A 72,089-nucleotide genomic window follows, 5' to 3' on the forward strand; every position below is an offset into this window, starting at 1 on the left:
TTCCCCCTTTGCATAGCTCCCAAGGCTTTCTTCACTTCTTCCGGCGTTACCTGTGGGATTTCGAATTCCTCTAGACTATTCTCTCTTCCATTATCGTCGTGGATGCCACTGGTACTGTATAAATCTCTATAGAACTCCTCAGCCGCTTGAACTATCTCATCCATATTAGTAATGATATTGCCGGCTTTGGTCTCGTAACGCATACATCTGATTCTGGCCTATTCCCAGTTTATTCTTCACTGATTTTAGGCTTCCTGCGTTCCTGAGAGCATGTTCAATTCTATCCATATTATACTTCCTTATGTCAGCTGTCTTACGCTTGTTGATTAACTTCGAAAGTTCTGCCAGTTCTATTCTAGTGTAGGGTTAGAGGCTTTCATACATTGGCGTTTCTTGATCAGATCTTTCGTCTCCTGCGATAGCTTACTGGTATCCTGTCTAACGGAGTTACCACCGACATTTGTGCACGCCAGCGCGTAAATATCTCGGAGTACACGGAGGGGCGAGCCCGCTTCCTTGAAACCCTTCCAGATGGCGCACGCCTTCGCCGCATCGCGGCCCATGCAAGAGGCTGAGGGCCCAAACAATGAAATCTTCCTTACCTAAGTAAGGAAGTCTTCATTACGGTGAGGCTACCTTACGTCACTCTGAAAGCTTCCTTACTGAGGGGCCCTCGGCGAAGGCTTCCTTGGTGCTTCCTCAGCATAAGGTAGCTCCAAAGCTACCTTCATGCGTCCTTACGCCACTCCTGGCCCTGAACGAGCGCTTCACCTCACTGCTTAACCACGTGACGTTTGCTTGCGCATGCGCGCTGTCGCCCACCTGCAGAGAAGCGCGAGCACGGTACGTCTTGCTACTATAGTGAACTTGCTACAGTGTACTATGGTGCACTCTAGCCACCATAAGTGTACTGTAGTCTTGCCAGGCATGTTCGTTTCAGTCACGCGTGCGGCATGGAAGCGTTGCTAGGCGTTGCACGACGCCGGCGTGCCAGCGTTGCTGGAGCACATCAAGTTTTGCACTGTAATGCGCTACTTTTTTTAAGTTTAGTAAACAAAACTAGAAGAAAGCGTCCACGCTTCTCAATATTAGCTCTTCAATTTAAAGATTGTGCGACGATAGTTTTTTTTATTGAATAATGGTGTTCGCGTAAAGCTTTTAAGAGATAATCTCGAACCCAGGCATGCGGCAAGCGCTCCTTACGTGAGGACGGGTGAAGGGAGCTTTCAGAGTACGCTTGCTTCCTCCGTCGGTCCTTCGCTGTAAGGAGGCCTCACGTAAGGTTAGGAAGCGCTCGAAGGAAAGGAACGTTTCATTGTTTGGGCCTGAGTTTCTACCAGCCTTCGTGCATAGCGTTCGCCGCGAGCGTTTTCCGGTAAGCATTATGGTTACATATGCTGCAGTTGCCGGGAAGCGTGAGAAGCACACAGGGATCTTTGAATGCTATCGCGTTTCACTCTTAAAGGCGAAGCTTAAGCGTCCTCCAATTTTTTTTCTCTCGCACCCGCTCTTACTCGCGCATGCGCGCAAACGTTCGGCGCCTCCGGAAGTGCCACGCCCCGCTGTACTTACTAGCAATTGTAAAGTCGCGACCGGGCTAGTGGTCTAGACCTGCCGGTCTCGACGTGGGACTAGCCGGGTGCGCGACGAGTACGCCGTACTCGCCGGACGTCGAATAAAGTTATTTCAAGCACTCACTTTGTCACGTGTAGACAGTCGGCCGTCGTTTGGTGCTTTCATCTCGCACCATCTGAGCCTCCTCCCCCCCCAAAAAACAGACAGACAGACAGACAAATAAATAAATAAAACGATTGTTCAGCGTGTTTAGGGTGCACCCGCCGCGGTTGGTGTTGCGCTGCTGAGCTCATGGTTGCGGGTTTCATCCCGGCTGCGGTGACCGCAGTTCGGTGGGAGCGAAATGCCAAAAACGCTCGTGTCATAATCAGATCGTGGTTTTTGCACGTAAAACGCCCATGACGTAAAATTTTGAGTTTTGCACGTGTACGGTGGGCGAAATTAATGCGGAGACTCTACAACGGCGTCCCTCGTAGCCAGTTGTGCAGTTAAACCCCAGAATTTATTTTTTATTGCTCTTTATTTTTTGTTTCGTTATAAATTATCTAGGCGATTTCATTACGCATATACATCCTAAGTAATGTCTTTTGGTTCTTTAATTGTGCTTAATAACATAAATGATTATTGTACTAAGGCCTCGATGTTTGGGTTCCAAGAGATGTGAAATATATCTATAGCCGCGTCTGTGTTTTAACAATTCATAATGAGTAATCAATCAAAAATCAAATCAAAAATGTTTTATTTCCAACAAACCTGTTGGGGGGTCCTCCAGGCGAAAAGCTGCGACATACAGCTTGAATGTGCCTGAAGGCCCTCACATGGCAGCAGTACAAATACAAATACAGTATACAATGCAATGGGTTACATTTACAATAATTACAAAGATCACATTTCAAAAATTTCTTTACAAAAATATGCTCTAAGCTGTTTTCGAGTCAAGGTATTTGTCATAACAATTTCTTTCCCAAATTTATTGAACAGTGAAGGTAGCGTGTGTCTTAGCGACTGCATGAGGTAATTTGTACGCCTGTACGGTACTAACCACCTGTCTTTGCTGCGGGTACGCGCATCACTTCTGTCATATTCAAGTCGTGACGTATTTTTTAAAAATATTTGAAACTTTTCGGAGCTAAAGCAGAAAGAATACAGTAGCCTGTATTCGTAAATGTTTGTTACTTGTATTATGTTATAACTTTCAAAAAGTTGCGCAGTAGAATGGCAATAAGGTACATTCGCTACATGTCGAAGTGCTCGTTTTTGAAGTTGAAGAAGCGCATGAAGATTACGTTTCGTGGTGGTAGCCCATACAAGCGCACAATAATTCAGATGCGATTGAAACAAGGCATAATATATGTACAACTTTACTTTCTCTGGGAAAAAATGACGGCAACGGGACAATGCACCTGCGGCAGATGACAATGATTTCATAATTTGTTCAATGTGATATGTCCAGTTCATATCTTCTGACAGCGTCACGCCCAATACTTTGTATTTGGTTACAATCTCAATGGGCGCGCCATCCAACAATAATTCTTCATTTAAATAAGACCGCCTGCCTCTTGCCTTGAACAATATGGCCTTTGATTTGGAGCTATTAATTGTTAGAGCGTTATCACGAGACCAACTCGACAGTTTAGAAAGGATACTGCGAGATCTTTGTAACAGATTATCAAGATCATTGTCAGAGACAAACAGGCTTGTATCGTCAGCGTACAGTACAATGGATGTGTCACTTATTATTTCAGCAATATCGTTTACATAGATATTAAACAAAATCGGACCTAAAACGCTACCCTGGGGCACACCTGATTTAATTTCCCTATATGAAGAGCAGTATTTTTCGATAGCAACGCACTGCGTCCGCCCAGACAGATAAGATTGAAAGAGCTGATTTGCCACGCCACGGATACCATATCCTTCTAGTTTACTTATTAAAATGTTATGACTTAAACGATCAAATGCCTTGCTATAATCAATAAATATACCCAACGTTAGTTTGCCCGCATCAATATTATTAATTATTAGTTCTTTTTGGCGTAACAAAGCTGTTTCGGTTGACCTGCCCGAGCGGAATCCGTGTTGACAATCAGAAAGAAAGTCATTTTTCGCAAAGAAATTGGTAATGCGTGATGAAATCAGTTTTTCTAAACCCTTAGAAAAAGCGGATAAAATTGAAATAGGCCTATAATTCCCCAGGTCATTTCGGTTCCCACCTTTGAAAATAATTGACACCCTTGCTTTCTTCATATTTGTTGGAAAATGTCCAGATTCTATAACAAGGTTAAACACAAATGCGAGATGAACTGCGATGACATCAATTACAAATTTTATAGGTCTGATTTGAATGCCGTCTGCATCAACAGCATTGCCGTTTTTTAAGCCCAAAAATATACGACAAATTTCGGCATCGTCAGTAGGCTCGAGAAAAATGCTGTGCGTACATCTCTTAACAGTAGTGCCGCTGACCGTGTTATTTGATGATGCCGTCATGTTCACAAAGTGTTCATTGAAACGTTCGGTTAAGAGGATGCCTGAAACCGTTTCATTATTCACGGTTATCTCACCCAAACTGCGATTCACATTCCCATGTCTGATTGCATCATTGATAATTGTCCAAGTCTTTTCTGGATTTTTTCTCTGCACGGCTGCAAAAAGGCTCTCGTAATAGAGTGCTTTAGCTTTTCGCAGTTCTTTATTTAGTGTATTCCTTAACTTCCTAAATGCAACGAGATCACTTTGCTGACGTGTACGCAGAAATTTATTGAACATCCTATTTTTTTTGTTAATCATTCGAACATGCTGTGGTTGCACCCACGGCTTTCTAATGAGTTTTTTTACCTTTCCTGTTTTAAGCGGGAAAGACAAATTGTATAGGCGACTGAATATGGATAGAAATTCATCGTACGCTTGACTAGCATCTTTATTGTTATAAAGAGAAGACCAGTCTGTGCGCAAAGCAAGTGCGCGAAAGTGTTCCATATTTTCGCCTGACAGGCATCTGTAGCTGAACGTGGTATCAGGTAAAGTTCTTTCGTGAATATAAAATGAGCATATTATGAATATCGGACAATGATCACTGATATCATAGCTGATAGTCCCGGCTGTGTATATCTCTGCACCAGCGTTAACAATGAAATTGTCGAGACCTGATTGACAAGATGGTGTCACGCGAGTAGGTGTCGTAATAACGCTGCAGAAACCGGAAGAATTGATTACATTGGTTACTGCACGAGTTGGAGCGCTTTCATCAAGCACGTTAATGTTGAAGTCACCACCAAGAAGCACTTTGTAATTGTGAAAAGTAGCATGCTCTAATAGCTTTTCAGTAAATTCTAAGAAATTAGATATATTACCAGTAGGTGGTCGGTACATCACAACAAACAGGTTATTGTCAGATTTAACGCTTAGCACTTCGTAATGTGGCGTGACGCAGGTGAATTCCTCAAGCACATCACACTGTATGCCGCGCTTGACATGCAATGCTACACCGCCCCCACGTTTATCGGTGCGATTAATAAAGAAATGTCTGTAACCATCTATGATCAGCATTTCACTGTGTTCCTGATACCATGTTTCAGAGAACATGATAATGTCAAATGGAAAAGTAAACTCGGCTAGAAACAGTTACTATGTCGTGCTTATAGGCAAGTGAACGCGCATTCACGTGAAGCGCGGAAATGTTTTTTGCGTGTGCGGGCAGAGAAATTTCGCTTGGAAAGCTATACTCACGATACATCGTGTAGTCAAAAGAGAGCAAAGTTTAACTTCTTTAGACGCTGCAGTTTAGGCAATCTTTTGAAGGTCAGTCTCTGAGGCAATGTGGACAACACTACTGGCTTCAGTCTTGCGTGCAAGTACTTTGCCATTTCGCGTCCAGACAAAGCGCCACTGACATTCGCGCTTTCTTGCTAATGCCAGCGAAAGAAGACGTTTCAAGGTCGGACAGAGGTGCTCATTAATAAATACTCTGGTATCATCAGGAATTACAACCCGATTGTTTCGCAACCTAGCCTTCCGCGCTTTTTCAAGAACACTGTCCCTCTTCTGTTTGCTCTTAAACTGGACAACTATATTAGATTTTCCAGCTTCTCGGGTGGGCACACGGTGACAGACTTCAATGTCAGAAGAAGTTATGGGCTCAGCCAGCGCATCACCAATTTTCCCAACAAGTTCAGTAACGTGTTCATTGTCCTGTTGCACAAGTCCCTTAATTTCTATATTGGACCTGCGCGAGTATTGCTCTGATTGAACAACCCTCTTCTGAAGTTGTTGAATAACATTTTCATTTTCCATGCACCTAGCACATAACTTCTCGTTCGCCTTTCTCCAGGCTTCCCTATCTTCTGTGGCTTCTCTAAGCTTCTTTTTCATGTCCTCAAATTGATCGCTCATAAATTTAACACTGTCCACGAGAGACTTCATTTCAGCACGAAGTTCTCGGATTTCGCATCGGCTTTCTCTTTCAGCTGTAGATTTGGTCATGTTTTCGCAAATGAACAGTACCAGTGGACAGAAGGTATAATAAATATACAATAGATACACAGCAGTACAGAAAGGCAGCAGCGACAGCATAAGCTATCTAGTTACAAAGCATGTATAATTTGGACACCAACCTGCAGTACAGGGATCAAGTTTTTAGCGTTGCGCCGATCAGCTGTCACTGCTGCCAAGTGTCGGTCCAGCGAAGGCAGCCGGCTTTTGTACCGCTTGTCCTGATGACGTCCTCAGCGGAAGAACCGTCAAGGAAGTGACGCAAGCAGACCAAGGCTCCTGGTGGTCAGCAAGATTCGCGATATCTGCAGTACAGGGATCAAGTTTTTAGCGTTGCGCCGATCAGCTGTCACTGCTGCCAAGTGTCGGTCCAGCGAAGGCAGCCGGCTTTTGTACCGCTTGTCCTGATGACGTCCTCAGCGGAAGAACCGTCAAGGAAGTGACGCAAGCAGACCAAGGCTCCTGGTGGTCAGCAAGATGCGCGATATCTGCAGTACAGGGATCAAGTTTTTAGCGTTGCGCCGATCAGCTGTCACTGCTGCCAAGTGTCGGTCCAGCGAAGGCAGCCGGCTTTTGTACCGCTTGTCCTGATGACGTCCTCAGCGGAAGAACCGTCAAGGAAGTGACGCAAGCAGACCAAGGCTCCTGGTGGTCAGCAAGATTCGCGATATCTGCAGTACAGGGATCAAGTTTTTAGCGTTGCGCCGATCAGCTGTCACTGCTGCCAAGTAGCGAAAATATGGAAAATTTATATTCCACTCCTGCAAGCCAATGAAATGTTCTTTCTGATTAGGAATTAAATGGTGCTTGTAATAACAATGCTGACGAATATACCGCTTAAAGTTTTCCGGTCATTGCCAATTTTACATCTACCATGTCCTCAGCCTGTATTAGGAAGTACTGCTTTAGCTTGCGCTCTGGTGTTTCAGAAAGCCGCTTTATGCTTAGCATATGGATTAAGGATTTGAAATAAGAAGAGAAACAAGAAACGTCTGATAATTTTCCTTGCAGGTCCAGTTCTAGAAGCTATAGCTATTCGGAAAGTATCCGTTAACTACTGAAAATTCGAGTAAAATTTCATTCATATTTGATTCAGTTTGAAAATCAGTACTTGCTCACCTCTAGTTGTCTCTTTATTACTGATAATCTATAAACAATGGCTGATTGCATGCAACGAATTAAGGTACTAAATGTTAATTTTGCCGTTAAGTGCGGGTAAGAATTGTGCTCACAGAAACCTCAGACGTGACTTAATGTCAGACTAGGAAATGTGGCGTTGCTGACATCTTTGCTGGTCGCCATTCTATGGTGTATTTTCAGATCGTAGATTTTCTATAATGTTCAGAAAACATCTTTTCGGTAGGAGTCTATTGGACGTATCTTCTCTCCTCACTGTTCTATTTACCGAATAACATAGGATCAAGACAGTACCGTATAGCCCATCTAATGGGTATTTGGGGTTAACTGAGGTCGCGGTAGGTCCGTATGAGTGGTTAATGTCGGCGGTTGCTTGGTGTCGCATGTGGGTGCAATGTGGGACGTGCCTTTCTAAGTGCGTGCAGATTGTCACTTCAAATAACGCGCCGTACGAAGGTGCAGAATCTGCGCATGTGCAACGTGACAAGTCAATTCTTCAGTAACTGGGCTATGCACTCAAAACACTAAACAACATAATCTTGCGTGCCATTTATGTTACTGCAACATCATTTTTTATTTTTTTTTATGAGAAACTTTTGTGTACATGATTTGCGCACCGATAGAGGGATTAGAGTTTGGTGCGAGAATCCAACATGATTCAAGATGGCTCGGTCGGCGTGTTTAGCGTGCGGAAGTTTCTGAGCTAACGAATTTTTTAAAGCTTTCTTAATATAGTCTTGAACAATAGTGACAAAAAATGAACCAGAGACGGAAACAAGTAGAGAGAAATGGTCATGCTAAAGAAAACTTATCCTCTGCATGGGTACGGGCGTTCACGCCGAACTCCGAATGGCCCGACAAGGTGAGAGATGAAATCTTCGTGTTCTTTCCTTTAGAGCGGGTTAAACATATTGCATTCAACGCACGTCTTTGCAAAGAATGGAATTTTGTACACATATTTCCTAAGGTGAATGCAGTGCACTTGTGGGCTCTGCAAAGTTTGTTGTGCTCTGTTTGCACGAGCGGCTACAATAATAATAGTATGTATAAATATCAAGGTATGTGACGAAACTACGCAAAACTCTAACTAAAGTGTTGTTCAGATTCTCTGTTGTTTTGTTTTCGTATTAACCACGTCTCGCGCGGCTGAAAAGAAAAGTTGGATCTGAATTTATTAACGGTTTGGAAATTGTGAACGCTGTGTTCTAGGCTCTTGTCCCTGCTTCCTCACTACCGTCCCACACGTAATGTATTGCTGCTTTTAATTCTTGCCGTCTTGGGTTAATTCGCAGGACGAATTTCTCGACGTCTTGTACTGGTCACGACAAATCCTCGGAATTCTCCTTGGGCTGGCGTGGGGCCTGGTGCCACTTAAAGGATTTTTAGGAATCGCATTGTAAGTATATCGCAAAAAAAAAAAAAAAAAAAGAAAGAAACGGCGTTACGGCACAATTTTGCGGTAATGATGCAAGCTTGATTCACTTCTGTTGCAATTACAATTTTGCTTATTCCTGATCCTATCTTCCCCATTCAATTGATATTACTTATCTAAATAAAATCATAAAGGTGATCAACTTTTCGCAGCAGCTCAAAAATCATTTCACGTTTATTTCCTTTCTTTTGCGGCATTTTGACGCAAGTACAATCGGGACAAAGCTTGTAATTGTTTTGCCTTTTCTCGCCTACTTATGATAGGCACAACCTCCTGATGGCTAGCTTTGTTAATGGAGTATTTCACAGCTAAACTTCATCATTTTGAACATGTGCCCTCATCGCGTCAACAGAACCAGTGTTACTTTTTATGGTAAGACTTGCACCAATTGTCGTTTGTGTGCTACTTCACAAAATGTTTTACTCTTATAATTTAATAGCTTTGGAAGCATGTCTGTTTACTTATCTACCATGTACCTGCAGCGTTATTAGTTTTGTCGCAGGAACTACATCTCTTCTTTGACAGAATGTATAATTACAATATTATTGTTTACCAGTACCAAAAGATTAAAGAAATAAAGAAAGGATCATGCATGAGCTGAAGGGTAACAACATACCTGTAGGAGCTTTATTGTTTAATCTCCCTAAAAGGAATCGCCTTGCTATGTTACCAGTACTTTTGCTTTTTACTGGCACTCTCATGGCTTTGGCATATCCCGAATTGGTGTGTATGTACCTTATTAGAAGCACTATTATGTCAGTATCTGTCCACAAAATAAAGAAGTGATTTAGCAATTGATATCTGATTTTATAACAATATGGTGACAAACCTATAATCTCATCGAATAACTTCTTTATGAGCTGTACTGCAAGCATGCAGAAGCTGTGCACCATTTAATTGCTTTAAAGACTTAAAAGATGATGTGGATAATTAGAAAGTGTTCAGTTGTTTTGAGTGGTAGTGTTCTAAAAAAATGATTGGCCCCAATTATTAATGGATCAGGTCACAGTTTTTCCATTATTGTTGCTTTTTCTTGTTCTCTCCCTTTCAGTATTACATTGTGTTATGCTGCACTTAGTGCCAACCTGAGTTGATGTAGCTATGTTCTGTTTGTAACGCAAGCAGTAAGAACAACTCCACAGAGTGGAGTGTGTCTCAGGCTGCTCTGAATAGATACTCTTTCCTGAATAAATCTACTGTCTCTCTCTTTTGCAGCAAAAGCAGTGGGATCTCAAGTAACTATGGAAATTTAAATTTCTTTATTATTTTTTCTATGCAGGTTCTTCTGTGTTAACACAGTACTTGTGTATGCTTACACGAGCTCATTCCAAAAGGTGGATGATGAAGAGTATGGTGGTGTGTGGGAGCTTGTGAAAGAAGGTTTTGTCACATCATTTGCAGGCTTTTTGGTAAGCAGTTTGTGTAAAAGTTCATGTCAGTCATTTTTAATCACAGTGAAGTGTAGTGAAAGGCAGGGACAAGGACACAAGAATGAAGGAATAACACACCCAAATCGATTTAACACTGGTTGCTTTCTTTGTATTGTCCATTAATTTCTTAAAAATAATCATCTTCAACAAAGATCAGTCTGGCTGGTGGGGAAATTTTAGGAGCGAAAACTGCTGTGGCCAAGGCTTAAAAATTCTTGATGTTTCAGGACTGGCCTGGTCACTTCTTCATATAGGGATTGAAGTGGCCGAAGAAACAGCAACCTTTAAACTCCTGTTTTCTTTGTGTTTTGATTCCTCCTCACTGTAGCGTCGCGAAGGTCGTGTGCGAACACGGGGGGTGGGGGGTGTCCACAACGACCGATTGATGTTGCCACGAGTGTTTTGAATGTGCCACGAGTCAAGCCAGAGTCATCTCACCTGGTTAGTCTCGCTGTTGATTGTAGAGGCGCCGCCGCAATCAATTGCTTGGTCGTGCATCTCGCAGTGTTCACAGAGAGAGCTATGCTGGGCTTCGAGTTTCCGTAAGCCATTCCTTTGCTGGCAGATTCTGTCATAAAAACTCTGCTTCACTGATGTAAGTGGTGGGGCACTTAGAGCATGACACTTTGTAAATAAACCCCTGGCATTTGTCCTTGGGACGGTCGGTCCTTTAGCCATGGGACCAACTGGGCAAGTGTTGGCACTGGCTTGTGCACAACCTTGACACCTTCTTTCGCCATCACCATCAAAAGCTGTTTGCTAATTCTGGGAACACATGGAATGCCAATGCGACAGGTTGACTTTGTCTCCGTTGTGACCGGTGAAAGGGGGGAAGGAGTGGACTACACTTATGTCCTTGTTGCTTTGCGTGCGTCATTTGTTCATTCTTGTGCCCTTGTCCTCACGTTGCACTACACTTCACTGTGATTCTGTATTGAAGTTCCCATACTGTGATTTCATACTTTCTGCCAATCCCAGCATAGTGCAGGATGTAGAAGTGTTAGGCAGGGTAAAGTGCAGTGACCGTAGGTTAGTAAGGTCTAGGATTCCCTCAGTATGAAGAGAGAAAGAGTAAAATTAGTCAAGAAGAAACAGGCCAACCTAGACACAGTAAGGGTAAAAGCAGACTAATTCAGGCTGGTGCTTTCAAACAAATACGCAACTTTAGAACAGACATATGCAGATGACATAGAGATGATGAATGAAACTAACTAGGCTAGTTTCAGAAGCAGCAATTGAAGTGGGAGGTAAGGCACCAAGGCAACCAGTAGGTAAGCTCTCCCAACTAACAAGGGACCTTATAATCAACAAAGAATGAAAGTGTCCAACTCAGGAGATCAGATAGAATTCACGGAACTGTCAAAACTGATAAACAAGGCAAAAGTAAGGGGTATTCGGAATTATAGTGTGAGAAAGAGTGAGGAAGCAGTAAAAAATGGATGCAGCTTGAAATCGGTGAGAAGAAAACTTGGCATAGGGCAAGATGTATGCACTGAAAGAAAAGCCGGGTAATATCAACAATTTAGAAGGTATAGTAAAAGCAACGGAAGAATTCTATACTGACCTGTACAGTACCCAGAGCAGCCATGCTACCTTTATTCGAAGTAGTAATGAACAGTGTACAGAGGCTCCTTCTATAACAATGAAGTTAGAAGGGCCTTGCAAGACATGACCCAGGGAAAAGTGGCAGGAGAAGATGGAATAACAGTAAATTTAATCAAAGATGGAGGACATACCATGACCATGCTTGAAAAGCTTGTGGCCCTTTCTACGCAATGCCACATGACTTTAGGTGTACCAAAGAACTGGAAGAATGCCAACATTATACTAATCCACAAGAAGGGAGAAATTAAAGAATTGAAAAATTATAGGCCTATTAGCTTGCTTTCAGTATTGTATAAAATATTCACCAAGATAATTTCCAATAGAATAAGGGCAACACTTCAGCCATCCAAGAGAACAGGCTGGCTTCAGGAAGGAATATTTTATAATGGATCACATCAAATGGTGCGGAAACTATTGAGCACATTCTGTAGGTTTGTCACAGTGTCCATCCATCGATAAATGTGGAAGCACTAGGCTTGGCTGCGATGTTAGGTTTTCAAGGACATTAGAGACATTTAGCGTGTCCGGTATTCCGGCAAGCGCAGGCGGTTGCCGGAATACAAAGCTAATTACTATATTCTGCTTAGCTGCTGGTGTAAATTTTCGACAGTGGCATAATCGTGTTCGCAATTGTGAACACGATTACGCCGCTGCCAAAAATGTGCACGAGTAGCGAAGTAGGATATAGTGGGTTACTGCAGTTTTGGCTCTGTGTTTGTCTGGTTGAACTCTACGATACCAGGCGGCTGCACTGCTCTGGCCGCTCACGTTTACACCCCCGCAAATTCGGCAGTCCGCCCAAACCGCTCCCGTTTACTGGAATAACGGACAAGCTAAAAGTCTCTATTAAGGAAAACAAATGAACTGGCTGTGGAGATTAGTAAAAGACGGTCGGAAGATTGGTGTCGCAAAGGGAAGGCTAACACGCAATGAAGTGAGCTTTATAATGTGTAGAATGCAGCCTAGAGTATGAAGATATTTAAAGGTTTAAAAGCCATGGAAACTTTTAAAAAGGAAGCCTGGTGCCATGTGCCAACACCTCATATCAAAGGGGATGCTCATATGATCATCTTCACATTACCCTTTCTCCAGATGTTCTGTGTGATGTGGTTACAATAGCTTTTCGTTACGTTATGTTGTTTGAACTGTGTGTCATGACCTTTCTCAATTAATGTGTTATTAGCGTTTTGTCATAAATGTGACCTTTTTATTTGTTTCTTTGCTCAGGTAACATGGATTATGATCTATTCTGCAATGCAATATGACTAACATGTTTGTGACCAGAAGGACTGGTGGTGACGTGTGGGGTGGCGCAATTCTTCCATCCATCTACGTTTAGGGCAAGGCAAAATGGACAAGTGAAAGCATGTGGAAGTGGTTCCCGCATTTTTTTTTTCCTTTTGTCACTAGCACATCACATGTCTTATACACGTTGCATACAATAAATCTACAAGTTTTTTAGAGATGCTCAGCAGTGTATTGTGAATTAAAAAAAATTGTGGGGTTTTACATGCCAAAACTGTGGTTTAATTATGAGACACACAATAGTGGGGAACTCCGAAAATTTGGACCACCTGGGGTGGTCTTTATGGTGCACCTAAATCTAAGTGCACGGATGTTTTTTGCATTTCGCTCCCATCGAAATGCGGCCGCCGTGGCCGGGATTCCATCCCGCGACCATATTGTGAATTTCAAGTGTCTGTTATGGTGCAGCATGTGTGGGACTTGTTATGTAGAACATTGCTCTGCACTCTCTTTTGTGAAGCAGAGAGAAAAAAAAAGTTATGCAGATCCCACGCACTGTGGGAATCAGTGTAAGTGAAGCTTTCTGTGCTGGTTGCTTTGATTGATGATAATTAGTGGTTATGTTCATGATGAAAGCTTAATTTCTTCAACATTTACTTTAACACGAGAGTGGTGTTACCTTGCATTACCTTGCGTGCACTGCTGCTGTTTGGCTGCGTAGTACACAGAATACACAGGGAGAGGTGTCTGCTTGAGACGTTGTGTGCCATATTTCATAACCTCTGAAAGGGTTGAAAACTGTCATTGCCTCACATGGCACGTCACATCAGGGCAGAAGTATTAAACTTGAATTGGATTATGGGGCTGTACGTGCCAAAACCACAATCTGATTATGAGGCACGTTGTAGTGGCGGGCTCTGGATTAATTTTGACATTGTGATGTTCTTTAATGTGTCGCAAAATCTAAGGGCATGTGCATATTCTATTTCACCCCCGTTGAAATGTGGCTGTTGCAGTCAGGATCAAATCTGTGACCTCTAGCAATGCCATAGCCGCAAAGCTACCGTGGCGGGCACAGAAGTGTTTGACGGTGAACTGCTTCCGTAGTGTCGCCTGGACCGTGTGGTGCGCTTCAATTAATGCGGCTCTCCTTCTGCATGTCCTGCATAATTTGTCCGCTTGATATATTTGCATGGTGTTTATTTTTCAAAAATAGCAGGAACTTACTGTACTGTACCTTGAACTTAAGCTTATCCAAGTTCTCCGCAACCGGTGTCGTATAGTAGTAGGGCTTCCTTGCCATCTCACGTCACCTCCCCCCGCATATATGGGAACTGCCTCTTCTCCTCCCTCCTCTGTGCAGTTTTATCTACTCGCATGTTAGCAGAAAGGGAAGCGCTGCAGTTTATGCAATGCTTTTAAGGGGGGTCGCGGATAATTACAGCTGTGAAGAGGCTAATGTGGTGACGCCCAGGGAGCTCCAGAGAGGGCATTGTGCACATTCGATGTGGTGCAGTCCAAACGATTTTCTTGCATAGCCTTTCCTCTCTGACTCACTCCTGTCATTTATACGCACGCTCTGAACCACCCCTTTGATGCGGTGTGCCAGACAACAGCAGCCGCAGCAGCAGCAGTAGGAAAGTCAAATGAAGAGGCAAAGAAAGCTTAGCTTTAAAATGCAGACACATGTTCAGGCACGTATTGAATGCACGTACATACCGCTGTTGTAATTTCTCCTCTTTTGCAACATTAATGAGCATTGTGTTTGGCCTTAATGCAAACACAAATTGTGACATATTTTATCAGATTATGCCACTGCATTTTCTTTTGTTAGTGTCGGAGGTAAGGATTTGTAAGGCATGATTGATTTGCTGCGAGGTTAGTACCCCCTGCAATATACTTATACTACAAAAATGTGTTTACTAGCAGTTTTCATTGACTGCTCATGTGCATTGTTCTGCGGCTCATCTGTAAGCTAGTTTAAAGGAAATATAAAACATCCCAGAACTTGCAGATGTGAATTTCCACTGGGGTGCCTCAGCAGATCCGCAACTTCTGTGTACCCGCCGTGGTGGCATAGTGGCATTGTGCTGCTAAACCTGAGGGCATTATCAAATTCCAGCCGCATTTCAGTGGTAGCAAAATGCAAAAATGCTTGCGTACTGTGCATTAGGTGCGTGTTTAAAAACCCCAGGTAGTTGAAATAACCTGTCTGCCACTACAGCGTGCCTCATAATGATGTTATTGGCAGAAAAAACCTTGCAGAATTAAAAAACTAATAAAAGAAACTTCTGTGTGAATTCCTTGTTTTAAAGAAAATTGACATGCTTAAAGATTTGATTCACGGCTATTCAGGCTTTGTCTGACCGTGGTAATCGAGCTTTCATGTACCGAGTGTTGCTTAAATAAGAGCACCACCTGTACATGACTCTTTCAGTCAAACTTCTGTCTGATTACCACTTAAATTTAATAATGTGTCCATGGCTCCATTCGTCATCACCATGGTGAAAGGTGTGTTCCACCATAGCAGTGTCATGGTGACATCATTCCACTTCAGTGAATTTTTTTTTTTTTGTCACCATCATGCAGACGATACAAACTTGGGTTTTGTTATGAATGAAGTGGGCAATTAAAGCTTACAAACATGGTATAAACTGAACCTTCTGTAATATGCTGCCTCTGTGAAGTTTGAGGGGCAATTGCCCAGCAGTTTAGCTGGAAGTCTTGTTTAATGCACTCCTACTTATGCAACTCTACAGTTGAGCCCAGGTAGAATGAACATCTTCATGCCACAAAATTTGTTTGCTATATTAGAAGTTATAATTGAGCTTTCCTCAGAACTACTGATAAAGAACTGAAGCCTAGGAAGAAGTGCTTTATTACCAAAAACAATGTGACTGTGCCTACTGGCAGAAATTAGTGAGTTATGATTAAGTTGTGTAAATGGATAAATCAGGCTCTCGGAAGTTTGTCAGTCTGTTAACATAGTCGGAGGCGAAGCACCTGACCAATGGTAAGGGCGGTGGTGAGGCATGGTTGGAGGCTTGCTTGTTTCTTGGTCATCCTCACCACTGGAGGCGTTCATTTCTTGTAGTTGTCATACCTCTGCAACAATTGCTTCATCAGAGGTGCTCTCTGAGACATCTACACTATTGTTGGCAGTAACAAAGTCATCCCATGTTTGCCTGCAGTTGGCAAGGCCTACATCGATGGCCCATGTCTACAAGGCTGAGCTGACGTCTCGCACATTGTCTTCATAGACGTTGCCTTATTAGAAGGAACTGCCAATGTGCAGCATGCAATGTGCAATGAAAACAGCATTTTTTTGTACATGCTTGACCTCCATCCTCAATGTCTTTTGGCATCTAGAAGTGAGAGCCTGAGGACGTCATGGCCTTTGCTGTCATGTTCATGAATTTGTCTATATCGTACACTTCGACAATCAGTATTTCTTTCACAGATCGCCATTCTTAGGTCGCACTTTTGAAGAATTGCATCTGGTGCCAAACGCTTTTCTTTGATGTTGAGCATCCTTCGGACATCACAATGCATTTGCGAGTGAAAAAAAGAAACTAAAGCGGTCTACTGATTATAGTACTGCGGTAGCCGAAAACAAGAGTTAAAAAAGCTCCCCAGAAGAATAATGGATTGCTCCATGCTCATCAGGAGTATGAACAATCCAAGCAGTAAAACTGAAAAAAAAAAAAGAAAGGCAACGTGTCTAGCAGCTGCGACTGCCTGTGCAACACTGTGCAGCCCTGTATCCTCCTCCGGCTCATTGAGACGCTACCGCTCCACGGTTCATTCCATTAGTTGTAACCGAACTGAGCGGGTTGTTGTGAGTGGACGGTTCTGTCATAGGCGTCTTGCGAAGCTGTGTGCCTGTTGAGAAACTTCGTAGTAGCTGAAGGTTCGCTCTAAATGGGATAATTATTAGTGGGCTCGAGCGTATATTTTTTGGAAAGACGGAGGTTCTAATGTTTGTGTGTGACATGGAGTACTTATTTGCAGGTTTTCTGCTTTATATTTTAATTATCCTGGGAGCAGTTGATCCAGAGGCAGCTCTTTGTCAAAAGCGTGAAGATGAGCAGGCTTATATGGGGTTTTTTGGCTTTTTAGCAATGTCAGCTATTGCCCTAAGGTAGCGTAATGACTGAGCTGCTCGTTTGTCTGCTGAAAGCAGTCAACATGTGCTGTTACATGCCGAAAGAAAATGATGGTACTTGTTTCCACGACAACCTATGCTCCGCTGCAAACATTAATGACATCTAAAACAAGCACTCTTCCACGCTGTCGAAGCTCTTGCCGCCGATGGCTAACTGCCTCCGCAACCCTTAGCTACAGCATAGCTACAGGAAGGAGAGGGGAGAGCTTGCGATGGTGCCTAAAAGCCACGGAGGAATGCTAAAAGCCCTCATAGCCCTTACGTCACGCTTTAAGCGCTGGGACTGGCCTGCACCCGCCTAGCAGCGTGGATAGCAAGTATATTATTGAAGTAAGTAAAAATTATGCATTTGATCTAAACACTCAATTGAAGATTGGCGCAAAGGTTCATGTATTACCTGATTGTCCAACGTTCTGGTAATTCGTTTCGTTAATAATTGCTGCGGTCCTGCACTTCAAAGATGGCAGCGCTCATCTGTGGTCATGCGCGGAGTACATTGGGTAAATGCTTTCAAATTTTGCAAGGGACTGTTGCGAAAGGTACGTAAAAAATGATGCTCTATTGTTGGGAAGCGCCTGTTATGTGACGCAGTTATAAAACGATGTGCATTTTGATTCATTTGAGCTATCCGCTGTCTGCCTGGCCTGAGCGTTGGAGTCGCCACTGACCGTACAGCCTTGCTTAACTGACACTAATAAATTGTTGCTGTAGTAGCGGCAAAGGCTTACAGGCTTAATTTACCACATGTTATCTTTTGACAGCGCACAGCACATGTTGATGGCTTCTGCTATGTCCTGTCTCGCGAGCCCCAGGAGTGCGCATGGAGCCCTGTATGTCGTCGAAAAGGTTTTAGTAAAAGAATCACAACAGCAGATGATTTAGGTAGTTGCGGACGTTGAACAGGTCGGTTAAATTTACTACATCTACAATTATTCGTAGTTTCTTAAGCATACTAATATAGGTGTATCAAAACGGGATATGAAATGGTCGGTGAAGTGTCCGCATTTCAGTCTCCGTCTATTCGAAGTTCCATGGTTCAGAGCCTTCCGCGTTTAGACACCTGCAGCAAGAAGCAAAAGACTTCGATTTATGAGATACTTCTAATTATAGTGGTGAATCTATAGATGTAATGAGGTGCAGCCGCATTTCTATCACGGCCTTTCTTGACATCGATTGGAGGACGTTAGTAAGCAAGTACTTCTGTTTTCTGCTCACAGTATGTGACCAAAAGCGGCTCTTCCTATTCACCAGTTCTTTTGCAATAGCTTGCATGTTGATTTAGAGGAAATAGAATGATATGACTGAATATTTCCTGCAGAGTTATACTTGCCTCAGTCCTTTTCTTTTTTTGTCAGGACTAGTTGTGCAGCCATCCCGAGGTGCACGTACCAAGCCGAAGAAATGCCTGGGACTGCTGCGCAATCATCATTGGAGGATAGCGTGAGTGTCGGCATATATTTTTTTTATCACACTTGTTTATGACTTCAAGAACATGTTGATCGCCGAGAAACAAGTACAGAACATGTCTCTTGTATTTTTTTCTCAACTCTTTCATAGCCATTTAAGTGGCACCGCCACATCTGTGGTGCTCCATATACAGTCGAATGCCTTTATAAAGAAGTGCTTAGGGCCTCCGAAATCATTCGCAGGTCACTTCGTTGTAAAGTTCGTGTACCGTACAGCTTACATTAGAACTGGGACAGCATGATTCCTTTGTTATACATGCCATCTTGTTGTAGAGGCGTTCATTGTGAAGGCACTAGAATGTACGAGGGCGAATCAGAAAGTCTTTCTCTCTATCTTTTTTTAGCCAAATTATGTCTTTAAATGCGAAGTAAACATATCCATTCTCAGAGGTGGACCTTTCTTGGACTAGCCCAGCCTTAGCTGCCAGTAGTTCCGCGGCACGGCGCTGGTGTCTGTTGAAGATGACAGTTGTGCTTCACATGTCCACTGCGTACAAGCAAGGAAGTGTGGTTTGTTTTCTATGGAGCAAGGGGTGAATGCCCATTGAAATCCACAGGGAAATACAGCCCACATATGGGTAAAGGTGTCTCGCTTTGAGAAGTGTGAGGGGGTGGTGTTGTGAGTTCGCAAAAGGTTGTGATGACTTGCATGACTCCACGACAATGCGAGGCCACATGTGGCAATCAGAACTGCCGACAAGCGCCAGTCATTTCATTGGGAGAGTCTGGACCACCCACCATACAGTCCGGACCTCGCCCCTAGTGATTTCCATGTTTTCGGTCCCCGGAACTTCCTGGCAGGACAGCGATTCACGATTCATAGTCTGACGGTGGTTCCACAGTCAGCCAGATGAATTCTACCGCAGGGGCATCTCAAGTTTAGTGCTGCGATGGTACAAATGGGGGGGGGGTCTCAACCGGTGTGGGGACTATGCGGAAAAGTAGTGTAAAGTACATAGAATAGTACATTTATTTGTAATTACCTGCATGTACCTTATTTTGGCTAATAAGAAATAGGGGCAAAAGCTTTCTGATTCCCCCTCGTATATACTTTCGTGCGGACACATTTGTACCATGAAACCCACTTGCTTGCTGTTGCTGCTTCGTGGTGAGGGCAGTATAGATTATTTTAGGCGGCTGCGTTACAATCCATAGCCTGAAAGCTTCATGATATCTTCATAGTGCGTACAGTGCCAAATAGCATATCTTTGCCTATAATCCATTGCTCATCTGGGACAGAAGATAGATACATGCAGAAGGGGTTTGAGAAGAAATCTTATAGTGGATACTCATAAGCATGCCCAAATCAATGGTCTCAAGCATGTAATAAATACTCTATGCATTTGCTACATGAATGCTAACTTTCCCAAAAAGTTAATTTTCTGACCTGCAGCCCCCTGGCTGTAGCAGTCATCCTAACCTTCCAAAGTTACTGAACAAACTGTATCAGCAGTCAACATATAGTGACCGCTGCCTAAAGATAGTTTATCATGATCATCATTAGCCGATCTGAGTTCAGTGCAGAAATAGGTTTTCCTGAAGATTTTTGGTTACCGCAGTCCTGCGTCAGCCAAACCCATCATATACCCCTACCTCATCATTCTGGCTCATCATCTGCTACCCTCAACTGTGTTTCTCATCCCTTGGCACCTGTTATGTTGTTACTTTAGGAGGACAAAAGTTATGTGTTCTATGCATTTTATGAAATGCCTGGCTTAACTTTTTAAAAATCTTGATTAGAATATTATCTACTTGCACCTCTAATCTATGCTGTTGCATTTATATCGCAAATTGTTGCGATTATAATTTTTCATTTATTGTTTATTTTATGATGCCTTGCTAAAAAATTTTTCTTTTGATAGCTAGCTCTTGAAACTATTACCTTTGTTAAGTGCATAACAATACTACTTACATGGCAAGTTCCTATAAAGGGTACCTCTCCAGGTTTGGACATTGCAAAGAGACAAACGTGGTGTGTTGATCATGTGCTGATGACTGTGTCTGCAAAGTATCAAACCGCTGCATGGCATAGAAGAGCTGAAAGCTTATGTGGCCTTCCTCTCAAGGAGCCCCATTTCCTGCCAGAGAATAAAGGTAGCAGATATTAACGCCTGTGCATCAGACGCACTGCCTACAATGTCTCCGATCATGGCACATGACTTCGATAAATCATGCAATGCTGTATGCTCCAAACTGCCACTGGAAGTCTACTGTACAGCAAAAAGGAATACAAGAAGAAAGGAGAAGGTGGCGGCTCATAATAAAAATGTGACGCGGCCCCTTGGCTCCAGTATGGAAGAAGGCAGGAAAGGAATGTCGTTTGGATGCTAATTCACACAAAGGGAGAGAGTGTCTGTGTTGGCAGCATGGCGACACAACATTACAGTTCTTTCTATCTCCTCAATTGACTAATGATTTGAGTTGCTAAAGTTCCTAAAACTTGGATTGCCGGAAATGTGGCACTGCTGCCGCTATATTGAAGCAGTAACTGAATCTGTCAGCCTCGCATATAAGGCTGGGAGTGCCTCCGAGGCTAAGATTCTGGGAAAAACATTGCCTTATATTAAAATAAATACGGTAATTCTGACCCCGATGTTCATTATTCTTGTGCAGCTTGCAATCTTGAGTTCTTGAGCCATAAAGGGATAAGTGCCAGACAGTTCGCATTTCAAGTTCCCAGCCAAAGCTATCTCTGGTTCCGTTCCAGTAGGTTACATGATTTTAAAAAATGAGGTAGTCTATTTAGAAGAATACTGGCACAAAAGCTTTCCTTTTTTCACCTTTTAAGAATAGTTGTCGACCCAGTAATCATTGTATGAAGTGTCAAATCTTTGAATATGCAATACTATTACTCATATCTATAACTGTGACCAGTTCAAGATGTATGCCATGGGCAGTCTAGCTTTGCCCATGAATTAGGCCAAAGGGTACATAATGGAAATTAGAAGTGGTGGATACACAGTATCACAAACTATTGATGTATGCACCTGTCAGATTCATACAGTGGTTGAAGGCCACACTATGGCAAATACTGCCCAATTATGTGAGTGCAAAAGGGCTGGCATGCCTCAGGTAGGGCCTGGACCCCCAGGTCCCCCCCACCCCCCAACCTTCCTATCCTGTGGTGGTGCAAGTGGTGTAAGTTTACTTTGCCAGTGATGAGCATCAAATTTACTTTTATCACACCCAGGCAGGTCATGTGTGTTTTACTGTGATGAGAGAGGCTAATAGTGATGGTACATTTATTGTTAGTAAACCAATAATCGCTTTATTTTTCAGAGCTGGTCTTCCCAGGCGCTGGAACGAAACTCGTGAATTTGCTGACACACCAGACTGGACATTCAATGGTACATGGCAACTTCCTGTGTGTTGTCTTGCACGTGGCTTATTTCTGATTTATGCCTTCATAACCTTTGCAGTGTTCTCGATGCGCTGCATAATTTGAGTGGCACTATTTCCCGTTGATGTGGCAGTCCAATAGAAGCTGAAGGAGGATTCGTTTTTTTTTTGTGTGTGTTTTAGGTGTGTTACTATACAACTACCAAGAAAGGATTAAAAGAATACAGGATGACACTTCATCTGTGTTCTCATTTTTAATTCAAACTTTCTGTTTGCTTATAGCACCGCCTCAAGTTAGGTAGAGTGAAAAAACACTATTTAAAGCACTCTTGCATGTAGGCCATGTAGGACTGCATACCACTGGCAGTTGACAAGTGTGGGAGGTGGGCTGGGTTGATAAAGTTGCATAATGAACAGCGCAAGAAAGACAGTGACTAATGTTGAATTCCAATGGCGGATTCGGAGCAAGTTTTTCTGCTCGTTTCGGAGCAAGTTTGTTCCAATTACAGAGTGAGGGCGGGAGTAAGGTGTTCCAATGAGAGAGTCTGAGTGGATTCAGAGCGGGAGTCACTCCGTGGAGCAGAAAAAGATGCTCCGCCAAAATCAGCGGAGTGGACCGGAACTCTGCGTGACGTATTTCCTTTACCCCGTTTGTCTGCTGGGAGGTGCCACCGGTCACGACTCGCAAGAAAGCAAAAGCTGCTGCACGCTTGGCGAGATATTCATTCCGCACTTTTAAAAAAACATCAGGTGAACGGCGCTGAAGATTCAAGCGACTGGTGCGGCAGTGCTGGGAGCAAACAGCGGAAGGAAATGACAACACGCAAAGTATCCTTGGTAACTCGGCGATAGAAGTTTTGCTTCCGCCTTGCTCCGGTGGCGCAGGTTGTGTTCCACTCGTGGATTTGGAGGTGTTCCTCTACGCCAGAGTCGAGTGCTCGCTCGCGGAGTCCGTCGGCTGCTCCGACTCCACCATTGGAATTCAACATAAGAAAGGAAATGGATGTGGTAGGCACTGACTTCAAACCAAATTTTCTTCAGAAGCACACATATATACTCATCTTACCCCAGTGATCTCATCAAAGCAAAACCTGCCAGGGGGGCATTGTGGCTAAGGTGTTGTGCTACTGAACCTGAGGGCGTGGGATCACATCCCGGCCCTGGCGGCTGCATTTCGATGGAGGTGAAATGCAAAAATGGCCGTGCACCGTGCATTGCGTGCACATTAAAGAACCCCAGGTTGTCAAAATAATCCGAAAGTCTGTCACTGTGGCGTGCCTCATAACTAAATCGTGGTTTTGGCACATAAAATGTCAGACTTTAATTTTTTTACAGCGAAGCTGTATACCTCTACCGTCCAAGGAAATTTTCGTGTCATAAGCAAAAAACTCCCCATACGTGGGCCGATCCCGGAGATAGTGCTATACCAGCCCGGCCCGCGGCGTAGAAGCAGGCGTTAAGCACTCCCCATACGTGGGCCGATCCTGGAGATAGTGCAATACTGGCCCGAGCCGTGGCGGAGGTGAAGCAGGCGTTAAGCACTCCCCATACGCGGGACGATCCCGAAGATAGCGCAATACCGGCCCGACCCGCGGCGGAGGTGAAGCATGTGTTAAGCACTCCCTATACGTTGGCCGATCTTGAAGATATTGCAATGCCGGGCCGACTCGCGGTGGAGGTGAAGCAGGCGTTAAGCACTCCCCATATGTGGGCCGATCTTGAAGATAGTGCAATGCTGGGCCGACCCGCAGCGGAGGTGCAGTTCGCCATTAAGGTGCCCACATACACAGCTTCACTGGTCATCCTTCTTCACAGAGGGGAAGGGCACTGAGATGTTTTTTGTTTGCCTTGCAAGAAGCTTTTGCAACAAGGTGCATCTCTATGCATTTTTTTTGCACGCATATCCAAAGATCATGAAGGACTGAAATGTGGGAAAATAGGCTCTTAGTGCAACACATTTACAGATCCTTCAATTCAGGTATCTGAAACACTTCATCTGCATGCGACCTTCGAGGCCCTTTTGTGCTCTCCATCTTCCACAGAATGCTGTGGTATGCCTTATGGTGCCAGATGTTATGTATGTAGCCTGGTATAGCCTTTGTGTAAACTTAGCAGGCTGCCACACGTTGGTCAAAGTGGGCACCAAGCTGCACAGTGGCACTCTTTTAGCCGCTACTTTCGTGCATTGACAATATAGAAGACAAGGAGCAATGATTTTCTTGCTGCCCATTTCTGGTATCTGGCAGATTCATAGTGGATGTGCCACAGCAAGTGTGGCATCCCAGTTGTTTGCATGTATTTTGTTGCACTGCTTTGTGTGCAAGGACAGTTGCGTTCAGGAATCGCACACCATGAGATACAGTCATTGGTGTCAAGCAACTTGAGCGACAGCCTGGTTGGTTGTTGAGCAAATGGTCAGCTTTCCAGTGCACTATCATGATGGCCACTTTACGGAAGCCTGTGCCTAAAGCAGGTAGGTAAAATGCACTGAAGTGCCTTGTTCAACTCTAAAATGTGAAAATGGAGGAACAACTTCATACTGCATTACCAGCAGTTCACCTGATTTCTATTCATATTACTGTGAAACTGTTGATCGTACTGCCTACGAAATAAAAGCACTATTTTGAAGTTTTGGCACTTTTGTTTCAACTTTACACTGTGTTTCCTGCCACGTTTCTGTTCCCTAATACATAACTTATAAAACCACAAACTGTGCCATATTTTCAAAAGGACCAGCTTGTTCTGTTTCTGTCCACTGAGGTAAATAGTGCACAATAGCATATGAAAGAAACATGAATAGCTCAACAGCAAATTGAAGAAAAGACAATTATGTGGATCCCACCTACTGTCGGAACCGAATTTTGCATGTAGCTGGCTATGGCATCGACCCTGTGGCCGTGTGCCTCGACCGCTCCTTGACTTTATCCATGACTTCATTTTTCCCGGTATGACATTAACGCCTTGCTCCATAACTCCATCAAAACTTCTATGGCGCGACATTGGGACAATCCCGAACATCGGCAAGAGCGCCTCCATAGACTTGACGCTGGTTTACAATTCCGGCTTCTACTTCGGTTGCGGAGAGGCCAGGAAACACTCATTCATCGATTACGGCTGAGTGTGGCATACACCCACCGATGCCTTCACAAGATTGGACAAGCACGGGACCCTGACTGTAGCGTCTGTCACACTCCCGAGATAATAGCTCACGTACTTTGCGTGTGCCTTCAATATGCGGCCGAACGAAGAACACTCAAATCTACTGTTGACTGCTTGGACTCCCACCCCTTTTTGGAAGAAAAGCTTTTGGGTGCGTGGAGGAGTGTTGACTGTGCCAAACTTGCCATAAAATCACTTTTGAACTTTCTAAGTGAGACTGGTTTAGACGATCGCCTCTAGAACCTGTGAGACATGCAGTCAGTGCGAAATGTGTTTGTGCAATAACTTTTTGTGACGAGATTACTTTTTGCATGGACAAAATTACCCTTGCGTGTATTGGGCCTACAGTGCGCATCTGCATATTGGACAACGTCTATATAGTATCTCATTGTACCATAACATAATCACCTGCCACCTACCTGTCCCTGTATTTCCCACCTCCCCTTTCCCCAGTGAGGAGTAGCAGGCTAGAGATGCGCTCTCCAGGCCGACCTCTCCTCCTTTCTCTTCATTAAAATCTACTCCTCCTCCTCCTTGAGCAGGTGCTCATCGTGGATCTCAAACATGAAGAGGGTTTGGTTGATTATTGCAAACACGTTCCTCTTCCTCTGTGCCCAGTAGGCAAGCTTTCCCAAGGTAAACCTCTGAGGAACACAATGTCCAACTTGACTCGCTTCTTGACGAAGCTGTGCACTTCTGCGAGTTCTATGTGAGTGTCAGGAGCTGGTTAGTGTGTATGGGGTGGGGAGCAGAATCTTTATTCGTTCAGTTTTTTTTTTTTTCATTTCGTTTATTTGGGCAACAAATACAACGTTTGCCCGCAAGGCAAGGCAAAAGGAGGGCATAATCCTCCTAAGGCCTTTACCTCGCTGGAGCAGCAGAAGTACCAGTCTACTGATAAAACAAAGTATGTACGACTAATAAGACACAAAACTTAAAAACTATTTACAGCAAAACTTTAAACACATTGAAAAGTATCAACCGTTTGCCAAATAGCAAGTAACTAAATACTAAATACAGCACAGCAAAAATAAGAAAATTCTGGTATTAACAAAAGTAATACATTCAGAATATAACATTAATAACATTACTATTGACATTAAACAAAGAAACTTTATTAGCATTCGTTAAACACACTGTGATCAGAAAGTATGTTTTGTATTGCATGTTTAAATTTGTGAATTGTTCTTGCTTGAATCGCTGTTTGTACGGAGAAAATCACTTCCTGGTGTTCTGCAGCCGACATGCCTGGATCTTATTATGCGTGCCACCTGGCTTGGCGCAGGTAGTATACAAGAATCGGAGGCAAGCGTCGGATGGCAGAGCTGGAATGACAATGATCCCGTGACCACGCCGGCAACGTGCACATGAGCATATACAGTAGAACCTCGTTGATACGTTCCCATTATGTACGTTTTCTCGGCACCAAGGTTCGCAGTCGAGAGCACAAAAAAGGACGCAATAGAGCCACACTCATTTTTTATCGGTTCATTCGTTCCCGAAAAACACGACTATTCGGCACCAATGTTCAGTATGTTGCGGTCGTATGATACGGTTTCCTGCCTCTAGAATGCCAGATGTGCGTGTGATCGAGAACAGTATATAGCTGGCCACCGTAACAGCTTCACTGCAATACTCGCCCGGCTGTCTCGCGTGGAAATGCTGGCGCGCACTCACTTTCTCATTTCGGCACCAGCAAGTCTTTTCTGGGCCGTCGCACATGGCATTCACAGCTATCTCTGCCAGTCCTATTGCAATAAGCATCTTTGCCTATCTGTTTCACAGATCTTGGTGCCGTAGGAAGCGTAGCGCTTGGTTTTAATAGGCGATAACCGAAACGCGGCGCCGTTCCCTGCTGTAGACTGCGATCGTATACGTTTTCTGGCCGTTATATCCTATGTGAACAACAAAAGGCATTGGCTCATCCGATCGTGAACAGTATATAGCCGCCTGACTCACGTGAAAACGACGGCGTGCACAGTTTCTTATTCCGGTGCCAGCAAATCTCTGGCCGAGTCGTCGCACGCGGCATTCAAAGCTATCGCCGCCTAACCTATTGCTATAAGCATCTTCACCTATCTGTTTTAAAGCGCATGGTGTGTAGTGACATTGGTAGCATACTACACACTTTTAGTAGGCAATAATCCAACGCGCCGCCGTTCCCTACTGGAGGCGGTGCGATGCGAGCATCGCGTTTTGCTTCGGCAGGATCCGGCACTGCCCACCATTTCTTTTTGGTTTCCCGTCGCCCTCTCTAAACACCATGCAAGAGGAAAACAACAAAACGCGTCTCGGGCTGCCGCAGGAAGCACCACCAGCTCGATGTGCGTCGGCGTCTTGTGCCGTAACGATTGCACGACGCTTCGCACCACGCAGATGTCAATAATAGTGAGTCTGTCAAATTTTTTTAGTTATTTTGGATTGTACGTTTTCCCGGTTAGCGAGTTTTTTATCGCGTTTTTTTTTCTTTTTTTCGGAATGTATGAACGAGGTTCTACTGTATCTAGTGCCTCAAGTTCGTACGCACTGCCAGTCCTGTGGCCTAGGAGGCTTAGACACACTCGAAGTGCCTGATGATTCCAAAGAATGCTTCACATGAGAAAATTGTGAACTGCTGGATCCGAGTCTTCACAATTACTCTATTTTCAATTTCTGGAGATGCAAGAGTATTTGTAAGTGAGTTTTAAGAACAAGGTGCAGAAAAGTAAAGTAGTTGTCACACTTTCGCTGAGATGCAGAACATGTCAGCCCCTCTTGGCAAAGCGAGGCAAGTCTTGGTTGGCACCAATGGTGGCATCTTGCATTGTACCATAACCGATGACAGAAGTGTCCTCATGCACAAGGCAGTGTAGTGGAATACATGCAGGCAGCTGGGATGCTGCACTTGCTGTGACACATCCACCATGGCTTTGCAATCTCTTGGGGCGCAGCAGCAAATGCTTCACTGCTCTTTAATTCCAGCAAGCACCGGCAACTGTAGCATTGCTCTGTGTCTTCTCTGACCATGAGCGCAGCAGCCTGCATATTTTCACAGTGGTGTTACCTGACGACTGTGCAACCCCTGCTTGGATTGGTTGACCCCTCAAAACCCTACTGTAGCTTTTGTGTTGTATGGTAGGTAATGAATTCAGGCAGTATGCGTGTGCTGGTATGTTTATTTCCTTTGTAAGAGTGATTATCATTTTCAGATGGAAGGCCGACTCCATTGACTGGGAGGCAGAGGAAACGATATCTCCAGCAGATGGAATATTGTGTAAGCTCTGCAACCTTCCCTCCATTTTTTTCTTGCTGTTTACTTATTTTCGTAGCTACACCAGCTTGTAACCAATAATTCATTAGATTATAATTGTAAACATTATAATCTGTAGCTGCTTGCAAAAAGTGCATTGCACAATGGAACCTGGACACAGTGACAGCGAAGGCATGGGAGAAAAATTATTTCAACATTTTTTATGAAGTGGTCAACCAGATAATGCTGACCTTTCCGTGGTGCCACAGATACCTACTTTGAGACTGTGGCACAGTATTGAAACTTGCTTCCTTCAGCTAAGTTTGAACTCTACCAGCAGGCGTGGGAATTTGGCAAGCTAGTATGAGGCTTGAATGAAGAGGCTTGCAACCATGTGTGATGGTTATGTCCAAGACCAGAGTGATGAAGCGTGAACTGCTTTTTGCATGGCGCTCAGACTTTCATGCACGTTTTGCCAACTGTCCCCGAAGAAAGATACTCGGAAAATGGAGCACTTATCAGCAGCTGTGACTGCATTGTCTACTGAAAAATTAGTTGTTTTCTGGCTCCAATACAAGAAAAACATTTAGTTTGCTACAGAGTTAACTGAAAATCGGTAATCATCACCACTACTGCTTTCCCCTGCTGTTGGATTTTAGAGCACCTGCCTTGTGGAAATAGATGATTGCACAAACTCATGTGCTCAGCTTTCTCATCTGTCCAGTTAACAGTGCCAGTGTTGTGTGACAATTTTGCTCAGTGAGAGCATGTATATGTCGCGTCGCTGGCCATTCGTTCTGATGCAGACAAGGCCCTTTGTAAAAATTTTTGTTCCAGGCTGAGGCTTCTTTTCTTCATCCACTGTTTAATGCCTCCCATTGTTGCACTTGTCAAATAACTGGGACATGGGCCATCTATGATGTACTTTTTATCTGTTTTAGGCTCAGCTGTCTTGTTCTGTTGCATAACGTTGAGCGAACATCCTGCAATGTTTCCTGAAATTCACAGTGGCTTCCTCTCAATATTAATGTCTTCGAAATTATGTCACGTATTGCTGCATAAGTTGGAATGCATTAATTGTTTGTCATTTATATGCAGGATGTGTAAGCCTAACGTTGATGCTGACATGGCACTTATGCCAGTGAACAGCTGAGTCCAGGGTATGCAGCATTTCTGAAATGCCTGTTTCCTATACTGTGATGAAAACAATGCTGACAAATCCAACAAATGACTAGTCATGGTTCGACTGCCATTCCTGCCATCATTGTTAGAGAAACAATCTGCAGATAGTCGTGGGAGTGTTCTCCAGGGGGCAATAATTGCTAAACAGAAACTTTGCAAAAAACAAGAACCGCTTTGGTGTTTGCACCGACAACATTCTGTCACTGTTGTTAATCCTTAAAGCTTTCTAACGCTGTACCTGTCCTAGCACCTTGTACCAATATCGCCAAGGAGGAGTCCTACTTGTCCATGCCGCAGTTTTCATTGGTTTCATGGGCGACTTCAATGCAAAAGTGGGGAAAGAACAGGCTGGTGAACAAGCAATTGGCAACTACGGCGTTGATTCTAGGAACGCTAGAGGAGAGATGCTAGTAGAATTCGCAGAAAGGAATAAGCTAAGAATAATGAACACCTTTTTCAAGAAGCGTAGCAACAGAAAGTGGACCTGGAAAAGCCCTGATGGTGAAACAAGAAATGAAATTGATTTCATACTTTCTACCCATCCCAGATAGTGCAGGATGTAGAAGTGATAGGTAGGGCAAAGTGCAGTGATCATAGGTTAGTGAGAGCTAGGATTCACCTAGATTTGAAGAGAGAAAGAGTAAAAATGGTCAAGAAAAAACAGGTCAACATAGAGGCAGCAAGGATAAAAGCAGACAAATTTAGGCTGGTACGTGCAAACAAATATGCAGCCTTAGAACAGAGAGATGAAGATTACATATAGGTAATGAATGAAACTGTAACTATGCTGGCTTCAGAGGCAGCAATGGAAGTGGGAGGCAAGGCACCAAGGCAACCAGTAGGCAAGCTTTCCCAAGTAACAAAGGATATAATAAAGAAACGACAAAGAATGAAAGCATCCAACTCAAGAGATAAGATACAATTTGTGGAATTGTCAAAACTGATCAACAAGGCGAAAATAAGTGATATTTGAAGTTATAACGTGAGAAAGCCTGAAGAAGCCGTAATAAATGGACGCAGCCTGAAATCATTGAGAAGGAAACTTGGCATAGGACAAACCAAGAAGTATGCACTGGGTAATATCATCAGTAATCTTGAAGGTATAGTAAAAGCAGCAGAACAATTCTATACTGACCTGTACAGTACCCAGAGGACTCAGGATAACTCCATTTGAAACAGTAATGAACAGGGTACAGAAACTCCTCCTATAACTAGTGATGAAGTCAGAAGGGCCTTGCAAGACATGAAATGAAGGAGAGCGGCAGGAGAATATGGAATAACAGTCGATTTAATCAAAGATAGAGGAGACATAATGCTTGGAAACCTGGCGGCTTTTTATACGAAGTGTCTCTCAACTGCAAGGGTCCCAGAAAACTGGAAGAATGCAAACATTATACTAATCCACAAAAAGGAGACATTACAAAGAATTGAAAAATTATAGGCCCATTAGCTTACTCCCAGTACCGAGAAACCTTGTTAAACCGTAACCCGCCGTGGTTGCTCAGTGGCTATGGTGTTAGGCTGCTGAGCACGGGGTCGCGGGATCAAATCCTGGCCACGGCGGCCGCATTTCGATGGGGGCGAAATGCGAAAACACCCGTGTACTTAGATTTAGGTGCACATTAAAGAACCCCTGGAGGTCGAAATTTTCGGAGTCCCCCACTACGACGTGCCTCATAATCAGAAAGTGGTTTTGACACGTAAAACCCCATCATTTAATTTTTTTTTTGTTAAACCGTAGTTGACCGGAGATCAGAAAAAGTATGTACTAAACGGTAGCACCACTTAACTGAAATAGAGTGAGCTCGCCCACTTAGCTGTCAAAAACAGAACCCGGAGAGGGTTCAATGAAAGGGGAAAAAAGACATGCAGTATTTATTCACTTCGCGCGACAAAAGTGTTATTTTCGTTTGATGCCACGGTGGCCTAGCAGCTGCGACGGCAGCTTCAAAGTTACTGAAGATGCAAGCCAGCCTTTCAGCCAGCCCCCTCTTCTCGGCAAACACTTGCATGACAGATTCCTCGTTGGCATTGCATATTCTCCGTGCACGGGCCCAGTAGCGCTGGAGAAGTCACGGGGCGCCTTTTTCATTGCGGGGTGCTATTCTCGTCGCTACGATTGCATTCATGAGGCTGACATAACGCGGAGCTTCTGCCACTGTTGGGTCTGAATCGCCCATGCTGTTGCTTTCCGTGTCGTCCTCATCACTGTGGCTAGACGACACTTTGGCAACAGAGTCAATGATGGCGAAAAGTCGAAACTCGTAGCCGATATCTCTTCGCGGTCACAGCTGCGCTGCTGAGCAACTTCTTCGCATTCCAAATGCCACACACTGTAGTCAACAGTAGATCCCTGTCGCATGCCAGCGCCGACTTCTTCGTGTCACGTTCGATAGCAGGAACAATGTCTAATTTTTCTTCTATGCTAAGCACCCGGCGCCTTTTTTATGCGAGCTTCGGCATGACGCGAGTCCTTGCTTGCACGACTCCACAACGTTCACTGGCATGGCACCGAAATGATGTTGACGTCGATCTGCCTTAACGCACAAACATACGGGGCTCTTGGAGGCCGTTATTCCGATCTCTGAGGCTCGTTGTTCTGCTGGGCCGCCCGATGGAGATGACGCACTGCTGTGTTTGCGCGACGAAAAGTGGAAACACTATGTGTTAACCGATACGTACGCAATAAGCTGGTATGGTTTATGCGAATACAAAGAACATTAAGTTCAATGGCCGCCGAGTCGAGGATTTGACGTTACTATTTTAATACGAAACTACTGTTTAAGCGGGTACGGTTTAATGCGGTTTTACTGTATTATATAAAGTATTCACCAAGATAATCTCCAATAGCATAAGGGCAACACTGGACTTTAGTAAACCAAGATAATGGGCAAGTTTCAGGAAGGGATACTCTACAACGGAATGCATACATGTAATCAATCAGGTAACCAAGAAATCCACAGAGTACAATCAGCTTCTATAAATGGCTTTTATAGATTACGAAAAGGCATTACGAAAAGCCCCTGGAAAATATCTACAGAGATTCCACAGCTACCTTAATTCTCCACAAGAAAAGTAGGAAGATACCTATAAGGAAAGGGGTCAGACAAGGAGACACAATCTCTCCAATGCTATTCACTGCGTGCCTGGAAGAAATATTCAAGCTATTAAACTGGGAAGGCTTAGGAGTAAGGATTGACGGCAAATACCTTAGCAACCTTCAGTTTGCCGATGACATTGTTCTATTCAGCAACACTGCAGACGAGTTATAACAAATGATTGAGGACCTTAACAGAGAGAGTGTAAGAGGGGCTGAAGATTAATATGCAGAAGATAAAGATAATGACGTATAACCGGGCAAAGGAACAAGAGTTCAGGATCGCCAGTCAGCCTCCAGAGTTTGAAGGAATGTGTTTACCTAGGTCAACTAATCACAGGGAACCCTGATCATACGAGGGAAATTCATAGAAGAATAAAAATCGGTTGGATTGCATGCGGCAGACATTGTCAGCTCCTGACTGGAAGCTTACCATTACCATTGAAAAGGAAGGTGTATAATTAGTTCATTTTACTGGTGCTTACATGTGGGGCAGAGATTTGGAGACTGTCAAGGAAGCTTGAGAACAAGTTAAGGACGGCACAAAGAGCGATGGAATGAAGAATGCTAGGCATAACTTTAAGAGACAGAAAGAGAGCGATTTCGATCAGAGCGCAAACGGGTATAGCCAATATTCTAATTGACATTAAGAGAAAAAAATGGCGCTTTGCAGGTCATGTAATGTGCAGGCTTGATAACCGTTGGACCATTAGGGCTACAGAATGGGTACTAAGAGAAGGGAAGTGCAGTAGAGGAAGGCAGAAGACTAGGTGGTGCGATAAAATTAGGAAATTCGCGGGTGCTAGTTGGAATCGGTTGGTGCAGGACAAGGGTAATTGGAGATTGAAGTTAGGGGCCTTCGTCCTACAGTGGACATAATAAGGCCGCCGCCGCTGCTGCTGCTGATGTTGATGAGGAGGAGATGCGCATCTGCTCATCTCACTGCCTAGTGGTGAGATTGGGCACTCGTGCAAATTATTTTGCAGCTTACGTTCGTTTTGTTGTGATGTGTTGAGAGATTATTATTGAAGACTTTTATGTATTGTGAGAAAAACTTGCTCAACACAAAGTGGTTTTTCGATGTTTTTATTGAGCACAAGGAACAGATGATACACGTAATATTGTTTTCAATGAGCAGTCTGCATGCAAAACCTCAGGGGAGTAAAAGAATGTTTGAAAATTTCGGGGGGAAAGATTTTTAATGTTTAAACTTGGCCAGTCTCGTTTACCAGCACCACTCTGAGTGACATGAGTCTAAACAGGTGAATGGGTTTGTAAATAATTTCTGGCATTTGCAGGCAAATTAATTTTAATGGAGTACCTATGTTTTATGTCAAGTGAGCAACAAGTGGTGGGCCCTGCAATGCAATTAATTAGGTGAACAAATGTCAGCAGCCATTACGGCTGCAGCAGCTGCTACAATTCTCGTGCATTTACAGCAGTGGCACTCAGGTAAGTTTTCTTACTGAAGTCGAGACTAAAAAAAAAGTTTAGCAAAGAGGAAAGGAAACTAGGTTTTCTTATAAACTATATTTGACCGATATGGGTGTAATTTATCTCACGGAGTCAGTATCTGGTGCATTTCTTTAATGCATTTACATGGCACAAGAAATGTTCAAACAGGACACGGAAAAAGAGGCATGCACAGTCTGTTGTTTTAGGCAGTGCATCCCTTTTCTAAGTATCTTTTGAAGATGTGGCATTGTTAAAGCACACTCTGTAATGGCTTGCTGAAATGGGTTACTCAAATTTTGTATCAATTAAGAGACATGCTCACCACCACTTATTGACCACTTCAAAATTTTCTATTGTCTTTTACATGTAGGTCGCCTTCGCTGTCTTGTCCACAAAATTTGTGCAATAGCCTTAGAGGTACCACCAATCCCATCTTAAGGACGCCCTTTCCCATGGTGCAATATAACATGTATAATAGAAAGTAGTGAAAAGAAATGGGAACAGTGAAGCTCTTAACTGCCCTATGAAACGAGTAACAGCAGAAATTATGTGATGCCTTGGCTTCATTTAATCGAAAGTAGGTAAACCCAATGCAATTACTTTAAAAAGCATGCAAATCAGCAGAGAGTTTTTACCTATTAACTCTGCTGATTTTACTGTATGAGGGTGCAGGTGACACTTGTATCTGAGTGATGGCAATAAGTGCATTATAAAAACTTTGGAACTGGGATGAAGTGAGTGTGGCTTTGGCGGTGAGGCAATAACTTCTTAAAAAGCAATGCGAATTTGACCTTGAAAAATTTTGCAAGACGTACGAAGCTACTACAGTAACCTTTATCTGTAGTACCTCTTAGGTCCCGTGACTAGGGGCATTACTTGAATTTGAGATGTTATTTTTTTTTGTCACATTCTCCAGCATCCCTATCCTGGTTTTAGCAGGGGCAGGTGCAGGGCAGCCTCAAGGACAGGGCTGTCATCATAAGATAAAGTAAAATGAGGGGAACAGAGGGGAGGAGGGGGCATACTGCCATGATGTCATGCATATATAAACGCTTTCTGATGGTTCACCATAGTGCTGCCGCTTGTTATCTTCAACAGTACTATTTTGTTGCCAGTTCACATCTAGTTAGCCACTTTGCTTGTTTTTCTACTGTGAAGCCTGAGCTTTTCATCTGCATCATGATCTCATTGCCCATTCTTATCTATTATTGGTCCCTTTAATCTTGCAAAGGTAGGGTGCTGTAACATTGTGGGGGATGAAACTGACATTTTTTTTTTTTTTATCTTGTTGAGATGTTGTGTGCTCCTGATTATGTATTTCTACATTTTCAGACAACCATTGTGAGGTATTTAAAGGAAATCAAGGATGCCCAGGAAGCAAATGTGCGTGTTGCTCAGGAAGAGGAGGAGATCAAGAAGCGTGTTGCTTCGGGAAAGTTCAGGCAGAAAGGCATTGATGAACTGAAGGTACATCAGCCAAACCGAACAAAGCAAAGTGCTGAAACATAGTTCATTTGAACAGGAAAGTAGATTTTGTATTTCTGTACACGTGCTCGTTTAGTATTAAAGTAAAATTTGTTGCTGGTATTGACTTGCTGTGAGTCATTGAAGTGGTGAGAGTGGCTTGCTGTCACCATACTGTCACCATGTCACGATACCCAAGCTTGCATAAATTGTTGCGTGTTTAAGAGGTTATTATGCAGGCATACTCCACAGGCCGCCATTGGAATATGAATCTGGCAACGTTTAACGCTAGAACATTATCTAGTGAGGCGAGTCTAGTAGTGCTATTGGAGGAATTAGAGGGCAGTAAATGGGATATAATAGGGCGCAGTGAAGTTAGGAGGCGAAAAGAAGCATATACAGTGCTAAAAAGTGGGCACGTCCTGTGCTACCGGGGCTTAGCAGAGAGATCAGAACTAGGAATCGGATTCCTGATTAATAAGAACATAGCTGGTAACATACAGGAATTCTATAGCATTAACGAGAGGGTGGCATGTCTTGTTGTGAAACTTAATAAGAGGTACAAAATGAAGGTTGTACAGGTCTACGCCCCTACATCTAGTCATGATGACCAGGAAGTCGAAAGCTTCTATGAAGACGTGGAATCGGCGATGGGTAAAGTCAAAACAAAACACAGTATACTGATGGGCGATTTCAATGCCAGGGTAGGCAAGAAGCAGGCCGGAGACAAGTCAGTGGGGGAATATGGCATAGGCTCTAGGAACAGCAGAGGAGAGTTATTAGTAGAGTTTGCAGAACAGAATAATATGCGGATAATGAATACCTTTTTCCGCAAGCAGGTTAGCCAAAAGTGGACATGGAGGAGCCCGAATGGTGAGACTAGAAATGAAATCGATTTCATACTCTGCGCGAACCCTGGCATCATACAAGATGTAGACGTGCTCGGCAAGGTGCGCTGCAGTGACCATAGGATGGTAAGAACTCGAATTAGCCTTGACTTGAGGAGGGAACGGAAGAAACTGGTACATAAGAAGCCAATCAATGAGTTAGCGGTAAGAGGGAAACTAGAGGAATTCCGGATCAAGCTACAGAACAGGTATTCGGCTTTAACCCAGGAAGAGGACCATAGTGTTCAAGCAATGAACGACAATCTTATGGGCATCATTAAGGAGTGCGCAATAGAAGTCGGTGGTAACACCGTTAAACAGGAAACCAGTAAGCTATCGCAGGAGACGAAAGATCTGATCAAGAAACGCCAATGTATGAAAGCCTCTAACCCTACAGCTAGAATAGAACTGGCAGAACTTTCTAAGTTAATCAACAAGCATAAGACAGCGGACATAAGGAACTATAATATGGATAGAATTGAACAGGCTCTCGGGAACGGAGGACGCCTAAAAGCAGTGAAGAAGAAACTAGGAATAGGCAAGAATCAGATGTGTGCGTTAAGAGACAAAGCCGGCAATATCGTTACTAATATGGATGAGATAGTTCAAGTGGCTGAAGAGTTTTATAGAGATTTATACAGTACCAGTAAAACCCACGACGATAAGGTGAGAGAGAATAGGCTAGAGGAACTTGAAATCCCACAAGTAACACCGGAAGAGGTAAAGAACACCTTGGGAGCTATGCAAAGGGGGAAGGCAGCTGGGGAGGATCAGGTAACAGCAGATTTGTTGAAGGATGGTGGGAACACTGTCCTAGAAAGATTGGCCGCCCTATATACACAATGCCTCATGACCTCGAACGTACCGGAATCTTGGAAGAACGCTAACATAATCCTAATCCATAAGAAAGGGGACGCCAGAGACTTGAAAAATTATAGACCGATCAGCTTACTGTCCGTTGCCTACAAAGTATTTACTAAGGTAATCGCAAATAGAATCAGGAATACCTTAGACTTCTGTCAACCAAAGGACCAGGCAGGATTCCGTAAAGGCTACTCAACAATAGACCATATTCACACTATCAATCAGGTGATAGAGAAATGTGCGGAATATAACCAACCCTTATATATAGCCTTCATTGATTACGAAAAAGCGTTTGATTCAGTCGAAACCTCAGCAGTCATGAAGGCACTACGGAATCAGGGTGTAGATGAGCCATATGTAAAGATACTGGAAGATATCTATAGCGGTTCCACAGCCACCGTAATCCTCCACAAAGAAAGCAACAAAATCCCAATAAAGAAAGCCGTCAGACAGGGAGATACGATATCTCCAATGCTATTCACAGCATGTTTACAGGAGGTATTCAGAGACCTGGAGTGGGAAGAATTGGGGATAAAAGTTGATGGAGAATACCTTAGCAACTTGCGATTCGCTGATGATATTGCCTTGCTTAGTAACTCAGGAGACCAATTGCAATGCATGCTCACTGACCTGGAGAGGCAAAGCAGAAGGGTGGGTCTGAAAATTAATCTACAGAAAACTAAAGTAATGTTTAACAGTCTCGGAAGAGAACAGTAGTTTACGATAGGTAGCGAGGCACTGGTAGTGGTAAGGGAATACATCTACTTAGGGCAGGTAGTGACCACGGATCCGGATCATGAGACTGAAATAACCAGAAGAATAAGAATGGGCTGGGGTGCGTTTGGCAGGCATTCTAAGATCATGAACAGCAGGTTGCCATTATCCCTCAAGAGGAAAGTGTATAACAGCTGTGTCTTACCAGTACTCACCTACGGGGCAGAAACCTGGAGGCTTACGAAAAGGGTTCTGCTGAAATTGAGGAGGACGCAATGAGCTATGGAAACTAGAATGATAGGTGTAACGTTAAGGGATAAGAAAAGAGCAGATTGGGTGAGGGAACAAACGCGGGTAAATGACATCTTAGTTGAAATCAAGAAAAAGAAATAGGCATGGGCCGGACATGTAATGAGGAGGGAAGATAACCGATGGTCATTAAGGGTTACGGACTGGATTCCAAGGGAAGGGAAGCGTAGTAGGGGGCGGCAGAAAGTTAGGTGGGCGGATGACATTAAGACGTTTGCAGGGACAAGATGGCCACAATTAGTACATGACCGGGGTAGTTGGAGAAGTATGGGAGAGGCCTTTGCCCTGCAGTGGGCGTAACTAGGCTGATGATGATGATGATGACTCCACGTGTGTTTTCCCGCGCAAGTCTGGAAGTGCAAATAGGCTTGAAAAGACCAAGAAGGCATGTGACAACTCAGCGGCTGTGACATTCTACTGCTGAGCACAATATTCCGGGTCGAATTTCTGGTAGCGGTAGGCACATTTCAATGAAGGCAGAATGCAAAAACGGTTTATTACATTGGTTTGAGTGCGTCAAAATTTGATTTGTTTGATTCAAGATAAAGCCTGGGTGAGTGATAGCCTGTAGGCCAAGTGGACTTGTCCGAGTCTGATTCTGGGGAGTGAGTCTGAGTGATGCCGGATGAGCAGAATTTTGGGCAAGTCTGAGTCCAAGTAAGGGGGTCCCTAAGCAAAAAATATAATTTTTGAATGAGTCTGAGAGAGAGAGAGAGAGAGAAAAAACTTTATTGCTCAGTTGAGTGAGCTCCATTTATTTTGCTGACCTATGGGCCTCTACACATCTTGCTGAAGTGGCAAAACGAGCGCAGTGCGAAGGTGAAGCTGCTGGGAAACGTGCACATGCGTGTGTGCGCGTGTAAAATGCAAAAGAAATTGCCTGTGCATCCATCTTGTAGAGATGATTGCCAACTTTAATGCTATTCACAGTCTATCTTATGGTTGATGGGTAATTGTGGATGACATGTTTTACATAATGATTATTATGAAAGGTGGCAGATGCCCAGGGATGTATACCCAGTGACCTAATTTGGTGTCGGAGAGGTTTATTGAAGAGTGGCTCCTACCGTCTGACCGAGATTGGCGTCAAAGAGATCCATTGATGAGGGGTAGATACACAGAGGCACATACCTACCCAGTTACCCAACTTGGTGTCAAAGAGGTTCATTGAAGAGCACCGGATACCCAGAGTTACATACCTACTGACGCAAGCTTGTACGATGACTGGTTTTGAACCTGGTTCCCCCAGCACAGCAGCCCGGTGCTCTACACATTGACCATGGACTACCTAGTGACCCAAGTTGGCAGGAATGAGATTGGGCGTAGATATACATAGAGACGTACCACAAACTGGACAAAGTTCCCAAAGAATGCTGATAGTATTAGCAAAAAAGAAAGAAAAAAGAAAACCTTTTGTATTGCTTTTTGGGTGTATATTAAAGAACCCAGGCGGTCGAAATTAACCCCCGGAGCCGTCCACTATGGCATACCTCAACCTACAGGCCCAGTTTCGGGACGTTAAAGCTCGTAATATTAATCAGTTCACATGTTACCATATGCCGTTCATTAATTTGTAAATGCACTTTGTAGGAAGGAGTGTTTTTTTTGTGTGTGTGTATAACAATGTGTACAGCCATAAAAACGTACACAGCTATGGTGTGCATTTTAACCTAATGGCTGAATCAAACTTTCTTACGTTAAAGAATAATCTAAGTTAGCCACTCTTGCAGGCACGCGAATATATCGACAATTACCGAAGGTTGCTGGGTGGTACGAGCTTGGAATGAAGTTCGCTTAACCTTTTTATTCATTTTTCATTTATTCACTACACGTCCGCAAGCGTACGTGTGGTGTAGGCTTTAGGCGCCTGTTCCTGCGGTGAGCGTCGGCGTAACCAAGCGAACGAGCACAGTGAAAGATAAGAGCGAACGCGGCACGCAATGGGTGATAAAAAAAGCGGCGAAAGAGAACACGCGAAGAGGAAAGCGGAGAGGAGGGTGCAGAGGAACCATGAAGCGGTAAGCGGAGGGGGTATGGTGAAAGCGTGAGAAGAAAGGCGTAGTGCGGCGGCGGTGGCTACGAGATAACGCCAGAGTTGCGCGCGTCGTCGGGGAGGTTTATCGGCGGTGGCTTCTGTGAATCGCGCCCACGCGTCACCCACGCGCTGGCCCCAAGCGCTAGCTCTCGCAATCTCCAGATTAGCGGGGCAGTGGCGCCACATTTCGTTCCGTTTGCAACGTGCCGCACGAGACCGATTGTCCACGCCAGCCAATCGCGAAATGAAAACACGTATGGAGCTGCATTAAAGGGACCCTGAAACGATTTTGGCGATTTTGTACAAACGTACCGAGTCGTTAGAGTAGGTCCTTCTGATCATTAATTGACGCATCTAAGTGCTCCGCGTAAATCGTGTAATTTATTATAAGGTTTTAAAAATGTACATCGCTGCCTATCGCAACACGCTGCTCGGTGGAATTTTCAGCCGCCCCTACCCATATGACGCAAATCACCGAATTGACGTCAGTAGGGCGAGCTATCCGATTGACTGCCCAGGGCGCGTCATCGATAATTTTTCCACCTTTATGGTGAACAAATGATGTTCGTAATAGTTGGAATGTTAGTTAATTTGTTTCTATAAAAAGAAAGTAACATAAAGAGAATGCACAAGAACAATTTCTCACTACACTTAAACACTTCCGGCACACAGCAAGCGTCGTCTGCTTGTATTACAACGTGCTCCATTTTGACAAGCGCTCCGCGGTCAGAGTCGGTCTCAGTCTTTTCGCGAGCACCATGATTCGACTTCGTTGCGTTGTGGGCCGCAAACATAGCGACTGGCAATATGTCAAGCTGCGACATCGTGTCCCTCTGCAAGGCAGCAGACGAGCGGACTGGCGCTATCCGATCAGCGCCAGGATTTGCGCGTTTGCGGCCGTCACTTTACAATGAAGAATTACTACCGCAATGGGCGGCTTGCGCTGGAGTTTGAGGTATTGGCCGCGAGGAGTTACGGAGTCGCCATCTATCGGAAGCGCCTCGCTGGCGTAGTATGAGGGATTACGCGGTGCGCTACTCATAGGTTTTGCTGTCAGCGCTCGCTGAAAACACCACGCGCGAGCTCTCCCGGACATTTCTGTAAGTACTTTCGAAACGAGAGAAGTTTGTTACTGTCTAAATAATAATCTTGGGCAAACTGAAAGCACACAATCGTTTACAGACGCTATCTCTTCACCGAATACGTACAGTGAACGCCACTGCGCGCGGTCGCCGCGATGGAGTCTCCCGAAGCGGCTTCTTGCGTGAAAGGTAGGTAAACGCTGAGCGCAAACTATGTGAAATATGTTCTTATAGTGTTTGTATAAATAAATGGAGCGTAACAGAAAGAAGCCTAAATGCAGCGATCGCGCAGATTCGCAGCGACCGATTGCGCGTCTGCATGCTTGTCCGCGCACTGTTTCGCTTTCACTGCGCGCGCGTTTTCGCACCGTGCCATGAGCTTTAGGCCGCAGAATATGAGCATTTGACAGTATACAAGCAACCATTGTTGCGTGGGCGCTATCAGAGCTGTTCAAAAATAATTTCATTGTAGAGACTTCGACGCCTACGGGGACTGTGATGTGTCGTCGCGATGATTCAATCTTTTTTTTCTTCTAAATTCTTTGATCTTTCAATATTATTTCTCGAGTTGCGTCGCACTGTATGTTTATCGGTGTTCTCAGCGTGCAATTTCCCGCTGCTCCTTTTTTGTAATCCAGTGCATTAATTCATAACACAAACATGACCGTATGCCATGCTTTTTTAAATGTGTTTCTTACCGCTGCCTTTCCACTCCACTGAACTTGCCAGTATCTATAGCATCGACAAGTTCATAGACGAAACCGTTATGACATTAGTCGGGCGACGGACTCGGGCGAGCGTCTCAGTGCGCGTTTTCAGAACATCGCAGACCGGGCGCCGTAGCAGAAATCTTCCTCGCGTCGGTGCTTGCAGCATACCCGAGTTGTAGCCGATGACTGTTTGCCGTTTTTATGTTTCGCGAGCCAAGCTTCACGCAGCTTCTTGTCATGCAGCTACGTGTGAATAAGGCTGACACCGGCCTCCGTTACGTGCGTCCGGCCCTGCGGCACCGAGCAGTAGCCTACCATGTTGCGCGCCTTCAAAGGCAGCCACTACCTATTGTAGTGCTTTGAAGCGTTGTAAAGGAGACACTCGAAGCGGGAAAATTTAACCACTAAATGAGGACCGCAGCGTACGAGCGAATTTAAACTCGTTTTCAGCTCGCTTCGGCGCGCCCGAAGCAGCCGACGCGGCCGCTATGTCCACGTGATCCCTCCTAGCACGTCACGCCGACGGTGGCGCCAGCTTTTCCAGTGGTGGAGCTCGAGGCCAATAGTAGCGGCACCTGGTGGCGGCGTGCGAAACGTCATCTGGGTAGTACCGGCTTGGGTAGTATTGAGCCCTGGCTGTGGCGAAGCACGTTTCTAGCCGAGTTTTGCGTCGATTCGCACTTTTTTCGGCCCTGTTGCGACTGCGAAAATGCTCGTCACTTCTCACAGACCACGCAGACCACGCTGCGAGCTAGCCGCAGCCTATAGTTTAACGGAAACGGACTCTCCGTGAGACGTAATGCTGGAAGCAGAAGGAATCGGCGACGCCGATCCGGAGAGACCTAGCTCAGCCTCGAAAAAGCGTCACCGTCGTTACTTCTGCGTCGTGGGCTGCCATGAACAAGAAGGCCTGAATCCCAACATCAGATTCTACCGTTTTCTTTCAAGGCCACACGAAGCGGAGCGTCGGGCGCGCTGGATAGCTGCAGTTGGTCGCGCTGGGTAATTAAGCGAAACTTCGCGCCATGCTGACTGCTTCGCCTGTCTTGAAGCTTGCTTGATTATCTGTGTTATAAAATTCAGTCTTTTGCACCTACAGTCCCGACGGCAGACCGACATAGCAGCAGGCATGGCTGATGATCCACGATTCGAGACCCGGCCACAGCGAGAGTTAACAGTTCGACTGGTGCGAATTAAGTGGTGAAGTGACCAGGTGTGTGCACAAATGACCACAAATGGTCGGGCTGATTCGGTGTCAATTCACTACACCACTATGAGCAGCACAGGTTAAAGAGTTAAATGTGCTCATCCTTGACCTCAAGCCAGCACGTTGAGGCAGCGCAGCAAGGTAGTATTGATTGCAGCACATCAGTGTTCGAGCGCTGTCATTAAGAGCTACATCAAGCGAGCAGCGCACGAGCTCGCGCGCTGCAGCGCGATTCCTACGTACGTTACTGCGAGCTCATATGCATTCATCACTTATTTATCAGTTGCTAAAGGGACAGATGGCCGCTACTACAGTGCAGGCATAACTACTTGTCTAGCGGCATGCAGTCAACAAAGATTGCAGGAGGCCCGCCGTTTCGCGGTATGTCGAAAGACCGCGGCCGTCTCGGCGTGTACGATCGTTGCTCGAGCAGTTCGTGCATCGCGGCATGCTGAAAGACCGCTGCCGTCGCGGTGCGTACCGTCGTGGGCTAGAGCAGTTCCGTACACATGTCTGCTTATCGCTGCTGTGAATTCATTTATAGCAAGCATTTCCTCGCGTTTGTGCGCCTGAATCTAGCAGCGTGCAAAGCTTACCTGAAGTTAAACTTCGTACGCGACTCGCTTCACTTGCGATTGACACCGCGCTAAAACTTCGCCGCTTATTTCTGGAACGGCGTACACGTATTCGGCGTTGCATAATTTATTGCCTTTACGCAGCGTGCCACCCTTGAAAAAAATCTTCGGCACCCGATATTCGCTGCAAGCCGCGGTACAACAAAACCGAAAGTGGCGGGTCCATATTGTAAATGTGCTTTCCGAAGCAGACGACCGAGATTGGTACTACCCAGTTCAGGACAGAGAGCGCTTTTTAGCACCATTTTCGCAGCGCCCCCTGGGTATGCAAGAGCGCCATAGCGTTTCGCGAGTCCGGTGTTCGCGGGTGTTCGGGTAAACGCAAGCGCAGGGGGACAGGGCCTGGCCGTTTGAACGTGCCGTTTAACGGGATGAGCAGAAGCGCAAATGTGAATGGTCTGCATGGTGCAGCCACCTGGTGGCACAGAGCTCAATCATACACAGTAGCAGTAACGAAATGTATTCTTTGCTGCTGGTGTAAATTTTTGCAGGAGTGTAATCATCAACACGTTGTTTTTGCAAATGTTTAAAATGTTTTACACTTGGTTAGAGCAATATTAGCGCTTTGTTTGGCTGGTTAAGCTCTGCGCCAACAAGTGGCTGGACCGTGCAGACCGATCAGACCGCTCACGTACGTCTACGCTAAAGTTCCTTCATCAGCTTGAGTTTATGCATCCAGCCATCTGTCGAAATGCCCAGCTCGCCTGTGATTACCGGAATACCAGACACGTTCGGCGCTGCGACAGAATGCTCGTAACGCACGCTGCTTTGATGGCTCTCGCTTGGGGTCGACTGCCAAGCGGCTGGCGGACAGTTTGGAGAGGCTTCGCGCGCTCGCTCCTAGAGAACCGGAAGTCGACACGACGTGCCATCATGACGCAGAGCCAATGAAGCTGGAGCTTAGCCACGATCACTCGGCGAACGAGTTGAGGAGAAAATGCATGACTATGGAGGAGTGTAACTTGTAATCGCCCGTAGCTCTCTTAATATGAGACGCTTCACACAAATTGTGGTGCGAATGATTAACTTTAGCTGTACCCTACGTGTCTACAAAATTTGTCCGGGCCGTTTCAGGGGCCCTTTAAAATTTCGCATTAGGGAGTAGCGTAATCGTCGCTGAACTTTTTTCGCTACCGTGACACAACAGCATCTTCTTTAATACGTCAGCGTTGGACACAATGCAGGCAGCAGTAAAAAAGAAAATTGCCACCAGTTTTACTCAGCCTTGCTTGAATTTGACGTCTTCATTGAGAAGTTGTGTCTCGACTTTCTTTCCCAAGGCGTACGTTTCGATGTAGAAATTTATAAATAGATGTCCAAGTAGAAGCTGAACTATGCCGAAAATGGACAGCAGTTTGGGATAACCGCAGCCTTAGAATATATATATATATATATATATATATATATATATATATATATATATATATATATGTTATCGTGTATACTTCACGACAGCCCTGGGACCGTCGATGCGCCCGTACTCGACTACACTGCAGATCGTGTAGGTCGTCTTTATCCTTGGGCACTTTTTTAGTGCCCAAGGATAATTGCGTGAAAACAATTTAAAAGATTCATACTTGTTTGCAGGACGGTTCAAAGCGGGTTCTTACAGTAGACGGGATGTGTACACGTTAGCAGCACCTTCCTAGAAGCGTGGTGGTAATTGCCATCTTGCCAGACAGCGTAAATACTTAACCTTAGCCTCGTCGCCCATGCTGTTAAGAACGGCCAGCTGCAGTGCAAGTTTTGCCAACCAGTTGCGACTGTGGAAGCAACATCTCGGGAGCATCGCCGCCAACCTCTAGCCACGGCGTGGCGAAGTCGACTTTGTGTCGATATCAATACGCGCATCCTCCACTCTCCGTCGGTTCAGCTAGGAGCCGTTGTGACGGAATGAGTTCGGCGGGCCAACTATTGTTACCAAACTCCCCAACGCGGACCTGATCTGCTACGGGTGCGCGAGTTGCCGCGGGAACGCCGTTTTCCGCTCCTTCCCACGCCCCGACCAAGACGCAAGACAACGCGCTACCCGGAACGGCTCCGAGTTCTATGAAATTCGCGTGGTGTCGGTTTCGGACCGTAAACACGTGTGTGTGTGCATGTGTGTGTGTAAACTGTCCTGCGGAGAGGCGAATAGTTTGCGATGACTAAACGAACGTTCGCATCACCTTGTATCGCGGGAGGACCGAGTGTTTAAAAACTGCTGTTGTGCGGATGCTCGACACACTTCTCTTAAGCAGTCATGTTGGACTGAGACTCTCTCTCAAGCAGTCATGTTAGACTGATGTACTTTCTCAAACAGTCATGTTAGACTGATATGAATGCTGTAAATAAACCCATATTCCTCGTTCTCGATGAGAAGCAGTGCTTCCCTTCATCAACGTCCTCAGCGTGGATAAGTTGGGCGACGGCATGGGCCAGCTACCTTCGAATTCATGCCGGACTCCAATCTTGACAACGGATCACGAGCGATGGGATTGAGCCCCCAATCCTGACAATGCCTACGCTGTTATGCGTGGATCAATGGCTCCCCAGGTAGGTTTAGACCGAGATTGAAGCGCGAGGCGGAACTTGGCTAAAAGAGAAATGGTGACGCATGTCATAGCAGGGACGGTACTCGCAGCAACGACGCAAAACGCTTATTGCATGGTGTGAATATCATCATCATCATCAGCCTAGTTACGCCCACTGCAGGGCAAAGGCCTCTCCCATACTTCTCCAACTACCCCGGTCATGTACTAATTGTGGCCATGTTGTTCCTGCAAACGTCTTAATGTCATCCGCCCACCTAACTTTCTGCCGCCCCCTACTACGCTTCCCTTCCCTTGGAATCCAGTCCGTAACCCTTAATGACCATCGGTTATCTTCCCTCCTCATTACATGTCCGGCCCATGCCCATTTCTTTTTCTTGATTTCAACTAAGATGTCATTTACCCGCGTTTGTTCCCTCACCCAATCTGCTCTTTTCTTATCCCTTAACGTTACACCTATCATTCTTCTTTCCATAGCTCGTTGCGTCGTCCTCAATTTCAGCAGAACCCTTTTCGTAAGCCTCCAGGTTTCTGCCCCGTAGGTGAGTACTGGTAAGACACAGCTGTTATACACTTTCCTCTTGAGGGATAGTGGCAACCTGCTGTTCATGATTTGAGAATGCCTGCCAAACGCACCCCAGCCCATTCTTATTCTTCTGGTTATTTCAGTCTCATGATCCGGATCCGTGGTCACTACCTGGCCTAAGTAGATGTATTCCCTTACCACTACCAGTGCCTCGCTACCTATCGTAAACTGCTGTTCTCTTCCGAGACTGTTAAACATTACTTTAGTTTTCTGTAGATTAATTTTCAGACCCACCCTTCTGCTTTGCCTCTCCAGGTCAGTGAGCATGCATTGCAGTTGGTCTCCTGAGTTACTAAGCAAGGCAATATCATCAGCGAATCGCAAGTTGCTAAGGTATTCTCCATCAACTTTTATCTCCAATTCTTCCCACTCCAGGTCTCTGAATACCTCCTGTAAACATGCTGTGAATAGCATTGGAGATATCGTGTCTCCCTGTCTGACGCCTTTCTTTATTGGGATTTTGTTGCTTTCTTTGTTGAGGATTACGGTGGCTGTGGAACCGCTATAGATATCTTCCAGTATCTTTACATATGGCTCATCTACACCCTGATTCCGTAGTGCCTTCATGACTGCTGAGGTTTCGACTGAATCAAATGCTTTTTCGTAATCAATGAAGGCTATATATAAGGGTTGGTTATATTCCGCACATTTCTCTATCACCTGATTGATAGTGTGAATATGGTCTATTGTTGAGTAGCCTTTACGGAATCCTGCCTGGTCCTTTGGTTGACAGAAATCTAAGGTATTCCTGATTCTATTTGCGATTACCTTAGTAAATACTTTGTAGGCAACGGACAGTAAGCTGATCGGTCTATAATTTTTCAAGTCTTTGGCGTCCCCTTTCTTATGGATTAGGATTATGTTAGCGTTCTTCCAAGATTCCGGTACGTTCGAGGTCATGAGGCATTGTGTATATAGGGCGGCCAATCTTTCTAGGACAGTGTTCCCGCCATCCTTCAACAAATCTGCTGTTACCTGATCCTCCCCAGCTGCCTTCCCCCTTTGCATAGCTCCCAAGGCGTTCTTTACCTCTTCCGGTGTTACTTGTGGGATTTCAAGTTCCTCTAGCCTATTCTCTCTCACCTTATCGTCGTGGGTGTTACTGGTACTGTATAAATCTCTATAAAACTCTTCAGCCACTTGAACTATCTCATCCATATTAGTAACGATATTGCCGGCTTTGTCTCTTAACGCACACATCTGATTCTTGCCTATTCCTAGTTTCTTCTTCACTGCTTTTAGGCTTCCTCCGTTCCTGAGAGCCTGTTCAATTCTATCCATATTATAGTTCCTTATGTCCGCTGTCTTACGCTTGTTGATTAACTTAGAAAGTTCTGCAGTTCTATTCTAGCTGTAGGGTTAGAGGCTTTCATACATTGGCATTTCTTGATCAGATCTTTCGTCTCCTGCGATAGCTTACTGGTTTCCTGTTTAACGGCGTTACCACCGACTTCTACTGCGCACTCCTTAATGATGCCCATAATATTGTCGTTCATTGCTTCAACACTATGGTCCTCTTTCTGGGTTAAAGCCGAATACCTGTTCTGTAGCTTGATCCGGAATTCCTCTAGTTTCCCTCTTACCGCTAACTCATTGATTGGCTTCTTATGTACCAGTTTTTTCCGTTCCCTCCTCAAGTCAAGGCTAATTCGAGTTCTTACCATCCTATGGTCACTGCAGCGCACCTTGCCGAGCACGTCTACATCTTGTATGATGCCAGGGTTCGCGCAGAGTATGAAGTCGATTTCGTTTCTAGTCTCACCATTCGGGCTCCTCCACGTCCACTTTCGGCCAACCCGCTTGCGGAAAAAGGTATTCATTATCCGCATATTATTCTGTTCTGCAAACTCTACTAATAACTCTTCTCTGCTATTCCTAGAGCCTATGCCATATTCCCCCACTGACTTGTCTCCGGCCTGCTTCTTGCCTACCCTGGCATTGAAATCGCCCATTAGTATACTGTATTTTGTTTTGACTTTACCCATCGCCGATTCCACGTCTTCATAGAAGCTTTCGACTTCCTGGTCATCATGACTAGATGTAGGGGCGTAGACCTGTACAACCTTCATTTTGTACCTCTTATTAAGTTTCACAACAAGACATGCCACCCTCTCGTTAATGCTATAGAATTCCTGTATGTTACCAGCTATGTTCTTATTAATCAGGAATCCGACTCCTAGTTCTCGTCTCTCTGCTAAGCCCCGGTAGCACAGGACGTGCCCGCTTTTTAGCACTGTACATGCTTCTTTTGGCCTCCTAACTTCACTGAGCCCTATTATATCCCATTTACTGCCCTCTAATTCCTCCAATAGCACTGCTAGACTCGCCTCACTAGATAACGTTCTAGCGTTAAACGTTGCCAGGTTCATATTCCAATGGCGGCCTGTCCGGAGCCAGGGATTCTTAGCACCCTCTGCAGCGTCGCAGGTCTGACCGCCGCCGTGGTCAGTTGCTTCGCAGCTGCTGGGGACTGAGGGCCGGGGTTTGATTGTTGTGTTCATATAGGAGGTTGTGGCCAAGTGCTGTACCAGGGTGGCCAATCCTGCTCTGGTGAGAGAGTGCGTTACCGGTTCTGGTCACCGGGATCAGGCCGCACTCCCGGCCTGTTTGTGCAATTTTCTCAACACACGGTTTTTTTGTATTTTCCGGTGGAGAATTGTGTGGCACCGGGATTTGAATCACGGTCCTCTTGCACGGGAGGCGGATACTCTACCGTCCCCGCAGGAGTTAAATTAAAGATTAAATTATGGGGTTTTACGTGACAAAACCACTTTCTGATTATGAGGCACGCCGTAGTGGAGGACTCCGGAAATTTCGACCACCTGGGGTTCTTTAACGTGCACCTAAATCTAAGTACACGGGTGTTCTCGCATTTCGCCCCCATCGAAATGCGGCCGCCGTGGCCGGGATCCGATCCCGCGACCTCGTGCTCAGCAGTCTAACACCATAGCTACTGAGTAACCACGGCGGGTCCCGCAGAAGTTGTACGCCTCATTTAACCTACAGTGGTGCCCTATTTGATCAGTCAAGGTGGACCAATCTGAGCTCGGTTATAACGCACGGATGGCACTCGGCTAGAGAACCTGGTATTTATGACCTGCACATGTGTGGCCATACATAATTGAAGATATATATCTTTCTTTTTTTTTATTTTAGGAGGGTTCCCGTACAGTGATAAAATAAAGGAAAATACATTAAAAAGAAAGAAAAAAAAAGAAAGAAAAAGGGGAAAAAAGGAACATAACAGGTGATATGAACTCGTGAATATAAGAGGGCGAAAAGAGTCCTCAGTAAAACGGTGCTCATAGAGTACTGTGCAGCTATGGAAGGGTTCCCTGGGCGGAGAAGGGGTTCTTCGCCTTGGCTACACGACACGTTCCACCACCGTGCCAGGCACCGACCGCCGCCGCCAAGGCGCCGGCTGGCGAACACGAGTCGCATATTCGGAGTTGCCGCGTGCTGCAGGATCCTCGGGAAAAAGCGCCAGTGAAGGCGACACCACCTCACGTATTATTTGACGACTTGCAGACATCGGGGAGGCAACTTGTACTGGAGTGACCTCTTTTGGACGAGTGCATATATTAGACGAGAGATGTAAAACAACGGTTATGCAGACGCATTATTTGCACCGCAAGACGCATTCGCACGACTGCTGCTTTGCATGCGTTTCTCAGTACGGTGATGATAATTATGATGATGATGACTTGTGTACCAATAGCATGATCACTATAATGTGCCAGACGCATTTCTATATATCAATACGATGTGAAACTTGTACATGAGCAGTCAAGGACGGTGGTGTCAGCGTTCTGCTGTGCTGCGATTAAAGTCGTCTGACGGTGTACAGATGATACCCACCCCGCATCGCGTCGCACCAATGGAACGCGTCCCCCGCTCTTGACTGCGCCGTGGACAGCACAGGGAGTGGAAGGTTGCGTCAATATTCAGGTACCGCGGTCGTCGACGCGAGTTTGTGTTATGTCAAAGTGGCAACTAGGCGACGTGGGCTCGGTCCACACTCCCGGCTGTGAGAAACGGTCGGCGCTGTGCGGTGACCTCTGGCCCCTGGGACTACTTGTTGCTTTATAAGATGCTGTCTGGTGGCCTAACCAGCAGTAGAGCTGGGCGCGGTTCAAGTAAGCATGCCAGTGAGCGCGCGTCGAACGTGTATTTCGGGCCTTGGTGTTTGTTGACGAAGCCGTTTGCGATGAAGGGAGCCGGCTGGGGCTCCGTGAGCCCTGAGTTGTGTCTTGTGCGGCAAGGTGCTTCTCCCGGCGCTCATTGACGTCAGAGGACTGTGCGGAGCCGACCGGAGCCCTGAATGATGTGCTTTTAAACAAGACCCCGGATAAAGGGCCCCAATTTATGGCATCGCCACCCTTCCGCTGGACGCTATGTATAGCACCGATAGGCGCCGGCCGCTGTCCGGCCTTGGTTCCGCCGCTTCGATCGCCACTCTTCCGCGCTCGGCTGCGTTGCACATGTGGCGCGGAACCGAAATCACTCCCACCCCTGCTCCTTCTCCAGTTCACACGTAATGATTTCAGTTTTACTCCGAAGCAGTGAAAGGGAGGAACAAGCCGGTCTTAAAAATGGCCGACTTTCCGTACGCGACCTTAGGTAGTATATCAATGCCCAGCGTTGTTCAGGTGCGCCTCGCTGATGTTGATGACCCGGACATATAGAAGCGTGCTGGCTGCTTAACTGCATTGAACTTACTGCCTCTATTAAGCAGAAGTCGGTTTGAAAGTTTGAAAGTAAGTCGAAAGCACAAGTCGGCTTAGGGCGGCCAGAGTTAGCTGGGACAGTCCCGTTTCTGAGGTTTGTTGATGCTGTGTCCTATCTTCACCTGAAAGAAGCTTCGGTCCCCCGTTTTCACAAGAACTATCCAGTTAATGTAACGTTTTCGCATCTTGTTTACGTATTCATATCTCTTACTTGCATTTAAGGATATTTACATAGTTTTTGCGTAAGGATATATTTATATCCATAACTATGTATTTGGTAACGAGAACAGCAACCCGAAGTCTATCACTATCATTGTTCAGCATGAAATAACGATGCAATGACTTGTGGCGGTAAGCTTCTTTGACTCCTTTTACTCAGTGTTTTAACATGTTCAACCACCTCTCAAAGCCTGTGAGAGGACTATCCGCTTGTTGGCTCGGAATTCATGCAGCATTCGTATGTGCGGCCGTATTTAACCATATATAGTAAGTAAACACAGATCACGACAACACATTTGCATTTAATACTCAAGGTCTATTTGGAAAACTGTGCAGCAATATGACTATGTTTGCCTTACGTGCACTAAGCCAGGTGACTGGTTTACGACGCAGCGGTCTTCCGTAACCAACGCCATTGATCTGACGTCCACCATTGAGCAATAGATGGCGTCGGCGAGCAGTAGAAGCAGCCTTCTTAGACATCAAAGGTGCATATACGGTAACGTTCTCCACGAAGTTATACTTGGCACCCTTGAAAAATCGTGGTCTTTATACTAATATGTACAGGGTGGTCCGAGCTAACTTTAGCCAGAGTTTAAAAATATGCGAATGCCACGTAGCTGGACAGAACCAAGGTAATGTTGTTTGCCGTTGCTTGGAGATACTCAAATTATCTTGTTCATTCCGCCTAATTAGATAATTATTCTTAATTAATTAATCAATTTCTCAAATATTATAATTAGGTGAAAAGTGTCAATGAGAAAATTGTGGAGCAAAATGATAAACTCCGATACAGCTTTCTGTTGCTCAGAACGTGTTGCATAAGAGTGTTTTCCCAGCGTAAAGGAAGCCCGCGAATACATGCAAAGTGCCTCAAGCAGCGCTGTACATACCTTACGTAAAGCACCGCAAGGGTCCTGGCCATTGTCACTAACTGTGGTGGCCAAAACGCATTGCTATGCGTATCACGTTTAAGCTATTTTGCACAAGTACTTTTATTCGTCGCATGCACGACACCAGGTCCACAGAAGCACTATCTGAAGCAATTGTGTAGTTGCTATATAAGGTATAACCATGCAAACACTGATGCTTCGTAAATGCTTGGGTGTATAACATTGTAATTGGGCCTATGCCACAGTTCAAAGAACCCGTGCCGCTACGACGCGTGGGTACATGCCTTAAATACCACTTCCTGGTTTTATTCGAATTTGACAGAAACGCCGCTCTCCACCCACACTTCTTCACTAATGCGCGGACAGCAGCTTTAAGGAGCCGTTAGATGTCACGAATAATTTATTGCGCCATGGCTTCCTGCCTTACAGATGCACCACCTTGGTTTATGTCGACACCTTTGTTGTGACCCTTTCTATCTCGGCAATGTACAACACATGTATCTGGCCAACTTAGGCATCAAGCAACTTCTTGGGCATATATGGGGAGAATATGGGAACATCACGCACATCTACGCTAACGGTTCTGGCACTTTGTACGCCTCAGCTGCACCCGACTGTTGGCCTTGATTGAAGGTATCGCCCGAGTCACAAAATGACATCAATAGCTAATGAACTTATCGTGATTCGAGAGGCTATTCGATTCAGTTCTAACTACCTACCTCAAGCACGGACTATAGTTAGTGATCCAAAGCGGGCCCTGCAAATGCTTGAATGATTAATTGAATGCTCACTCATTATTTTCTGGCTTTTGGAGTAGTGGAGCCACTCACCCTTGAGGGAGTAAGAGGTCACGGTATTCTCTACCAGTGAATACTTAGACACTGAAGACTGCACCTAAACGTCCTTGCAGATGAATCTGCGAACCCGCCGTGGTTGCTCAGTGGCTATGGTGTTAGGCTGCTGAGCACGAGGTCGCGGGATTGAATCCCGGCCACGGCGGCCGCATTTCAATGGGTGCGAAATGTGAAAACACCCGTGTACTTAGATTTAGGTGCACGTTAAAGAACCCCAGGTGGTCGAAATTTCCGGAGTCCCCCACTGCGGCGTGCCTCATAATCAGAAAGTGGTTTTGGCACGTAAAACCTCATAATTTAATTTAATTTTTAATGAATCTTCGAGAAACGTATTAAATAATGGGGCACCTGTTCTCTTGCCATTAGTCATACCCGACGCTAACTCTCTCGTCACTGCGACGATGCAGAATGTGGCAAGAAGGTGCCGTTCACTACCGGCCAATCACCATAGCCGCGTTCAGGCGTGACCCTTTCTAATAATAATAATAAAAAAATATATGTTTGATAGAGTACCTTCGATAGAAGTAAAATGTCTAGTGTGCGACCATCACGCTGCGCTTCTGAGTTCCAGGTCCAGTGGCAAAAATGCGGGAAAATGTAAGCTTTTCTCTTAATCCTTGCTACGAAAACTGTTGTGCACGGCTGTGCATCTTCGACGTGCTTACTTTCACAACTGGGAAAGTAATGATATTCCCTAAACAACACACCGCTTGCTACATACTTGCTAAATAGGAAATGCTTTTCACCTGTGCCTTAATGGTAGTACGAATCATGATGTGCTTTTTCTTTTTGTAGAAACTCATCAGCAATGCGGTAAGAGAAGATGGGGACAACGGGTGGGCGTAGCGCAACGGGTGGGCACTGCGTTCTGTTGAACGGTTAATTGACAGCTGCTGTGTCGTGTGCAAGCTTATAGCATTGGTGTCAGCTGGTGTCACGGCAGCCTTGATTTTCCAACACGTTGTGGTCTTCGATGTTGTCTGTAGCCGGCGATACTAAATGTGTGTGTGTGTGTGTGTGTGTGTGTTTTTGCCATTACACCACTAGCACAGATGCACACGATTAATTAGTGCCCGACACGCGCCGTACGCACAGCGTCGTCTGCTAGTAGAACTGTATGCGATGGCTCAACCGAGGAGTGTATAGTCAAACGTCTTTATAACTCTATAAGTACTTTAGACCTCCAAAATGCGTCGTTATACAGGTCACTACGTTGTAAAGGTCGCAATATAGCAGGAGCAGGTTCAACAAGCGACAACCTTTATTTAACAAGAATTTAAGAGATATTGTGAAGTAAGTTGATTATTTTATTGTGCACGCTTCGTCTGACAGAATGTACGACTGCAACCAACCTTATTGCGCCGAGGTTCACAGCATGCTCCGCAGAGAAACTGAGCCACGCAAAGTAAAAGTTGAGTTCGCCCAATGCCACTATCACCTCCCTTGCAGTCAATATTCTTGGTTCGTTTGCAGCATCTTGCTCACTGTTAAATTTGTTGATGTTCACGTCCTTTCCGCACTTGATAGCTTCAAAGGCGTCTTCGGCCGTCAGTTACGATTACATCGTCACGTCGTCGTCAAATTGGACGTATTCGCCAGCCGTCGCACCAGCTGATACGCTATACCAAGCAGCGTATACGAGTTGACCGATTCCTGGATCATTGTAGCAGGACTATACTACTGACATTGCACGCTCTTCAAGTGCGTAACTAGCGCTGCTGTTAGCTCTAGCGCAGAGCGCACCTCGGTGATGTCAGCACGGAGGGCACCGGCGGCAGCGGTACGCGGCGTTCGTTGTAAAACAATAAATCAGTTGTTGGGCATGCCTAAATTCCTTCGTTGTACAGACAAATTAGTTGTAGTGGGCTTCGTTGTAGAGGCGTTCACAGTACGTATGAAAAGTAGGAATTCGGCCGCGACTTAATCAATCCTTCGTTATACCGGCCATTTCGTTGCTAAGGCGTTCGTTGTAGAGGCGTTCGACTGTATCGGTATATGTCAAGCAGAAGCCGACACACTCCGGCACTTCTCGCCAGCTTTCAAATTGATTTTTTTGTATGCGCAAGACGATGGTATTTTGGAGCGAAATATTGGCGCTATTTTTGCGAGTTGCTAAACTTGCTCTATAACAAAAATCAGAGCGTCGAAACATGTCTACCAGCTTTTACAGTTTTATCCTAAAGTGTCCGATTTTCCCCACATTTTTACGAGTACCGTATAGACACCTATATTTTAACGATTTTTCATGTTTTGCGTTCGAAACTCGCTAACGCAATGAGCGTTGGTTTATGGAGCCGCTATAACTGCTGCATCTCGCCTACTCGCGGTGCTTTGTTGGCAACACTGACTTTGTTGATTTGTATCCAAATCCAAAGCAAACGATGATTTGCGGGAACAAGTGCTCGTCTTTGCTATACATTTGCTAACCCTAGCATTCCTTTATCTCGTGCGTTGCTGCCGGTGCTGTGGCACATGCTCCCGTGCAAGCAGCTTAAGCGATGTCAGGGAAGATGTACTTTCATGTATTTCTACCCAGCTATTCGGCCGACTTTACATTCGTCGAGAAGTCGCACAAAGGTGAAATGTACCCATTTTGTATTTTGTGCTGCTGCGATGTCAACATTTCGCACGGTGGTCGCCGGGACATTCTATAAAACACAAACATTGCGAAAATAGTGGACTCAAACGAGAAGCTTGGAGGATTCCGCAGCCGATCAGCGGATCTCGATATTTCTCGATCTGAAGCCGTTTGCTGCATGTATCGTTAAACACAACGTGCCGTTCACGGCTGCTGATCACGCCGGAGAACTCTTTCAGAAGATGTTGCCGAACTACTTGAACGTGTTTGTTGCGCATTTCAACTGACCAAACGTTTCCGAGCAATAAAACGGTATTTTAGTATCGCTTTATGCAACTGTAGTATTCTTTGGCATTTCGTATAGTATTTTAAACGGTGTAGGGTTGGTAGGTATGGTCGAAAGGACCGATAAATGTACTCTATAACAAGCGCATTCTAAACGCAAAAATCTGCCAAACACAGACATCCGGCTGGTTAAACCGTGCCCGAAACAAAGCGCTGCGAAGTGAGGAAATCCATGGGCGGGTAACCTTTCTGACGCATGAATACGTTGTTTTCCCGTGTTGCATTATAACTTACGTCCGCCTTTCGCAGACCTCATTTATGTCGCCGAGCATTTGGGGGGATTCCTGTGTTTTTCTCGCGCGTGAATTTCGTCATAAATGCGAGATAGAACGAAAGACATAAGTTCATCGTTGGGTTTGCCCTACTTTGAGCCTCCACGATTTGAACTTTCAGTTAACCAGGCTGTATTCAATCTGTGGCCGATGAGGCACGTGAAGGATGGGGGTGACGCACCGCTCACTTGCACTGCCCTTTCGGTTCTCACACTGCAGTCTTGCTTCCGTCAATATAAAGCTTGACAACAACAACGACGACATGATTGTTCATTGCCAGTTGGTGCTTGTAATTCTGAATATTTTCTCCTTAAAACAGACGTTCAGAGCCAAAAGCTTGCGTGCGTAATACCTGCCTGTGCATGCGAAGTGCGCATTATCGTTTTCCAGAACCTCTCACTTTCGGTTCACTTTAGGTTTCCACATGAAGAACACGCGCTTTCCGATTTGTTGATATTAAAGAAACTTGCGTGACGTATCGAGTCTGTGTGTGTACACATACTTAATTTTTTGCATATATATGACAGCGCAGATGAGCTGCAAACATTAAACAATTGCAGGATGCACATAACCTGTTAAAAAAAAAAAAAATATCGCCAGTGTCACGTCTGTTTCAGATGAAGTGTGCACCGAGGTGGGCTGTCCGCAATACTCAACGCCTTCTAGAATGTTGAACAGTGCATTCTTGTGAATTGCAGCACTCTTATTTTATACCCGTGGTCCTTTCGCATACCATGCATACGCTTGACTCTGGAGGAGGCCGCAAGTACACGCTTGCGTATATATTACGTGAATTCTATGAGTGGTTGCGGAAGTCGTAACCACCGTAGGATACATTTGCCGATAAAGGGCTGCACGAGAAAAACAGACCTGAAGGAAACAATCACGACGTCACGGGTTGGCCCCTGTGTTTACGCGTGTGTCCACCTGGCGGCCAAATATGTCCTCCAGAAAGTACCAACAAGGCCAAGATCAAGTTTTCTAAAGTGTAATATGGCCAACATGGTACCTTCGAGTATTCGCAATGCTGAGTTTCATGTCGTTTTTGATGTTCTCTCTTTCTCTCTTTGTTTTTCATGTTGAATATTTTCTTGCCGATATACTCTTGTCGCTGCACTGTTTACTTCTGTTCATTTCCACAAGCTTGTACTAGGTCGACCACTCTGCCTTTCCTGAAATGAATTAATTTTATTCAGTCTCTCTGTCTTGTACCTGTGAATCTATTAAAGTGACACTGAAGAGAAGCACTAAATCAGTATAGTCTGGTAGAGTATTCAACCACAATTCCATCTTTGTCAATTTCGCGGCAAGATTTTGATTTGTAGAAGGGAAAATGTAGGCCAATTTCCATTTTTTTTTTAAAATTTTGCGAAACTCCAGTGCCGGTACGTCTGTGTGACGGCATGGATTTCAGAGTATTTTCTTGCATTCGCCCTTTTCGGGGCAGTGAAAGTTCTCGAAGCTTGACTTGTTCAATCTTTGGCTCCTTTAGAATAGAATTTAGTGCACCTTTACCAATTTAAAGTTAACTAAGCTCGAGCAGGGGCGCTCAATATCCATCATGTTACGGCTAGATAGTACTGGAGCTTCGAGGTGTCGCCGCTACCTACTTTCCGTTTTTGCGTGGTTTCTGGCTTATCAATAAGCGACCTCTCGCCGTATAAAAGGGGCTTTATTGCTATTCTCGAAAGGCAATTTACTAGCATAGCTCAACTTAATTTTCTCTTTAGTGTCCCGTTAAACTTTCTTGCCGGCTGCTGGCAATGCACGAATTCGCCCCAGCGAACCCACGCTGGGCTGGTTGCCCACTGAATTGGCGCCAATGGATCGTAATTTTTACGCCGGTGACAACGCCCTAAAGTATGGTGCATTTGGAGGATCCTTGGCTTCACAGAAGTATCAGATGTGGTGGGCCCGGTCAGAAAGTGGCTGACCGCCATTCAGCGAAGATGCGAGACCTCCAGCATGTGCGTCTGTGGCGAAGGTCAGACCGCGCTGATGTAGCGAAGCGGGACCCGTGTTCTTTTTCGTACATCTTCCGCCTGCAAATTTATCGACGAACGAGAGGGCGTGGTCTTTACGATAACTGCTTCTGCAGAGACACTTTCATCTGGATCATGGCACAATGAATCACGAATACAAAAGAATACCCCGGTGTTGGGAACGCGTAGAAGAACAAATACAAAAGAGAAATGTTAGGACAAAAAGTTCTAATGCAGTGAGTGTTGGGACTGCGTTGTCTTAAATGGAAATATTGCATGCTGAAGTCAATGCACTCAGTGCACTTAATATGGTCTGTGGTCACGCACTGCATTGAGTGCCATCGTTAAAGTGGATGAGTTGAGTCTCCTCAATTAGTATAGATATAGAAATGTACTATATAGTAGGGAAATGTAGAGAACAAACACAGCATCTGGCACGATAAATTCTGAAAAGATGTTATCGACCGCAATTTTCGCTGTGCTCTTCGTGCTCTGAGTGAAGCATTGGAAACGCTGAAGGAACCTAAGGATGCTGCAGCTCACGTGCGTGCTGTTCGTTCTTGGGCGCGCCAGAGCCCCCGAAGTTTACTGCCGAGGCTGTGGGCGCATCGTATAGGCAATGGCAAGCAACCGATCGACGCCGCCGAACACAAAGCGTAACAACTACGAAAATGCGAAAAAAATACAGTTGCGTATTTCATTGAAAAAACCACCGTCGTGAATTCTACACGCTAGGAGTTGCAGGCTCTCACGTACTGTGCCTCTTCAGATCGCTAGTAATTTGGCCAATGCCCAGCTCCTTCTTGAAGACAAGGTCTTCTTAGCCGATTTCAGAAGAATTTGGCGTATCTGGTATCTGGGTATCTTGTAAGCGCTTCTAGAAAGAAACGGTTGGTTAGATGACTTGTAGGTGTCGTATGAACATGACAATGACATTAAATGATACTTCGTCACGTCGAGATTACGTAGCAATAATCAGCAACTGAGGATATAATAATAATAATAATAAAGAAAAATGCGTAGGCAGCCGTAAAATGGGTGGGATGTGAGTCTCTGTGTTACTCTGTGTTGCTGTCGCCCTCTGCCGTGCCGCCTAAATTAACTGCCGCGCCCTTCGCCAGATGACGTGGAGACTCGAGTTCGCACAGGTGGGCACAATAGTAGAGCATGCAGTAGCTTCCAGGTTTGTTTTATGTGGATTGCATTGTGTTGCTAGCTAACAACCAAAGTGATATGCAATATCTGTCTAATACCCATGGACAGGAAGGCGATAATTTAGGTCTGAAATTTAGCGTTAAAAATCAGGTGTTATGGTATTCAATGAAAAAAGCGAACAGAAAGTGTCAATACAGGGCCAGGAAATACCTCGGGTATAAGAATATAAATAACTTGGTATATGGATAAACGAAGGCAATATATATATGGAAACACAGGAAGAAACAACAGCAAAAGGGAAGAGAAATGCGGCCATAATGAAACACAGAACGCTACGGGGACACAATAGATACTAGATGCTCCGGGGTATGTGGAAAGGTGTAATGGTTCCAGGACTTACATTTGGAAATGCAGTTGTTTGCTTGATCTCAGGGGTACAATCAGGACTCGATGGCAACCAAAGGTCAGTGGGACGCTTCGCATTGGGCGCTCACGGGAAGACTACAAATGAAGCTGTGCAGGGGGATTTGGGCTGGACAAGTTTTGACGTGAGGGAGGCTCACAGTAAAATTGATTAGGAAGAACGCCTGAGGAATATGGAAGAAAGTAAATGGGCAGGGAGAGTGTTCAGATATTTGTACAGGAAAACATTGTTCGACAGTGGAAGAAAAGAACTAGGAAGCTTACAGGCAAGTATGCGACCGCTATGGTGAGCAGCATGACAACAAAGAACGTCAAGCGGAAAGTCGGAGAGGCTGAGATAATCTCATGTGTGGCGGCAGTGGAAAAGAAACCTGCTATGAGTAACTACTTAAGAGAAAAAAGCGAAGTCAGGAGAGAAACAGTTTATGATAACTCAATGAGAAGCTCATTACTTTTCGAAGGGAGATCAGGATGCCTTAGAACAAGCATTTATGAAACGAGATACAAGGAAGAAGAAGCATGTGCTTGCTGCTGTAAAGCTAGGGAAACGATGGAGCATGTTCTTTTAGAATGCGAAGATAGCTGCCCAGCGGTCGATTTAGGCACCACTGGCCTCTTTGAAGCCCTTGTGTCCACCGAGAGCATAAGGGAAGTAAACATGTCCGCAATAGAGTAAGAGGCGATTAGAAGATTGGTGGAAGAAAAGTAGGCAAACGACAAACGACGGAGGCACACAAAAACAAAGTTCCCAATAGGGGTTCTGAAAGATTGGCGATGGGAATTCCTCGTGTTTTCTTTCCTTTCCTTTTTCTTTTTTTAACATACGTAGGACATCAACCTTGAGCGTGCGCGGAGGTGAGAGCGGCGCGCTGGCTTCAGTGGTCTGTATATTCAGCGGCCGGCCTTGAAGCCCTAGCGCGGCGCGCTATCTCAGTGCGCCTGAAGGATAAGTTATACTCCAGCGTAGCGCGGCGCAGTTCGGCTACGCCGGTGAAAGGTGGGCGCTCATGCATTCTAGCGTCTGGCGCAGTCTGCCTGACCGGCGGCGGTCGCCGTGTTTGGCGCTACCGGCGTGGGACAAGAACATGCCTCACGCCGAAGCCGCTAGACCCCGGGCACTGGGGCCAGTTTCGTGTCCCCGCCAGTGATGGCATTTCATTCGAAAATTGAGCTTCACGTGCCCAATCAAGAGCGCCCCTTTTTTCAAACAATATACGCTGCTGCCGATGCCGAGCCTCGTAAACTTTTGTTGAAAAAAAGTTAACCAAATGTCGTAATAAAAAGAACCAAGAAATAGCTCTTTACAACTCCTGGCGATCGCGACGAGGAACAAGCCGAGCCCATAGTCGAGCCAGTTCTGGCTGTGTTCTCGCCGTGTGCGGCTTCAGGTCCCCTTTTTCGTCGTCATTTGAATCAGAAGTACGGCAGGCGTCATTTACTCTTGCTTTCAGTGCTTTGAGAGAACGCATGCGAAACACAAGCAGCGGCCACGCTGCGCGAGCTACTGAATACAGAGAACATCTCGAGCTAAGAAAACAATTAAGTTGCTCGTTTGAAGCTTGAGTTTTACTTCGTGCAGACTGCAGTGTATCATTTCTAGCTGCGCCACTGCTGCATTAAAAATAAATTGCACCAAGATCTAACAAGCACTTTTGACACGCTAATGGCTCTGAGAATGTTTATTTAATGACGGAAATTATATCGCTCTTTATTGCATAAGGAGGAGCAAAAAATTCACCGACGATTACGATACTCCCTAATGCGAAATTTTAGCGCAGCTCTATGCGTGTTTTCATTTTACGATATATTGGCTGGTGCGGGCAGTCTGTCTCGTGCGGCACGTTGCAAACGGAGCGAAGGGTGCCGACACTACATCGAGAATCGGGGGATCACGACAGGCAGTGCGTGGGTGACGCGCGGGCGCGATTCACAGCAGTAGCCGCAGGCAGACCTCCGCTCATGCAGCGCTTTGTTTCCATACAGACGATGCGCGCTACTCTGGCCCCATCTCGTAGCATCGTCGCCGCAGTACACTTGTCTTCTCACCCTTTCGCCATACCCTGCTCCTACGATTTCTGCTTCATGGTTCCACTGCACCCTCCTCTCCGCTTTTCTCCTCGCGTCTTTTATGCCCCGCTGTGCTCTGCGTTCGCTTTCATCTTTCGCTGTGCTCGTTCGCTCGGTTACACCGCCACAGCCGCCGCCACTCGCCGCAGGAACGGGCGCCAAGAGCTGTGCTCTAAAAGTGTTTCGAATACGGACCTTCGCAAGCCAAGATGGCAAGTGATCGCACCACAACACAGCGATCGACATGAAAAAAGCACTTATGTCAGACAACATGCGCAGATGGTCAATGAGCGATATAATGCAACCCAGGTATTCATTTGTGGCTCCTTCCACGTGCTAATTAAATTCCCGGCGCTTGTTCGATGTCATTAAAAACGTACGAGATAAAATCTGCCTTTCGTAGAGCTATATGTGCTCCGAATGTGGCATGAAACAAAACAACACCTATTTTTATATTTTGTGTATCCCATATTTTATGAATAAATCTATAAGTAAACGCTCATATCAAATGGCAGTATAACCACACAATGTTGTTGTAATTACACAAAGCACGTATATCAATGTTTCAAAACACCACTTGTGCGACACTTCTGGCGTTTGCATGAGACTGACAACTAATTAAATCTTTTGACACCACATTTTGCTTATGAAAAATGTCATATTCAAGTATCCTAGAGTACTTCCCACACAATCGAAACTTGCTAAGCGCACCGAACATAGTTACGATTATAAAAATCGAAGCAAAAATGATTGTTTATCAAGGAAAAATTTACCGCACCGAAAGGTGTCATTACGAAAAACTGCTTGGCCCAAATAAAGATTAAATTATAATATGAATGTGTGCGCTTCGCCATAGGGCACGCGCCAGTGCCCCTGGACACGGAAAGAAAGAAGGCCCCCTGCAGCGGCGTTCGTCAACGCCACATCATGACTGCTGCGCATGTGCACACTGCTCATGCCGAACACCAGTGGACAGATGAGCGCCAGTAGCGTTCCGCGTCCCTTACATGGGAGTGTCTATTCTTCACCTAAGTGTTCTGTGTCTCTGCTACCCGCCAGTATACTGGCCTCAAGTAGTTTTTTTTTTAAAACCTCCTTACCTGGCCAAGGAGGCTGGCCAAAGAGTGCATGCTGAGTTTGCGCCTTCTCCAAATGAGAAAGTGCTCGCTCGCCGCGCTCTTGTGCGCATGCGCTGCTGCAGCAGCTGATCACCGCGTAGCTGTGTGCCACGTTCCACGCGCCGAACTAACATGAAAAAGAGAATAAAGACAATCAACAGTTAATCATGAAATCATCTCAACAACCATGTACGTCGACGTTTCTTTTGGCGTCAACATTTGACTGACACTTTCCTTTTTACAGCGAAGCTGTATATGACTAGCCGATTCGTCCGTCCGTCTGTCCCCTGTACGCCGAAAACTTCTCCGGCGTAAGCCCATGCGCATGCGCGAAAAATGAAAGAGAGGCATGCGATTGGCTGTGTCAGTAGTGACGTCGTTGCTCTCCGTCTCAACCGAGTGCGCGCGTAGCAGTTTCTCTCCGGCTCCGAAATGGGTAGGCCACGTGTCATACGCACTCCTGAGGAGCAGTCAGCTTTCGATCAGCAACGCTACGAGTAGAACCGGGAACGAGCTCGTCTACACCGTGCTGATGCTGCTGCCCGGGCACAAGAACAGGCTCGTGCAGCCGAGCGCAAGCAGCAACTGCATACTGAGGATCCGGCAGCCTACCAAGTCGTCGTTTAATGAACCGTCGGGATTAATCCAGTGATAAACACCCGGGCCGCACGTTTCAGCTTCACTGATTAACCATCTGTACGGAGTGCTTGGGCGGTGATTTTTTTTTTGTACTACATAGTGCACTATTTAGTCCTCTTTAGTTTTACGATGGTTCATTTGTACCTGAGTTCGGAATCCTGCTATATCTGTAACATCACATAAACATCCCGCTTGGGCGCCTTGGCAGCGGAAATGAAACGAGAAAGAAACGTTCCAGTCATTACTTGGGTTCGAACCAAGAACCTCACAACCGTGGGGTTCTTGGTTCTCGGGGCGTTCAACACCACGAACCAAACGATCAATTATTTAAAATTAAGGTGCTTGCTCTAGTATTACATCATGCGTACGAGATAGTACGCTTCGTAGTTGCACCACGGGACATTCCTTATATACGGACCAGATACATTAGCCCATCTTCGGGAGCTGGCCAGCGTACTAACGTGGTTTAAATATGCAGAAGTGATGACGTGTTGCATTGCACGCTTTTACGTACCCGGTTCGGAGGAAAAAAAAATTGACTTACTTTTGCGGGTAAAGCTGGCCATTTCGTGTGCTAGAACAAAGGTTAAAACATATCGCACCCAAAGAGTATTAGTTATGTGTAGAAGCGCACGGTCTTTTTTTGCAAGAACAGCCTACGATGCAGCATGGAAGCCTTTGTAGATCGAGGAATTTGCGCACGCAAAGAGATAAAACAAGTGGATATACACGCCGCTCCAGCGCTACAATAGGTGTAGTGGTACACCATAATGCACCATGAATACCTGAACTACTATACCTATATATTATATAGGACAAGAGCACGCCATATTTACGCGGAGGCGTTCGAAAATGGCGCTACCGTAGTATATATGTCGGGTGCTCCTAAGGTCACCGACTTAGCGGTATTTGCTAGCTGTAATCTATATATACAAATGACTTGCTGGTATACTTCGCAATGGTGCTCCGTCAGTTGAATCCTCTTGTTTATTCACAACGGGCAACGTGCATTTGTATGTCAAACTTAGGGTTGGTTTCACTTAAAATAATGAACAAACGACGGCTTCGTAAGCGTCATACTGTGTCGTGATTTTGGGCTTGAGAATGTAAACGCCGGCCCGAATATGTGTGTGTTTGCGAATGAACGTTTGCGTCGCTATATTAGACAGGCTAAATGCTGGACACGTTTTGCTTTCTAGACGACGGCAATACCTCCGAGAGTACATGAAAGTCGGCCGGGTTCCCTTGACGCCGGAGAAATCGAGGCGCACCCAAACACAACGGTGCTGCCAGCGAAAGCCGACTTCACTCGATCACCGAGCGAGAGACGCATTGGGTTGGCAATGTTTGTGCTAAACAAGCACAAACATTGACCTCGCTTCCGTTGCAGTGCGCTTTTCTCGGCAGAGGCTGAGCCCACAAGCGCAGAAGCAAAGACGGACATGACCCCAAGCGCTGGCGTATGCTTTATGCGCTGGATGTGGCTTAAGGCTGCTCTAACATTCTGTATTTCAAAGGTACGAGTAAAATTTTATCAGGCATATTAAATAATTGAAGTGACTTTGTGAACTTACTACCGATAAGATTCGGATGTAAGAAATGTCACGATTACAGCTAGGTCGCAAGCCTCCGCTAGTTGACAACTTGTACACACATGTCAAATCACACTAAATGTAAAGAAGCAGCTTCTCCCGAGCGAAGGAAAAAAAAAAGAAGTTCGAAAAAAAGGAAGAGTGCCGCATTGCTAGATAAGGACTAACAACGGTTGTTGGCTCGTGCTCACTTTTTCCCCCTTAAGGGCAGTCATGATTAACGGACATGTTTATACCGGCGCTGTCTTATCCATATCCAATTCCGCCGTTCAGATCATGAGTGTGGGGCCAGTGCTAAAGAATAGAAAAAAATGCGCGACATCTAGGTGCTTGCGCAAGATACACATTATGTACTACATGAACACGAAGTGCCTGTTTGCATATATCCATGGAGTCTTGCTGCACGTCAGTTCGAATTGCAAGAACAGCACAATTTCTTTTTTCAGTATCAGGGTGCGCTGTATGGGGTAGGCATGTACAAGTTACTCACGAAAAGGTGAGCTACTGAATGCCAGGGAACTATGTAACCGAGGGGTATTTAGAGAGTTTCTAAAAATGATCTGAGTATCTCAGAAATATAACTCGCTAATCCGAAGTTAACTATACATGTAAGTTACGAAGTTACTTGTTTACGAGACACCTATCGCTGGACACCGCACACGAAGTCCATGCATTACTAAAATGATTTATTAGTCCTCAGAGTCGTACAGGTTCCTCCCCCGTTATGAAATTTTCTTCTGATGAGCGGGGGGGGGGGGGGGGGGGGGAGTTGATAGGAGTTGGGGAAGGAATGCCACCAATAAACAGGACCAAAATGATGGCACCTACTTTTCTTGGACGCACTAATTCCAGGTTTAGAAATGATGGTTGTGGCCGCGCCGCTTTTCGTAGGCGCCGCCATATTGTAAACGCAGTGGCGCCGCCTATGAGCAGCGCCATACTGGCTTGGGTGAAAGCGGTCTTTTGCATGGCAGGTATACGCTCGGCGGTAGGTTCTGGCGTTTGTCTTCGCGTTCGTGCGGTCTGTTTAGTATGACGTGCGTCTTGTACGTGGTAAATGGTTCTGTGAGATGTGCTGAAGTAGTTTAAGACGTCATGGCCGGAATTTCTGCTGGCGTTGAGGTGGACGGAACATGCAGCGCGATGTGTGCGCGCATATTTGAGCCTACAATGAGCCTCGGAGATCAATTGTGTATATCTGAATGTTCCAATCACTAATGGGCATGACCTTATTGCAGTGTTATCCTCTATTTCTAAGCAGCGGTTTAGGAGCCATGAAACATATGCGACGATCGTAACAGCGTGGGTACCGTTCTGCTATACGATAGAGGAGCTGTGATGTTATACTTTGACAAGCGTTCAAACTGTTCGCTGCAGGTTACATTGCGTGACTACTTAGTTCGATGAATGAGGTTTCCACCCCTGAATAAAATAGTTTTGGCAAGTAATAGCAGCATACCTTGCAGTCTGAATTAAGCTTGTCCAGCAAAGGGACTGTTTACGAACTGCGCGAGCGTCCTAAGCAGTGGTAGGTGCTGGATTACATATATCTTTGTTCTATATACCGCATGATCCAAGCATACGGTATTTATAAACGTTGTGCGGTGTGACTATGCGAGGTCCTATTGCGGCGTTAGCCCGTTTTCTCTTGCTTTTTCGAGAAAGAGGATGATAACCGAATTTCTTTTTTTCGGTTGTATTCGTTCCGTTCTCTACGACGCACTCACACGTATTACGAAAATTTTGTCCTCAAAAATAGGCATCGCATTCTTTTTATTCGATCCCTCTCACATATTATGGCTGTATGCAGGCCAAAAAGGCAATGCCGAAGCGCACAGCTTACATATGTATCGTGCTGGTTCACCAACCGCAGTGATCGCTGTGTTGAGCAACGCCATCGGCCTCATGAAGGAAGGCTAGCGTAGACATATAGTAATTTAAAGCCTATTAGACTTGAAATGCGCGAGAACAATGCCGGTGCATCACAAATATTTGATAGCGCCTGCAGCTTAGATGTTTCGTGGTTGCCTTAGGTTGGCCGTGCACGAGCATGCGCTCTTATGATTTATGTTTTACTCCCTACGCCAAGCGAACAGATAGAGAGCAGATTTATCATTTCAAGCTGATAATACAGAGAAACCAGTTTTTTTTGTTGAATTAAAACCGATATAAGCAATATAGTTCACAACACATACACACACCGCGACTGATAATGTGCGTACACCGCGGCTGATAAAGTGCGTCACATTTTTGCGCCCCCAAGAGATATTTCCGCCTACTGTAGTTACCGATACCCCGAAAGGCTTCCCTGACGACGTTATGTGAACGGACATGGCGCAAATTTCACAAAGTACCATCTAAAACATCTCGAAATCGTTCCGCAGCACGCGACAGCAATACAGCGCCGCGCCGGATTGCCCAAGCCAGAGAGGAGGAAAGGCTCTCCGCGTGCCCTATCCTCCTCGCCCGATGAAACGGTCTATACGCTTTCAAATATTTCATGGGGGCTAATGCTTTTCATATTAATCTGAACTTGTTCAGCTGCAGTTTTGGCCAAGCGGAAACAATTTGTACATATAAACTTCACGGGGTACAACTAACAAAGAATTGTTTGAATTTCTTTCTGTGCCTCGCACTCGTAGTTTCAGGCCATGGGCCAAGGACAGCACCCTCCGACAATGCTTGCCTGCCGATGGTGGATAGGAAACAGGCCCAGTGTCCGTCGCTCCGGCACGTATGTTGGGCAAGCACGTATATGCGTCCCAGCGTAACAGTATTTCAGGTTATAGTGTATATATATAGATAGATACACACAGTTTCTGCGTCCTGCTTTCTCCCATTTTCTTCTCCTACTATATGGCTGACTAGTCGCGATACGGACATTTACGACTAGTAGTCAGCCGGCTATTGTGTTCATGTTCAGCCGATCCCTCTTTATATCTTTTCATTATAACGACGAAGGCATGCAGTGGTCGTCAAAGCCGCAGCTCTTCTCTGCCATTTTCTAACCGAGTAGGCGTCTGAAAATGTCGGGCATAAACGTACGCTGCGGGTCAGTGAAGGCGTGGCGTAAGTGGCGTGACGCAATACGCTGCTTCTGGCGGCGGTGCGGCCAGCGACGCTGCACTGCATCTCATGGCATGTTGGAGCTGGTACAAGGCTATTAGAAAAACGGCCAAAGCAAACCAGTACTTCATCCTTAGGTCGATGAAATGATGGAGGAAGTCCTTGCGGCATGATTTGCGCGTGATGTGCAATGGAGCGCATTTAGGTACCAATTCGACGCCTGATGTTTAGAAGCACAGACTGGCTATGAAAATTTCAGGGAATCGGTAAGCCACGATAAGAATCGCTTTCAACGCAGCAGTGTAAACATACTCTATCTCTTATTTTAAATTACTGAGGAAATTTAGTCGATTCTACTGCTTGAAACTCGTATATGCAAAATGTGCGTGCCAAGGACGTTCATCTTGTCAGGTTTGGTCACTCGTAGTCCAAACCGCTCTGCTACGACTGTTATGTTTTTCTCATACGCGGTATTTATTATAGTGTAACATCGTATGCGACAACTGCACAGACACTGGCCACATCACACTTCAATGGTCTGAAAAGCACCTGGAAAGAATGACGTATATAATAAGCAACGTATAAGAGAAATACTACAAGGATATTTGCACCAAAAAGGTAAGCAACGACCGGCAAATGATCAAGTGAGGATGCTAGTACTGCTGAAACTCGTGTTTGGTCACACGTGTGTTTCAAGTGAACGATAATTTGTCTAGCGAGTTGACTTCCGCTCCTTTTCGTTATGCTTAACCTATCTAACCCCTCTCACGCCATATTCCCACTTGGAGCCTCTGAGAACTTTGAATAAATAAATAAATAAATAAATAAATAAATAAATAAATAAATAAATAAATAAATGCTGGCTATCCCGCAATCGAGAGCAGATGTAAACATGAAATGGCTACCGGCAAAGCAGATTGGTTGGAGGTTATACTAGCCGCAATCTTAAAATGGCTGTAGTGCATGTTCGCAGCGGCACACCCCACCACACCACATCGCACCACGCCATACTGTGCAATGGTCCATATGGACGCAATAGTTTCCTGTCACAGGCAGAACCTCATTGCAAGTCCCGTCTCGCCCAAACAGCCATCCGCGGTGCGCCGCGCGCGCCGCGCAACTCACGGACCGCTGGCGTTGAAAAGAGCACAGGCAACCCTGTCTCAGCCCCAAAAGATGACAGTTCAAGTGTATAGTGTCCTGTATCTGCCTTTTGAACGCCGCCCTATTGGAAATGACAAATAAAACTTCAGCGTACTGGAAGTTACAGCTTGAGTGATATTGTTTACAAACATTGGGAAGGACTCCGAAGCAATATTTTCTGTAACTTGTTTGAGCAGTAACTAGCGTATGTAATGCGGTCCAGTACAAAGGGTTGGGGGCCAGAGACCGGATTTTCTTAAGGTTTGAATGGTTGCCCGGGTGATCTCGTTTTGTTCTCGTCTTGAGTGCCGGATAACGGCTCAGGATTTTGGCTTAAGGTCTTGAAGGTCACCGACAGCAGGCGCTAAAAGCGTTTCATGCTTAATAAATAAATAACGTGCAATTTTGAACAACGAGCTCAGACATTGCGGTCGAACGTGCGCTACGTAGGCTGCGTAGTACATTCAAGAAAAACACATCATACGGAACGTCATCTTCGCGTGGCGCAATCAAATAACGAACGGTTATCTTTCCAAGTGTTTCATTATCTTACGGGAGCGTCGACCGAGACGACCGTCAGCGCCGTATCACGGCGCACACCTGCAAAAGCAGCAGGCACGCAGAGCATCCTCTTGTCCGAACATCGCCTGACAGTCTATTCAGCACGACGTAGTCCCTGCTGCTTATCTGCTGGTTTCAACGCAAACAGAAATGCACATGCATGCTTTTTAGTTGCGTAACTGGCATCTGAGGCGTTTGCGACCGTCGCCACTTTTCGCTCGTGTGTTCACAAATGTTTACAATGAGCGGTTGCAAACGATAGATGAGCTGATGGGCAGCAGCTTCTATGGTGGACTGAATGGAATAGTCTAGCAGGCGATGTTTAGATAAGAAGTCAGTCCGCGCGCATGCGCATGCGTGTTCCGTGACACGCCGATGACGCTCACGTCACGCTCACGTCATCACGACGCTCACGTGAGATTATATTAAAAAAAAAAAAAAAACTTGGAGATCTGTGCGTATATTGGCATTGACGACAATTCACAGATTGCACAAAGATACCCTTTTTTTATGCAACCGAATTCAAAAAGGTAATGTTTCAATGTGAAATTTACACAATAATGTTTTCTTTCACGGGGGAAGACGAATCCATGCGCGCACAGGGAAGGAGGCATTATTCTTCGCTGCCTATCTTCTATGGTTTCACTCTGCTTACTGAATATCTCTGCACAGTATTGAGAAAACGGCTAGGCAAATATTTAATATCCACGCTGTTTACATCCACACCCCTTATATCGCTTTCTTATCGACTTGCTGACGTACATGGAGCGCCGGAAGTCCTGCAAAGCGATTATTTGCTGCCCTGTTTCTCGACTTAAAGGGGCCTATTATAATGTCACGCTCGAAGCCATCTTCAGCCAGTATGCGTCAATAGCGCTTGGCGGCAAGATCTATCTCTGGATATGTAGCTACCTTCAAAAGAGGTCCTTCTTCCTACTCACTGAGGGCGGCCCTCCAGCATTATAGTAGTAATAATCCACCCTTAGGGAGGATTACTGAGTCCACAGCTCTTCATTATAACTCTCATTGGACTGGCCGACAGCCTTCCAAGCACTGTTCAGCTCTCCGTCTACGCCGATGACGTTTGTATTTGGACGCCGGGTGCGATGCGGCTTCAGCTTCGCGGTCGGTTTCAGAATGTAGTCACTTTAACATCATCCTACCTTCGTGGACAAGGACTGCTTACAGATATCATCTGAAAAGTGAGCGCAGTGGTTGCATTGAACAGAAAGCCAAGAGATAGAGATTAACGAATTGCGAAGGGCAGGGAGGATAACCGGAAGATAGATATACTACAGTGCAGGTAGGGTAAAATAGGGTTTAACTGGAGACGTTGGAAGCAATATGCCTCCGGCTATTCCATGTCACTTCTACGAATAGAAAGAAATAATTAATTTGGTTTAAACTAACTAACTAACTAACTA

At 45.3% G+C, this 72,089-nt stretch overlaps 2 protein-coding genes across 2 annotated transcripts; both read left to right on the forward strand.

Moving 5' to 3' along the window:
• Nucleotides 1-7,830: 7,830 nt before the first annotated feature.
• Nucleotides 7,831-13,133, forward strand: LOC126543100 (GEL complex subunit OPTI). The gene is made up of 4 exons (XM_050190242.3): nt 7,831-8,065; nt 8,496-8,599; nt 9,915-10,044; nt 12,898-13,133. Exons 1-4 carry the CDS (start codon nt 7,961-7,963, stop codon nt 12,937-12,939), a joined length of 381 nt encoding a protein of 126 aa, XP_050046199.1. The 5' UTR covers nt 7,831-7,960; the 3' UTR covers nt 12,940-13,133.
• A 4,377-nt stretch (nt 13,134-17,510) lies between these two features.
• Nucleotides 17,511-35,594, forward strand: mRpL52 (mitochondrial ribosomal protein L52). The gene is made up of 5 exons (XM_050190240.2): nt 17,511-17,619; nt 18,436-18,520; nt 21,826-21,893; nt 28,233-28,297; nt 35,340-35,594. The coding sequence occupies exons 1-5, from the start codon at nt 17,541-17,543 to the stop codon at nt 35,514-35,516; spliced, it is 474 nt and encodes a 157-aa protein (XP_050046197.1). The 5' UTR covers nt 17,511-17,540; the 3' UTR covers nt 35,517-35,594.
• The last annotated feature ends 36,495 nt before the right edge of the window (nt 35,595-72,089 follow it).

This window comes from Dermacentor andersoni, chromosome 1 (genome assembly GCF_023375885.2).
Source record: "Dermacentor andersoni chromosome 1, qqDerAnde1_hic_scaffold, whole genome shotgun sequence".
Taxonomy (NCBI): Eukaryota; Metazoa; Arthropoda; class Arachnida; order Ixodida; family Ixodidae; genus Dermacentor; species Dermacentor andersoni.

Excerpts from the sequence above, each read along its gene's own strand:
- LOC126543100 (XM_050190242.3), top strand. The coding sequence starts at position 7,961 with ATGAACCAGAGACGGAAACAAGTAGAGAGAAATGGTCATGCTAAAGAA. Across the intron at positions 8,600-9,914 it reads GGATTTTTAGGAATCGCATT|GTTCTTCTGTGTTAACACAG; the intron begins GTAAGTATATCG and ends TTTTCTATGCAG. Across the intron at positions 10,045-12,897 it reads CATCATTTGCAGGCTTTTTG|GTAACATGGATTATGATCTA; the intron begins GTAAGCAGTTTG and ends TTCTTTGCTCAG.
- mRpL52 (XM_050190240.2), top strand. The coding sequence starts at position 17,541 with ATGGCAGCGCTCATCTGTGGTCATGCGCGGAGTACATTGGGTAAATGC. Across the intron at positions 18,521-21,825 it reads AATCATCATTGGAGGATAGC|AGCTGGTCTTCCCAGGCGCT; the intron begins GTGAGTGTCGGC and ends TTTATTTTTCAG. Across the intron at positions 21,894-28,232 it reads ACCAGACTGGACATTCAATG|ATGGAAGGCCGACTCCATTG; the intron begins GTACATGGCAAC and ends TATCATTTTCAG.